The 72,089-nt window shown below is 39.9% G+C and overlaps 1 protein-coding gene and 1 long non-coding RNA gene across 3 annotated transcripts; one reads left to right on the top strand and one right to left on the bottom strand.

Moving 5' to 3' along the window:
• Window positions 1-20,180: 20,180 nt before the first annotated feature.
• Window positions 20,181-23,502, bottom strand: ID4 (inhibitor of DNA binding 4). Its single transcript, XM_059938010.1, has 3 exons — window positions 22,684-23,502; window positions 22,235-22,293; window positions 20,181-21,662 (listed from the first exon to the last, which is right to left on the bottom strand). The coding sequence occupies exons 1-2, from the start codon at window positions 23,122-23,124 to the stop codon at window positions 22,249-22,251; spliced, it is 486 nt and encodes a 161-aa protein (XP_059793993.1). The 5' UTR covers window positions 23,125-23,502; the 3' UTR covers window positions 20,181-21,662; window positions 22,235-22,248.
• Window positions 21,822-48,722, top strand: LOC132374391 (uncharacterized). 2 transcript variants are annotated; one of them, XR_009505667.1, is made up of 4 exons: window positions 21,822-22,322; window positions 39,609-39,663; window positions 42,341-42,398; window positions 47,265-48,722. It is a non-coding gene; the product is annotated as an uncharacterized LOC132374391 (long non-coding RNA). The 2 variants fall into 2 exon arrangements; XR_009505666.1 differs by lacking the exon at window positions 42,341-42,398.
• The last annotated feature ends 23,367 nt before the right edge of the window (window positions 48,723-72,089 follow it).

Genomic DNA, 72,089 nt, shown 5'->3' with positions numbered 1-72,089 from the left:
CTAAAATAGAGGCAATTAGTAAAGATCTTGAAATATTTAATCACGTTTGTCCAATTAGTATGCAATTAGGCAGTGGTGTGGCGTGGGACAGGCATTCTGCTTCTGTGCTTGGTGCAGAAGGATCCCTTTGAAATTTTGCTGTTTAGTTTATTGATATATAAAAAGGAAGTTATGGTTGTAATTTCCAATTTAAAAAAAATACTGTGCAGATGGTCTGACTATATATTTAACAATGTTAAACAAATCCAAACAAGGGAAGCATGTTACCTGAAATTACACAGCTGTGATCTGTGAATAAGCTCTGGATCACAGTAGATTACAGCTGTGCTTATCTCAATCCTTGAAACCGCCAGGCATTTTATACTGGAGAAATCTGGAACCTGATAAGCTCGCCCAACAGGTCTTAAAATGATTGGCATCTCCTTACTTGAGCAGATGCACCCTTCCTGGTGGCTAGATCAGCTCCTAGGTCTGCACCTCTGAGTTCCAGTGGGTTAAATTTTATGCAGAGGGAGAGATGGGAAGAGATCCTGCAAGAAGCCAATTTGGGAGGTGTCAATAAACTGGACAGCAATGTTACTTGATGTTCTCATTGCAAACCAAGAGCTCCTATCTACTTAGCTATATCCTTGGGATGGGGCAATGTCAGTGGGAGGTTTGGCATGCCCACTGCAAAAGGAAAGAAGAATGTCCCTTGTTTTAAACACTTCATTTGCATTGCCCTGCCACAAAATAGAGTACTAGTCTCTTTAGTTTTGCTGGAAAGCCAAGGGCATTTTCCTGACATTCTTGTTTGGATGATCTTTGGAAAGGCAATACCATTTCCATTTTAAGAGAAGGCTATGGAAAGGTCACAAGGCCATATGTGTCTCAGGCAGCAGTTAGACCCAGGGCTGACTGACCTCAAAAGACACCTGGGAAGTGCCATTCCATGGAGTTGTCAGATAAGACAGTGAGGTGACTGTAAGAGAATATGAGGAACATAAACAGTGGGAGGGGGTGATTGGGAGTAGGAAGGGGGGGTTGGGGGGAGTGGAAGGATGTACTAAGAAGAACTCACTATGTACCCAGGTATTCTGTGGAACTTACTCGAGACAAAGGAATGTCTCCCATTTTCTTCTGGGATGTTGACTTCATGCTTAGTCAGATTTAACAATCTAAATACCATCTTAACTGGGAAATGAAAAGATGTTTATGGATAAATAAACTTATCTTTCTAAACCCTGGTAACCTAATAGGGTAAAATATGTTGAATCTCAGGAATCTAAGGAGGGATTTCTGGGTGTAGATGCAGTTCTCCTAGGTGCACCGACATTTCATGTTACCAGATGTAATATAGTCTGTTGGATAACCTGGAAACCAGTGAGAGGAAAACCTCCTAGGTACTTACAAATGGAAAGGGAAGAGTTCAAAAGAAAAGTAAAATAAAAAATGTCCTTGAAAAAAAATGACAGGTGAATTTATGTGGAGGATGGGATTAGAGTACACAGGAATATAAGACTTCATAATAGGTTTACTGGGAATTTAGGAAGTCTTTATCATTATTTATTTACATATCTACCTTCTTTAATTCTGAAGGCATTTTTTTTTTCTGTCTAACTTTCTGGAAGCAGGTTACAATTATCATAAGTCAAAGCCAGACATTTTGAAAGCTTTGAGTATAATTAAATTTTATACTGAGATTAAATTACATTCTTAATTAATTCTATATTTAGAATTTTCATAAATTTATAATTCTAAATATAGAGAATTCTAAATTTAAAAATTTAGAACATTAGTGAGTAAGTTAGCCATGCATTGTACTTCCGTCTTGCTCTTGCCTGAGCAGGAAAAGGATTCTAGACTGTAGATGTCTGCTGCTGTGCATGGTCCCAGTGAAGTCTTGAGGGCTAATGCATTCTCAGGCCCTTCCGCCACCTAGACTGATAAGGTAGGGAAGATTATGTTGATTTTTACAAAGATGTGGCAGAACGGTACTTGAGTGAGTTTGACAAGGCAAGTAAATTTGTGCCGGCATAGCCCTTCTTTGCTTTGTGGTCTTTCTACAGTATTCCTCGTGCCCTCCCCTCAGAGTCTCTATGTTTCTCTCTGTGGTTTTTCTACACCCCACTCCTACAACCTGCTCTTGGAAAGCCTTCTGGATAGGACTGACCAAATTCAGCAAATAAAAATACAGGATGCCCCGTTAACTTTGAGTTTCAGATAAAGTCATGAATAAATCTTTTTTAGTATACGTATGCCCATATATTACATGGAATATACTTATACTAAAAATTATTTGTTTATCTGAAATTCAAATTTAGCCAGGAGTCCTCTATTCAACCTGGCAATCCTACTTCTGGAACACATTCACACTAAGATATAAGTAATTAAGAAAAGCATCACCTTTCTCCCAAGGACAAGTCTTTTTTTGTATGTCAATCAGAAACTTAAGTGATAGGTGGATGGCTTAATGTTGAAATTTTAGGCATCCATTAAGGTACTGGTTCTCAATTTTGGTTGCATATTATAATCACCTGGAAAGCTTTTAAAAACTCAGGCCAAAACAATTAAGTCAAAATCTCCAAGGGTGAGACCCAGCCATCAGTATTGTTTAAAGCTCCCTAGTGATTCCAAAGTACAGCCAAGTTTATAAACTATTGAACTAAGGAAGGGTTCTCAACTAAGACTGCACATTAGAACCACTGAGAGAATTTTTTTAAAAGTGCTTATGTCTGGACCCCAACCCCAGAGGGTCTGACTTAACTGGTCTGGGTGGGGGTCTGGCATCCACAGTTTTTAAACCTCCCTGTGAGATAGAGAATCACTGAGTTAGAAGACATGCAAAAGGGTCTTTTGAGGAGCAATGGGTCATTCTAGCACTTTATAAATCACACCAGAGTCCTAACGTGCCCGTATAGAAAGCTATATGTGATGCTTGTTTCCTGCAGGAAAAGATACCATCTTTCCCCACAGGATCAAATTTATCTGCTGCCCAATGTAAATCAGGGTCTTATATTTTGGAGACACTTAGGATGCCCCTGACAGTTGCCTTGGGAAAAAAAAAAAATCAGATGTGACTGTACAGTATTAAAGGCAATTAAAAAAATAATAATAAATAAAATAAACTGTATCCTGCTGAGCCAGATGGGTAGATGAGGGAGTTGCCATGGAAAAAATGATTATCAGGAGATCTAGACAACCAAAGCAAGAAAGAGGCTGGACATGAAAAAAATGGACAAAGGAAAAAAAAAAGATTCCACAGAAAGAGTGAGATGGGAATGAAAATATTAAGAAGGATTAATTGAACCCAAATGAAGCTTAGCTTGGTAGGAGATATTTTTGTTTTGTTGTATTTTATTTTTGCCACAAACCAAAACAAACCCTAAGGATGTGATGTGTGTGAGTGACAAGCAGCAACTAGGAGGGACTAGTGACAAAATTGGCTGAAATCATACTAACCTATGCTGTTGAGTAAACTCACTCTAGACAGTTGATAGACGTCAGATCCATATTACTTGTGACCCAATGTGCCCTTACAGCAAAACGTATTTGTCCATCTGTCATAGATTGTACAGTCCAGAAAATGAGAATTCCTCCAAGGTACTGGCCCTGACAAGAGAGTAGCTAAGCTAGAAGAAGATGCGGGGCAGGACCTAGAGCAGGTACCAAAGCCCCCTAAGAAGAGTGTGAGCAGATCCAGAGCTGGGCTGAGGTCAGGGACTGATGGAGAAGAGCAGAGGCTTACCCCAACGTGCGCACGTGAGTACACATGTGTATTTTGAGGATGATCCCAGGTGACACTCAGCAGGCGTTGAGGAGTAGGTAAAACAAGAAGAAATTGGAAATGTACGCTAAAATTCCAGAGGAAGTTGCTGGGCAGCTTTCTGCTGAATTGAAGCCTCCTTCCAGGCCCCTGTGACCCTCCTCTGAGAGTATGGTGCTACTGCTAGATATAGACGTGGGTCTAGAGGTGCACCAGGATGATTTGCAATGCCTGCCTTGGACGGAGTCTCTGTGAATGGAAGTTGACTTCTTCAGAGCCACTGCAGAAGGACCAGCCTCCAGGCCCATGTTTTGTACCATAACCCTAACCCTTACCCACACTGCCTGTCTCACAGCTAATTGGGACAGGTGTGGGTATCCTACTGCACAACAGAAAGCTCTCAAATTGGACAGCACCTGTAACTCTTCAGAAAAAATTCAAACTGAGTCAATCAGCTTTTCTCTCTTGGAAATACGAACTAAGACACTGTAAGACGTATGTTCAAATGGTGGGAAGAGGCACTGCTTGGGGTAGAGCTGGGACAGGAGACGCCCAGGTGGGTCATGTTTAGGGGCATTGGAAACCTTGACGAAGCAAGGGCAGCAAATAATAGAAAAGAAATAGCAAGAGAGATGGCACAGATGTGTTGAGACATGACGAGCCGTGGGCAGAAAGAGATGATACTGCCTTTGAACGGAAGAGTAGCTGATCCCTGGAGCCTCACTGATTTCTCAAGAGTTTTGCAGTTCACGGTCCAGTTCCAGTCTGCGGGTATCCCTACAACAACACTCTGTCCCCTTTTCTTGTATTCTGATTGGGTCTCTTTTGCCCTAACCACAAGCATCCAACTAAAACAGAAGGGCACAGAATAGTTTGTAGCCCCCAGGGGGAAGAGCTACTAGTAAACAGGCACATGAGAAGAATCCCCCCTCTTCTCAACACCCTTAATGGGTCCCCATCAGACAGGTCCCGAGTGCTATATAGTGGGGCTCTGGGCATCTTCTCAGGACTACTTGTTCTCTAGTTCTTCAGAGCCCCCCCTCCCACCATCCTGGCTTGACAGTGTTCTACCAGCTTTCCCCAGGCTTCCAACTATAGGTTGCTATAATTTATAATCTCACAGTAATATTTTAAGCCATTGCTCATTTCAGCCCCAGCCCCGAGTAGAACACCTATCCTGAAGGTCTTAGTAGCGGCAGAGCTGACTCTTGGGTTGACAGGAAAAAAGAAGCTGTCCGCTTGGACTTACCTCCCTGTACCTCACATTCCTTATTTGTAAAACGGGGATCGTAACCTCATTATGAGAAATTAAATGAATTAACACATGCAAAGCATTTAGGAGCGTATCCAGAAAATATTAAACTCAATAGACATAAGTGATTGTGTCCTACGTTCTGTTCTTCTCTCAGGGACTTCCATTCTTTTTATAAACCCACCTACCTCCACTTCCCTAACTTGAACGCCCATCAAAGGTGAAGCTGTCTCTTTACGGTTGGCCTAATTGTCACCAGCAAAGCCTGTTAACAATTCCCGGCAAGTAAAAATAGAATCTGGGTAATAAAGTCTAACCTGTTTTTTTCTTTTCCTTTGTCCTTCTGGTTTAACTTGCTTACAGGGTGCCGCGTGCAGAGGCCTCGCACCTGGCACTTCAGACCGGCAGTTCCCAGCGCAAAATGGCTGCACCAGACACAGCTCAGCGGGCCGTGTGCAGAAGTGCTGCACGTGACACCTCAATGCAAGACGGCGGCGGGGGGCAGTGTGCAGAGACGCTGCTCCGGCGCTGCGATCTGGAGCTATGAGCAGCACGCCTGCGCCTGGCCCAGGACAATCCCACGCCTGCCCCACCTCCCGCTGCCGGGAACCCTATAAAGCAGCCCCGCCCACGGCCTGTGGGGGGAGCATGCGCTCTAGAGCGTGAGCGCGCACTTCTCCATTCTTGGATTCAGGAATGAAGCTTTCCTTTGCTCCTGAACCAACTAGGTCTCGTTCTGTTGGCTCCAGCAACACCAGGCAGAAGGAGCCTTGTTGGGGACCGACTAGGAGGCTCTGGAACTTGTCTTTGACCAAACACCCTCATTATGCTGCCTACTTCCTCCTTCCCTTGCTGAACTTGCTTTGTCTCAGGTGTGGAAAGCACTTTAATGTGCTAATGGAGACGATATCCCACCTTGTTAAGCAACCCATTTGGAATTCCAATGAAGGGAAGTTCAGGCTACTCAGTGGGATTATTTTAGGCGTGAATATTCGAAATGATCATAGAGCTTCACCCCCCATTTAACCTGATGGGAGACTAGAAAGCATGGCCATTGTGTCAGCATCAGAGCTCAGATGGAAGCAATGTTGATCGGTGTCTCCTCTGGTTATTATCTGGGCTGCTAAAAAGAGCAAAAAGCTAAACGTAGCAAAATGACTAATCATGACTAAATAATATCAACAGAATCGTAATGACCATTTACTATCCACACCCACCAAAAATAAGGTATTATGCTGACCAGTGTATGCAAATGATCTCCCTTAGTCCTTCAACAAGTCTGTGAGGTATATAAATGTTTTCAACTGTATTTTTATCGATGGGAAAACTAAGGCCTCAAGAGGTTAAATGACTTTTCCAACAAAATAGCTAGCAAGGGATAAAGCCAAGGTCTGAATCCCAGTCTGTACACCTGTAAAGCCCAAGTTCTTGGCCTCCATACTGCACGGGACATGATAACCCAAGTGGTTATGACTTGGTGCTGGTGCAGAATCTCTACCCTGCATGTGTTCGAGTCCCATGCTGGGGGCCTTAGAATCCACAATAAGGAGAAAAACAGACTTCAGGAATAAACAGAAGTATGTTGAGCTCATCTGCACCTTTTTTTTTTTTTTTTAATGTTCTGTTTTTAAGGACAGCAATAAACAATTGAGCAGATTCTCCTTTTTGGACAGACTGATTCTAAGCTAAAAGCATTTTGTATATTCTGGGGAAATCCAAAAGGTTCAGAGCAGAGATTTAAAAACAAAGCAGGTCATTGATCAGAAATATACTTAGACACATTTCATGTGAATTTTATTTGGCTTTGAGAGTTCTGTTAATTTCCAGAGGCCTCTTCAAGTAAATGATGGCCCTCTGGAGAGTCATGAAAACAGTCAGGGAATCTTTGTCTCTCCTCCCCCAACCTCTCCACCCCCAGTTGGTACTCCTGCCTTTGCTACACACTCTTGGAAGGGAGAGAGTGATCACATGCAGCTTAAATTTTATTCATGGAAGAGTATAGTTAAGAAGTAGGTAGCTTCCCTCCTAAGTGTGATGCTTTGTGTAGCTCCGTGGTTTAGTCACCATGCTTCCTTAGTGAGATCTTCCCAGAGGACTGAATACGGTACCCACGAAGACTGTATTTTTTGCTGGTCCAGAACTTTTTGGTGGGGAGATATTTGTGCATCAAACGCAATCTCTCCTACAGCCTACAGTTGCCTGCCAATCTGTGCAGCTGGTGCAGGACTCAGCTACTTTGAAAGAGGAGGGAAGATGGCTTTCTCCTTTCAGCCTACCCCCCACCCCCCCGGCTCCCCACCACCAGCCCCCCTCCTCCTGGTGACACTGCTCCCCCTCCCCGCATATTGTACAAAACCACGTGGATTTGCTGAACAGGTCTGTAAAATTAATTATACTGTGAGTGCTTGGTAACCAATGAATTGTAAATTGTACATTATTAAAACAGCATCAGAGCTCTGACTGATCTATTCTTCTTTGGGGAATGAACAAAGATAAGAGCTCTATGTGCTTTAGAGGTCTTTCTTGCCACCTTCCAGCAGGCATGGAGAGGAAATATCAAGTATTTTTGTTTTGTTTTGTTTTGTTTTTCTGCCTGCTGAATTAAATAGAAAGTATCTTTTTTCTCTGCCTGTTATTAAATTGTTATATGTGTCCTCACAGTTCTGTTTGTAGCCTCTAATAAGGTAGTGGGAACTCAATAAATACTATTCCCCAGCAATTGTGATAATATGTATCCATATGTGCTCCTACACAAACGCAGTGCCGTGTCAACCTACTGTGAACAGAAGATATATGACATGGCATGGTAATGAAATAAATTGTGTTGATATAGTGCTTCTCTGCAACAGCTCAGGAAGAATTCAGAGTAAACAGTAGGAGACATAAAAAACATCGTTGAGTATTTGCCAGGGGCCTTGTGGCTTCAGTTGAAAAGGAAGAATCTGGAAGAAACGATTTTTCTTGTCTCTCCCTTCTAGACACAATAGGATGACCCCTGTGAGTTTTTTGTGAACCTCTCTTTTTACTGAACTATCTCCCTGATGCAGAATTTCTCAGCATCTTTCTTCCTGCCATGATGATTCCTTCCAGGCGCATCACACAGTTCTCCATGGAAACTTTCTCCTTCCACAGCTGACCAAGCCTGCTGGCCCTGGGAATGGAGGACCAGATATGCAATTGGTAGGGCCCAGTGCCAAAAGAAAACGTCGGCCCCATGCTCAAAAAGTCTGAAGAATTTCAAGACAGTGATAGCAAAGCATTAAACTAAGTGTAGACTCTTCCAAGGGCAGAACCCTGAACAGTCCCACAGGCTACACACCCAGGAAGCCAGCCCTGGTGCAGAGGGACATTTGCTCAATGGTTTGTGAGGGCTTCTGAATGTTTGGTGCACTTTAATGTTCTAGTGGCCTGATTGGGCCATCAGACAAATTGAGGATTTCTTCTGGCTGGGGGAAGATACTATCATCCATTCTTTTTCCCACCTGGAGCTACAGTGGGATCACTTCTCCCATCTCCATGGTCAGAGGGCAGCCATTCTCAATATGAGACTGCCATGGCAAAGAGGTCGAAGGGGAAAGTTGTTTTATGATCAAATCTGAAAAGGCTATGGGGGTTGGGGGGGAGCTCAAAAAAGCATGAGAGAGACAGACAGAGAAAGACAGAGACAGAGAGACAGAGAGATTGCCATAGAAGAATGGACAGAAATCAACTTTCTGATAGAACGTTTATCCTTAGACATAGTTTCTCATGATTTTTCTGAGCACTCATTGTTGCCATCTTCTTGCCCTCCAAAGAACTCCTGTGATTTTGAAGGAAAAGATGACAATCATTTCTTTTGTTTTATTTTCAGTGAGCATATTCTCACCTATTCCTTCATATTTCGTTTGGTACAAGGAAGCAGGAGAGATGACCAAGGGACATGAGGACAGAGTGGTGACATGCTAACAGGGAGGATTGGGGGAAGAAACCATTATACAAATGGCTTGGGGGAATGATGTAATCACAGCGGAGAGCAGCTGGTGGGCAGGTAGGAGGGGGACAGGATGAAGGTGGTATTAATGAGCTGTACCCAGCCCAGCAGGTCTAACTTCCTGCAAGACCTTCTGATTTCTCCGTGACCCTGTCACCTTTGTGAGGACGTCAACCTGGCTATTGTCCTAGAAGGACAGACGTGTTCAGCTGGACAGGCATATGGAATGTATTCAGGCATATGTCTTCCTTTCAGGATCCTTATAGCCAGAATTGTATGTGAGTACTTTAGGGGAGTAAACAGATCAGCCCCGAGGGACACTGGTCCAGGTGATAAATTCAGTTAAGATAAGAAAAGAAAACGAAACGGAGCAATAGCATGTCTTATCATTCATTTGCTGCTTTTGTTGTAGAAAATGGTTTTCGCTGTCGCCACAGAAGAAAACCAGCAGAAGTGCTTAAAGTACTATTCTAGCCTCACTGGAACAGCCCTTGCTGGTCATCAGAAAACTAAGCCAAAAGGTTGCACCTTCCCCTGGACAGGCAGAAGAGGTTCCTGCAGGCAATAGGCCCTATTTATGAGTGTAGTGTGCCTTAAAATTCAAAAGAGGGCAGCAGATAACTGACACTGCCTGTAGGACCAGGAAAGTGTGTAACCTGAGGAATGTCAGCAGGAAAATCTGCTGGTTTATCAAAACTCCCGTCCTGCAAGGGTTAGCTGAGCCAGAAATTTGTGTTTCTGGAACTGTGTGTTTAACGTCGAAGCAAATATTTGATTCATGGGATCTAATGAGCTTTGGTGATGTTGAGGGCAAGTATGGGCCTATTGCCCACCACGGCAGCCTCATACCACGTTATTTAGTGGTTTAAAACCTGTGATGCCGATGTCAGCAAAGTCAAGGCCGAAGTACAGGAGAAATGGCCATGAGGGTGAGGTGGAGAGACTGCCTGTATGCTTTTGCTGCCTTCTAAGTACTTTCGCTGATATTCTGAAATGAGCAGGACCTTCCCCACGGAGAGTACACAGTCTCTCCCTGCCTGGTAAATTCCACAGGGACTGAGGTTCCCAGAATATGGAAGAAAGTGATTCTCTTATTCTCTTTGAGATTTTCCAGTGCTTCCAGAAGAAAGTGTATGATGGGAAGGACAGGCCCCAGCTCCCTGGAGATTGGGGTTTCAGGGAGGCTGGGGGCAGGTGGGGTGGAGAAGGAGAAAACGTTGTGGAAGGGGAAGAGGCCTGAAGCACTTGGGTTAAAGGCAAAGCACCGTCCTCAACCCAATCCTGCAGAGTTAAAGTGTTAGGATTTCATCCCTAGGATCATTTTTTTGTGATCCTGTTTCCTAAAAAGAGTAGTAATCAGGTGTTGATTCCAAACACAGCCTCCCAGAGAAATTCTTCTGTGTCATTTGGCAGGGACAAACAGTGAACAGAAAGGAATCTTCTTTTTAAAATCAACCCTGAAATGATATTGCAAGGCTCATAATAGTCTTTTAAAAACATTTGACCTGGATTTAAGTAATTAATTTTCATTCTTGATCTTTTTTTACTAAAAGCATTTTAAAATCATGTCATCTACCAAGAAAGCATCAAATACGAAAAGAATCTAGAAGATGTTGCCTTTTAAAAGTTGAACCTTCTTTATTTTGAGCACATTTTTGATTTCTAGAAAGAATTAAAGGTTTTTTACTCCATCAGCAAGTTAGATTACACTGTGAAGAATGTCCATTGAGACTTGGGAAAATGCATGTTGTTTTTTTTTTCCATAACCTAAAATTAACAGCTGCTATACTGTCTAGGTACACAACTGATGCTAGACAAAGGGTTTCTGAGACACATGCCCTAAAATTGTGGACTGATTTAATATTAAACAATTACTATGGAGCTGAGGAAATCAGCCCCTTTACAGATGTTGGCAAACAGAGGATTCTCTTATGTATTATAATAAAAACCAGACTTGGCAAGTGCTAACTGGTCTACAGTTATTGTGTATTTCTTTGTATTCTTTAAAATATTGAGGCAGGAGATTATTTTTTACTAGTGTTTCACATGTCATGGAATTAGAGCTGCAAATTGATAAACAAATTGATAGGGTCTCTAGTGCCCCATAGGGTCATTAAGGACTTCTGGAGCTTTTGTAGGTATCCTTGGAGTCTACGTGTAGAATAATATAATCCAGAGTAATCATGAGATCTTTCACCTCAAAATAACTCTAGGCAAAATGATACATTTCTCTTTTCCAGAGCAGTCATCTCTAGAATTTCAAAAAAATAGTTTTGTTCTCCTGAACATAGCTGGCTCAGGAATGGCTCCAGTCAATCCTCAAATTATAAATGCAAAAAAAACCCAACAACAACAACTGATGGGAACATACTGTATAGCACAGGGAACTCTACTTAATGCACTGTGGTGTCCTAAATGGGAGGGAAATCCAAAAGGGAGGGGATATATGTATATGTATGGCTGATTCATTTTGCTGTTCAGTAGAAGCTAACACAACATTGTAAAGCAACTATACTCCAGTAAAAATTAATTAATAAAAAATGCAAAAAGAAAAAAAAAGAAAAAAAAATAGAAAATGGCTGTATTTACAAAATTTTCATGGGAAGAAAATGATCCACAAGAAGAAAGAAATACACATATCACAACAAATAAGAACCTGATAATATAAATAACCATAAATCTATTGAACTTAATAAAGTTAAGGAGACTGCAGGTTGGAAGTCCTGAATTTTGCTGGCAGCTCTGACCTTCCACTAAGTCATTTTACAAAAGGCACATTTTTACATTTCAGAGCCTCAGTTTCCTTTTTGGTAAAGTAAGGACATTTGATTTTACTTCAAAATTCTTATTTTATGATTCACTGAGGTATTGCACTTGACCCTGATTTCTTTCCCTTGTTGAATTAATCTCGGCTTTAGTTTATGACAAAGCATAGCTACCAGAAATTATGTTAAGCATACATTATAAAGATAGACTTTTCTAAGCTATGAAGAAATAGACAAAGTTTAATGCTGCTTTTAACTTTTGTTTCTCTCTTAAATACCACCTGGAATCCTGTGTACCACTCCAGTGTTATGTCTTTGGTTTTCAAAATTGTTTCTCTACCAGGAGAATATTATTAGGGTGCCAGATTATTGAGCCCTGAATGTGGGAGTTTATGTGTGGAGTTCCTCCCTCTGCCTCCATCCTCAGCATCTCTCTCAGTCCTGTGGCACTTAGCTATCTATCAGAAAATAGATCAAAAAGCAAACAAGCCTTCCGCCTGACCATGTTAACAGCAAAATCAACAGCTATAAGGCCACCATTTTAATTTCCTGTAAACCATCATCTATCTTTTTCACTATCTGCAGTGCCTTCTCACCACTGCAGTTCCTTCTTGCTCTTCAGACTCCCACCTTTTCTCAAATCCTTCTTCATCCATCCACATTTATGTCATTTATGTCTTCTATATGCAGAGTACCCCTGGGTTATTCTGGAGAAAACGAAATGACAAAGAAAGCAGTTTCTGCACTTAAAAGGTTTAAAATCTTGGTCTCCCCGAAAGGTTTGTGCATTGTTGAAATCTTTGTCCTCCCTACTGAGGACCCAAGTGTGCACACATCCCTTGCTCCTTCATGCTTGATAACCCCATTTTCATACTGGAAGAGGGCAAGTACACTTTTAGGTCTTAGAATATGAATAGAGGCAAGAATGATTAGAAGAAAGGAACTAACATATACTGACTAGTTCATATGGCTGGCACTATGTTAGGGGCTTTGCACACATGATCCTCATAAAAACTCTTACTGCTAACTATTGTAACCCCATTATAAAAGAAAGCTTTAATAAGGCTCAGAGAGGTTAAGTACCTTGCCTAAGGCCACACAGTAAGTGGCAGAGTTCAGAATCTAATTCCACAGACTTACTAATGTTTCCTTTTATAAAGTTCTTATTCACAATTTTGAAAAAAGGGAAGCTAGTGTCTCTACTGCTTTTAAAGTCATAAAAATCGTATATAATTTTAGCAAGAAGAAATCTATTACATGAAATGAAGGTACAATTGTATCGTATCCCAATTTTACACGCATATGGTATTTTAACATTTGCTAGCCATGAATTAGGACAGTTCTAAGGCAAACACAACAGATTGGGGCAAGCCCAATTAGACTGTTTTTCTGCATCATGTTAAAGGCAGTCCCTTAGGATGATATAATATACTAGGAGAAACGAAATATTTTTTCTAAATTTGTTTATCCAGAAGAATCTCTTTACCATTAAAGTAATACTGCTCATTGTTGCCTGTGCAGGCACACCTTCTCCAAACATTTTTTGGGTCATCATACAGATATAATCACAGAATGTAATGATTTGGAGTGATGTATAAGAGGGTAGAAACTGACCTCTTTCTTTTATGTCTTTCCTTAGAAATTTTAAGAGTTAATGGAATGGGTAAAGCAAAGTAGGTTATTATGAATGCCTTGAGTCATGGAGAGACTGGAATGAGAACCAAGTTGAAGGAGGACTCAGTGTCTTGCCTGTAGTCTTGTCCCAGCAGCCGCAATCCACGGTCTCACTTTTGAAGCCCTCTCTCCTATGCATCCCCTGCTAGTAAGAACTTCCCTTCTCCCACTAGAGAGTATTCCCATGACCTTTGGTTGATATTTTATTACCCCGTCCTCTTTACTTGATCAGAGCTCCTGGAAAATTGGAAAGTGGTGAAAAAGAAGGAGAAACACACCATGTGTGGCATGACAACAATAGCCGAAACCTACATAACATTTTACAGCTTACAAAATACTGTTTCTCAAAATGGGGTTCCTGGGAGACTTGTCTTAGATTCCCAGCGAAAAGCTAAAATGCAGATTCCTCATTCCCACCCTATACCTGATGAATCAGAATCTCAGTGGAGGGGAGAGAGTGATGGGTGGAACTCAGGAATCTAAAATTTAAAACTCTCTCCCGATGATTTTTTAATATATACCAAAATTATGACCATTGTCTTATAAAATATTTTCGTATATGTTACTTTCTTTGTATTGTTCAAGAACCCTCTATGCTAGGTAATTATTATTATATACCCATTTTACAGATGAGGCAATTGGAACTGTGCAAAAGTTACTTGCCTGAGGGGACACAGCTAATTAGCTGTAGAGCTCTGAGTAGCACCCAAATCTTTTGCCTTGGCCACATAATCCGTGACCCCTTCCCACACCATGAGGTCTCTGTTGAATGGATATAACAGAGGATATAACAGTGGAGGATAATACAGGGTTCAAATCCTTTCATGCTTTTGGTTTTGGACTTAAAAATTCATCACCAAACCCAAAGTCACATAGATTGCCTCCTATGTTTTCCTCCAGAAGTTTTACAGTTTTCCACGTTACATTTAAGTCTATGATCCATTTTGAGTTAATCTTTGTGAAAGGTGTAAGCTCTGAGTCCAAGTTCATTTTTTGGTACATGGATATCCAATTGTCCCAGTGTCATTTGTGGAAAAGACTATCCCTTCTTCACAGAATTGCCTTTGCTCCTTTGTCAAAGAGCTTTGATCCTTGTTGTAAAAGTACTTTACTTCTATTCTCCTTTTTAAAAGGCAGCCAGATCAGTCCTGCATTTAATGACTCTTTGTTTAGGATTAGGACCCCATCTTTTTAGGAACGAACATGAGGTAATTTGTAGATGAGAATATGACCTAAACCCCCTAAGAGTGAATTGGAACAGAATCCATCCATACTGAGGTTTGTGGCCCTGGATTAGAGATAGAAAAACCAGGTTCTAGACCTGACTCCACCATTCACATTTTGGGCTTGTCTCCTTCACTGGAAAACTTGGGGGATATTACAAGACATATGCTTACTTATCATATGATTAGTAAGGTAATTACTAATAAGGTTACTAATCATACGATTACGCTTCTAGGGCCCCAGATCATAATAAGGGTAGTGAAACTTCCATCTGGAAAAGGGTTTCCCATTCTGGCAGCAAGCTTGTTCTCTCAGAACTGACTCATGAAGATTCACTGCATTTCTTGCCGCTGATCTATGATACCCATGTCACTTCACCAGTACCAGAGAGCAGAGGCCTAAGACACATGCAGAGACCTGATCATGCAATCTTTCTGAATACCCCCTGCCTGCGGCTTACACCCCAGACCCATCACATCCTGCGCCTGTGTAGCCATCCCTCCTCACCCCATGTTTTCATTTCTGGCACTGAGGTGTCTTTGTTTACTTATCCCAGCTGGGATCAGGAATGTTTCTTTCTTTCTTGGAGGTATAGGATCTGTTCAGCCTCTCTTCTCTCCTTCTCAATCTCTCCTTCCAACTCTCTCTGCCCAAGGCTGACCACACTCCCTCACTCTCAAGAACACACAGCTTATCTATTTTCCATGTTTAAGGCAGCCAAAGGCTTTAAAAGATAATGAAAATCTCTCAACTGCACTGTTGAGTTGCAAAGAATTTGCTAGATTTGCTGGCACAGAGAGTTACAGGAATGTTCTTCTAGTACTTTGTGGTCTGGAATCCCTGGAGGGTCAGGAAGCTACAGGAAACACAGACATGTGAAAATAATTATACTATAGCAAGGGGTGTGTTGGCTCTTTGGGGGGTGAAGGGGAGAAGCATCATATACTTCTTGCAGAAGAGGGGACAGTTGGGTCTTACAGGATGGTGAGGAGGTCAACTATAGCCTAGACTGGGAATGGGGGTGAAAGGATCCAGGCAGGGGTAGCACCATGTACCGAGGAAGGGAAGCATAAAAAAGCGTGCCATTTTGGATGTGGATAGGTCAGCCCTACCCACAGGTGGGCAAGTTGACTTAGCTGGTTTGGCTGGATGGGCAGGTGCCCCCCCCCCCCGCAATGTTCCACGTGTGTCCTTCCTGAGCCTGCTCTTTTCTTAACACTCAGGATATCAATCATACTCTGTCAAGACTAGAGAGATAAGCATGCTTTGCCGTCTAGCACCAGCAGGACGAGAACTTCAGTGCAACTGAAGCATAGACTGTGCTTCAGGGCAACCGGAAGTAAAGGAGAGAAAGGACTGGGGGGAAATGAAAGTTGAAGGATCCTTCCATCCAGGTCATGGGGGCAGGAAGAAGACCTTGCCTAGCCCTGGGTTCTTCTTCTATCTTACGGTGCAGCTCCAAGGAGGAAGCCAAGCACCCCGTGTGACTGTGGGGATCTGAAGGAAGCACGTGGATTGCTACGTTCATCCAGCAATGGCAGTGACTTTTAGGAACCGAATTGGCTGGCACCCTGATCTTGGATTTCCCAGCCTCCAGAACTGGGAGAAATCAGTGTTTGTCGTTTAAGCCACCCAATCTATGGTACTTTGTTATGGCAGCCCAAATTCACTAAGACAATAAGGAATTCAGAAAGAGTGACATGTTTGCAGAAACCATAAAATGCTGTTTCAAATCTACTGCACTTGAGAGGCAGACAGGACAAGAAGGCAGTTAGATATATTGGGCTGAAGCTCAGTTGTGAGTCAGTGTAGATGAAGGGGCAAATGAGTCACTGAGCGCTCTGGGAAGATAGATACACTGTTAAGGGGATATTCTTAATGCAGAGCAACAGATACTTTACCATGCCCTGGTTAAGCACCGTAGGGCATGCAAAGATGAATTCTGCATAGCCTTCTACCTTAAGGAGCCTACTTTGTTGTAATTAGGGCCATGGACTCAGGTCCAATATGTACAAAAAGTATTTCTAAGAAGTATTGCTGAAGTAAGGTGTAAAATTTATGTCTACAAGTTTAGGTCTGTTTCCCTGGCTTTCTCTGAGGTTTGACATATAAGTACGTACCCCTTTTGTTTTCATTCTTTTTTTGTTCTTCAGATTACTTATGAGATTAAACCAAATTCTAGGATATGATAAACATGAGAATTGATTTACTTGCTCTTTATTTTCTATCTTACTTTATGCTTACATAACATGGCTAACTCATAGCTGTCCAAAAAATGAAGGGTGCATCTTTACGAAAATCTCCAGTCTTAGGAATTAAAGTGGAGAGAGAATGGAGGAAGGTTAACACAGTTTACTTACTTTTTAGAGCAAAACACCTTTTAAAAAGATATTTTCCTGTATGTTGGTTAACTATTTTTAGGTAAACACACACACAGAGACACACACGCAGCTACAGTCTCTCAATTGACTGCTAAAGCTTATGAAACGTGCAGTAAATATTTAAGAAAATGCTTAAAATATTTAAGAAAATATTTAAACATTTAAGTAAATATTTAAGAAATATTCTAAAATATATGAATTTGCACGAAGGACAACTGCAGGACTGCTGTACAGTCCTTTAGAAATTAAACTTTGGCGTGAAAGATAAAATTTTAGAATTTGAATTTAATAGGCATGCTAAAAGTGCTGATATTCACTTTATAGCATCACGAATTGAGAAACGGTAATTTAAAGCAAATAATGGTATCCTGTTTCACCAGAAATTTGTATATTTTGCCAATACTTTTGTAATATCTTAGAAAATCTCTTTCTAAAGTATGAGATTTCTTATTGAAAAAACATTCAGATACAGTGGATTCATATAGAAAATTTGTCTTCGGTCTCTTTATTTAAAGATTTTAAGTTTAATTCCTCTTTAATCACATTTTAGCCCGTGGCATACACGTAACACATTTTGTTCTTCCCCCAGAAACTGATGTGTTTACTCTTTTATGGACTCAAAGGGGCTTTTCAAATTAACTTCAATTTTCATGGCCCCTTTTTCATATCCCATGTGTGAATTTACTGTGCAGACTTATGAATGATGGAACCACCTTCAGCAGCTGACTGTCGAATTGCTTTGCTTGGGTGAGTATAGAAAACCTTTGGCAATGTGGTTCAGACCCGAGTTTAGCACTTAAGCGAAACTTTTTAGAACTGGCCAGGATATAAATCAATATGAAGGAGGCACCTGAACGCAAAAACACACTTTTAAAAATTCATTAAAAATTTGAAATTATTTTCAATTAAGTTTCTACGACTGCAGTTCGTCTCTCTTGAACAAATTAGTTCCCTTTTTAAGAGTTTTCTTTATCTTTTCAAGTATCTATTGTGTCAGTGCTCAAGGTAGAACTCTAAGTAAAATTACAATTTTAAAACCTTTTGGGCAATGATTCTAATTAATATAATTAATATTTTAGCAAAATGTCATGGGCTGTAATTGAAAGAAATCGTCTGGGTCTGAAGAGTACCTACTGAGGGCAGCCCTACTAAGATTAATTCTGAGGTGGCTAAATTAATTTCCTGGACTTGCAAAGCAGCAAAGGGAAGCTTTTCCCTCCGCAGAAACCTGGAGGAGTTGGTCTTTGGCCCTGTTGAGACCCAAGGGCTATCTGGGCTGATTAACATACATATAATTAAAGTGCATCAGCTAGAAAGGCAGAGCCAGTTTTATTTGGCTCTGAACTACTGTGAAATAATTTTTCTGTCTACATTATTTACCGTGTGTGTGTGTGTGTGTGTGTGTGTGGCAGAGGGGAGTCTAGTTTCCCTGAATATCATTCCGCTGCCTTCTTGGGATTTGTACTTCCTCTCCTAGCAGACACCTAAGAGTAGACAAGATTTCCCTAGCATTCAAACTAGATTTTCTTTCCGTTCATATCACCATTTTCAAGACACATTTTTCATCACCTGGTAAGAAACACTGTAAATAATTGAGGTGATCCATCAAGAGACCCATTCTTGATAATGAAAAATTGCATAACTCAGTAGAAGTCAATTAAAAACCACGAACTTCAGAACCCTTTGCTCAGTGAAGATTTATTATAGAGGCATTTAATACAATAGATTATGGGGTCAAAATTTTTTAAAGTTCTAAAAAGTCAGTTAAATCTTGACAATAAACTTAAGATTTATACAATATCAAAGTATATTAGTTCTTCAAAATGAAAAGTTTTTTCTTTTCCCTCCTTTAACATAAAATGTCTGAGATGTTCAGGATTTTAAAACCACACGAGAAACAACATCCCACAGCGAGATTTTTTTTTTTTTTTCTTTGTAGGTTTTAAATGATTCTTACTCTTTGGTTGTGCCTATACAATGAAAAGTAGACAAATTAAATGAGGTAAGTCAGGATATTTTTCTCTGTTAAACCAAATATCTGAATAATTAGAACTACCTACATACATGACTCAAAATGTTTTTGTTACCTGGTTACTTGGTTAGGACACAGCCAAAATTTAACAGAACGAACTATCTTATACAACTGCATATAATTAAAAAAAAATAAACAGTGACTTTGTTTCTTTAGAGACATCCAATGCTGTGTGAGTGGCCAAGGGGAAAATGCCAAGTCTCTCAAATGTAACATGCATAATACTTTTCTTGCCTTTTAGTGGTTTTCCATGGCCCACATATGAAATTAAGGAGCAACACCTATCTTCAAAAAACAAAAATATTTGAGGTACCTAGTCTCCCAGCATAAGTTTAAACTGTGCTTAGATTTAGGTGGGACATGGTACTCAGGCCTGACAGATGCCTAACTCCAGCCAACAGAGCACATGTGACTTGCTTCCTACTGAAATTAAACTGCCAAATAAAAAGAAGGGATTGTCCCCTTTCTTAATAACAACGAATGCAATCGTCAGAATTCTTCAGGTTTGGAATTCCAGCACTGCTCTTGTGTTTTCCTCTTGATGTGTGACAAGAATGAATAATATCAAAAATAAAAATAAACCTCATTTAAACAAGCAGTCCTCTGACTTTATAAGCCTCAACATCAAATACATCAAATTCTAAAACTACCTAAGACCAGTAAAATGTCAAAGCTGAGGGGATGACACACTGGAGATAGGGGACAGACTTTTTAAATCTTTCAATTTTTTTGAACCTACTAGCATTAACTTTGTTCATTTCTGTTGAGATATTGCCACTTCAACTGACAAGAAGCCATATTTCATATTCATATAAATATTTGACTTTGACCTCATAAAAAGTCCCTTGGGTCTGTAATACTTTTATTCTTGTATAATCTAAAACAAATCCTTTCCTTTTAAAAATCAAACAGACCACGTTACACACACAGTTGACTATTTACAAAGCACCCAATTAAATCCTACTTAATTCTCTCTCACTCTAAAAATTCCATCTAACTGGTGGGTACTGATCACATTAAATGCATAATGCTCACAAGCCCTGAAAGTCCTATCTAACCTAGAAAACACTGCCTTCCTTAAAGAGAAAATAAAGTCTTAAAAATAAGTGTAAGGTTTTGAAGAAATGAGACCAGAAATCACAGTACAAGACAGATAAATCTACTTTAATATTCACATGTAAAAGTTGCACATCACAAGAGATTGGACAGTAGTTTAGCGGTTAACTAACATAGCTATAGTGAAAATCATTTTTATAAAAAAATAATCTAGATGCGGTCATCAGAATTTTTGGTCTACTTAATGTTTGAAGATCGACTTTTACCCCTGCTTGAAGGATTTGCCATTATGCCTTTCAAATTTTTTTCTCCCACTGTTGCCTATTAATATTCTTTGGAGGAAGGAAAGCAGAAAAGTGTTCATTTCCAAGAGTTTGTCCTTTGGTAGCAAGCAGAGAACATTTTTCATTTCTATGATTTAAATAGTCTGTACAGACATGAAACTTAGTGACCTTAAGTTTTAGTGTAAAATGAAGAATGATAAGCATTTTTTCACTTTGATTAAAACAGATTTCCTAAACTCGTAAGGATCCAAGCATTTCTCCATCCTGTAAGCAAAATCATTCAGAATCCATTTTGACCTCAGTTAAAAAACAAAAAACACTTACTCTTTATATATTACACTATCAAACCCTGTACTTAAAAACTGATAAAGCATATTATCAACATGTATGCTTCAAATACAAAGATTTCAATCTACGTTAAAGAAAACACATTTGAATGGACTCAGAACAAGTTTATTTTGTGATTAAACATCTCATGCAGTCATGCAGGACCACTAGCTATAACTGTTACTTCCGAGTCTACAGGACACTGGGCAAAACAAAAACAAATTAAAAGCCAGGCCAAACAGAAAAGACATTCAAGATACCAAGAGCTCTTCAACTGAGCTGGAAAATAATTTTCCAAAAGAAATATTCCCATAGATTAAAAAAAAACACACACATAATATTTACAAAAAAATATTTAATTAAAAATATCTTATAATTACAGTAGTCTATTAAAGCATATACTTTCTCACACTTATAGAACATCTCTATATATACATGGTATGAAATGTCACTCAGTTAGCTATACAATATGTAACATTCCTGCAGGGAATAGAAAGTTCCCTGCCCCCTTATAATCATCTATTTTAAACAATAGATGTAAAAAAAAATATCTACAGTGCTCTGGTATATTAGTAAAGCTTCAAAACAAAAATTGAGCTCCTTGGTCACAAAGTAGGTTTCTAAAAGTCGGATTTGCTCTTTATCTTTTATCAGTCCTGTCACACTTAAGCTTAAAAAGTTTAACTGCACCTCCAAAAAACACAGAAATGTACAATTTACAGCGGTTATAAACGAAACAAAACAGAATACGTATGTAGAATGTTTATGAACGTGCAAAAAAAAAAAAGGATGAAAGTTTTATTTTTCTTCCCTCTCTCTCTTGGAATGACGAGTGAAACGTTTCTAGGATTTGCTGATGTTTTTTTCCTTTCCTCCGGTAGCTTTTTCTCTAACTTCTGCTCTTCCCCCTCCCTTTCTTGCGCTCCTGGCTCGGGCTCAGGCGGCCGCACACCTGTGGAAGAGGAATGAATAGAGGGGGTGTGTGAACCTTCCCGCTGCAGACTAACTGGCGCCACCGACCAAACTCAAGACATGCTTGATCAACAACCCAAAACAAACCACCGGGTCAGACTACACTCGCAGTTCGCCGCCCGGCCAGGCGCCGAGCAGGCAGCTGCGGGCCCCCGGGAAGCCCGTAGAGGGGATCCACTCCCGGGCCCTGCCTGCGTCCTCTTTCGTGGGTGTCAGAGTGCGCGGCGGGGCCATTGGGCACCACGCCCACGAGGGTACCCTCCCTCGGCGGGGAGAGGACAGTCAGAGCCCGCCGGTCGCTGGGGGCGGCACGGGGGGTGGCGGGAGCGTGAGCTGATCCGTCTCCATTTAGAGTGAATCCCCAGTTGCTGAAGCTAAGTACGGCTTCACTTACTAACCGGGTGGCAGGGAAAGAGAAGGGGTGTCCACCCCCTTGGGAATTTGCCCTCAGAAATGCTGGAGGCAAAGAACGCCGCTGTGGCTGGCACCGGAAGGCGCCGGGGACTGGCGTCTCTGGCCACCGGCCACACGAGAAGGGAAACGCGCGCTCACCTGGGCAGCTAAGCTCAGCGGCACAGAATGCTGTCGCCCTGCTTGTTCACCGCGCCGGCCTGGAACAGCAACGAACACCAAAGGAAAGGTGAGCAGGCGCGAACAACACACTCGCCACGGTCTTCCTCGATTCGTTCTCGGAACCCAGGCTGGCCCGCCGACGCCCCCACCCCGGCTTACAGCCCTGGGGACGCCCCTTTCCCCGGGCACAGGCTGGTCCTGACAGGCCACGGTGCGCACAATCCTAGTCCCGCCCCGCGCGTTCACCCGGCCTGCGCTCGCTGCACCCAGCCCGCCGCTGGCGGCCCCCGGCGCCGGAGGAGCGGGAGGGTGCAATTGTCACTCTCGCCCCTGCCCCGAGGAAAAGGGAGCGCCCGCGTCCCACCACCCCGCCACCGCCCTCCTGGACTCCGACGGGGTCCGCCCCGGGCCGGCAGCCGGCCTCTCACCGGGTCGGTGTTGAGCGCCGTGAGCGGGGTCCGCGGCGGCGCTGCCGGACAGGTCCCGGCCGGGTGGTGCGGCGGCGCCGGCGGCGGCGGCTGCCTCAGCAGAGCCGGGTGCGTCTCCAGCGCCAGCTGCAGGTCCAGGATGTAGTCGATAACGTGCTGCAGGATCTCCACTTTGCTCACTTTCTTGTTGGGCGGGATGGTGGGCACCAGTCTCCGCAGGCGGCTGTAGCAGTCGTTCATATCGCACTGCAGGCAGAGCGCCGGCTCGTCGGCCGCCGCCTCGGCCGCCTTGCAGCGCGCTGCCGCCGCCGCGGCCGCCGCGGCCGCCGACCCGCCCAGGCTGTGGCCGTGCTCGGCCAGGCAGCGCAGCGCCAGCTCCCCGCCGCCGCAGCCCGACGGCGCCTTACGGCCCGAGGGGCGCACCGGGCTCACCGCCTTCATCGCGCGCGCCCTGCGCGAGCGGACCCGGTGGGGCGAGCGAGGGAGGCAGGCAAGCTCCAGGCCCCCGCCCGCGACCGGCTCCGCTCCCCTTGCCTTCGCGCCCCGCGCGCTTGGTCCGCGCTCGGGGCACCGCGAAGCTCCCGGCGATTCCGCGCCCAACAATTGACGGGAGGGTCGCTCCGGGTTTTGCGAGGGGATTTCTGCTCAATGGGCGACACTTGGCCGAGACCAAAAGGCAAGAAAAATCAAAAGCACCGGAAGGAAAGCAGCCCACCGGGTTCCCTAGTCACTCCCTTCGGACCTCCAACCCGACCCCCGCCGCTGCGCTCCCCCGAGCCCGAGGTTTCCCCGCTCCGGGAACCGACTCACAACCGCGCCTCCGCTACGCTCTCGCACGGACCGCCGCGCAGCTGTATTTATAAGCCGCGCGCCCCGGGGGCGGGGCCAGCGCGTTGGCCGTGTCGCCGGGCGAGGGAGCAAAGCCGGGCTGGGCTCGCGAGCGGGTGCGCGGAGGGAGGCGACGGGGGCTGGGGCTCCGGGAGATGCTGGGGGGCGGGAGCTGGGCAACCCGAGTGGAGGGGTGGGCGGGGTTCGGGAGTGGCCAGCCAATCAGGCGGACGGTGCCACCTCAGGGAATGGCGCTCGGGCCAATGGGAAGGGCACTCCATTCCGTCAACGCCGTGGGTGGGGGCTCTGAGAAAAGAGAGCTGGGTGGGAGTCGGGCCAGGCTGGTGTGTGCCTTAGGGAGGGGAAAAGAGAGGGAGAAGTTCCTGCGAAGAACTGCGGGAATGTGCGGCTGGAATTCACTCTCCCCCCGGCTTAGGCGGCTGAGGGAGCGCTGGGCCCTGCTCGAGGCTCCCATGTCACTCCGAACAGCGCGGCACCCAGGGACCCTCCGCCACCCGTCACTCCATCCCTGGGATTCCAGCGCCTTAAGAAGGACGCTGTTCAAGAAGGCACGTTCGTTCTTCTCTATTTTCCCCCTCCATTTCTTTATTCGCCTTTTCACAATTGCCGAAACCATAATGATGGAATGGAATGCGGCGGCTTTCTGTTCCTGTTTTTAAAACGTTAAAGCTTAGGGGGGGAAAAAAAAAGAGAAAAAGAAGGCCAAATGCAGATTTTTGGTGAAGGGACGTATAAGTAAAACCAAAACGTCGTAGGGTTTTTCTTTTACCCATCTAGATGCAAAAGTGGGCTCAAGAAATGCAATTGCCTTCAGCATTAAATTAGAGCACGTAAATATTAAAAATGCATGGGCACGGAGTATTTAAAATTTCACCATGACATATAATATTAATCTGTTTTATGTAAAATTCATACCTGTAACTTAATGTAGGCCATTAATGCCCTGCTTCACGTACCCCGCTTTAAATAAGATACTGAGAGTGTCCAGAATCTCCTCCTTTTGCAACGAAGCATTAAAATTCACACTTCCAGTCCCTGGAGTCCTGCTTGGGCCCCACCCTGCCAGAAAAGTCTGCTAATTAAAGACGTTTCTGTGTTAGATTTCTAGTGGGAAAGCTGTCCTTCAATGGCTCAAAACAAAATTGCACAATGAACTTTGATAGGGCCTTGTGTGTACTGTGCAAGAAAAACTTGAGCCCTTCAGATAAGAAATGAGCATAAAAACTCTCTGTCAGTGGGGACATGAATTTTGTGTGCCTTTACCCTGCAAACCTCCCACCTTTAGACAAGCTAGGAGATGAATTAACTCAAGAATTTTCTTAATTTATGTACAGAATATGGATTGATGCCTTCATTTTTATAGATAATTGAAAGAAAGAGATATGGACCTCATTTTTTCTTGTCTACCCTCTGTAAGGAAACCCTCCCTTCCTTCCCAGAACTGAAATACCTGAATCAGGCAGGAATTTTGTTTAACCACGTGGGTACTTTATGACTATTGCATTGCTATTTCCCCAGAGCACATTCCTTTTTCCTGATGAAGTGAGGAGTGACCTTTTAATTCTGGTTTCACAGGTAGATGCAACAACCCTCCTCTCCCCTAATCCTTATGCGTTAAGGCCTCTGATAATTGTTTGAAAGCGAGTGACAGTCTCATTTACTCATGAGCATACCTAGACGGTCTACATACACACTTATCAAGAAACGCAGAATTAGAAAACCCAAAAGAAGGCTCCCTTCTAAATACAGGCATAGTTTTATACAGGCTTAAATTGATATAAATACACACAGAGTGAATATTGTCAATTTAGATAGAAAGCTGGGCAAGGGAGCCCTGCTGGGTGTAAGCTGTTCCCCTGGAGCCGATCACATCAGCATAGGTGATAATAATAAAAGGATATATGTACAGATGTTTTGTTCCATTGATTTTTTCCCCCTCCTTCCTAGAGTTTAAAAACTGCTCCAAAATTTAAAACCTAAGATTATTCTCTGTTTGGCAAAATGTAAGTATGCTAATATGCCCAGGGCACACTCACACTTCAGAACTTTACATGTCCTAGGTTGCTTAAAATTAAAATTTAAGTTTGAAATAGGTGACACAAAGGGACAGTCGTATCCATCTTTCTGGACTTGGTGACACCTCAGAGAGCCATGCCCTGGGTGTGGGCAGTGCCAGATACCAAAGTTTCAAGTTTTTTGGGGGTTGCTCTGTGTGTGACTCAGTCCTTCTGACTGTGGGACGCTGGGGGGTAAGTTAAAGGAATGTACTCTGGCCACATGATCAAGAACACCCAGGAAAAATGTGATCTCCAAATCCTGCCAGCAGAGGAGGTAGAATCAGTTATTGTATCCCTCTTTGTGAAGGTGGGAAGGCAGGAAGATATTAAAAAAAAAATCAAAGTTCTACATAAAACGCGATACAGTGGAAAGAAGGTATACATCCTGTGCTTTTTGGCCCAGGAAACGAGAGTCCTAGGAGCTACACAGCGTTATGTTTTTGATTTTTAGACACAGTCACTTATATGACGTCAAAGCTGAAGTCACGAAAGACTCCAGGCACTGATAGTTCAAAACAAGAGGTTACTCAGCACTTGCCAGCTTTTGGAAAAACCTTACAGGCGACATTATTTCTGCCGTGTAGAAAAAGAAATTCAGTTTCCCACGACTCTTCCTTTTACTTCAAACTGCTTCCCTCGCGCTTGTAAAAGTAAGGCAGGCTAGCCAAAAGCCCTTTGCCATGAAAGTGCTAGAGACTCCCAAAATATACCTCAATGGGAAACGGGGGTGAAATATTCATAGGAGAATCGCTAGGGAGTCCTGGTGACCAGAGTCATGTGTATACCCCTCCTCCGGACAAAGGGGTCTGCAGCCCTTTCTGGGGATGCTTTCTAGATGCTAATCAGACCCTCCCTGAACTGCAACACCCAGGCTCTTAGAATTCACAATCGCCCTGTGTTTACATGAAGCAAGGGTATCCAAGCATATTGTGCTATTCAGCCCAAATGCCTTTTTAGGACTTGATACTTCTTTCTCCATGGCCTGCAGTGAAACAGTGGGTGGGCTCAGGCACACAGATAAACATGAGCGTTCCCATGCCTTGGTCCCTCTCTGAATGTAAGTGGTCACTGAACAAGGCACATGTATTCTTTCCGGGCATGAGAAACCACTATGTACTCTGCTGCAGGAATGTCCCTTGCTCCAAAAGAGTAAATTGGGCAATGAGGCAATTCAAACTCAAGGCTGCTTTATCTGGTACTAAGCATTACAGACTTACTCGTGCTACCCTTGGACTGCTGATACCGGTCCCGGAAACGCTGATAACCTCTTGGTTTGCCCGGTCTTGGAAAAGGCTTATAGGAAGAGGACTTTATATACTGAACATAGCTGGGCAGTTGTGGCCATCAAAAATGCCAACTTCAGGAGTTTTGAAAGGTAGTCTGTTGAAATAAGATGTAGGTGATTTTTTTAAAAGCTTTCCTCAGTCAGATTAAGGACAGAAAATGAGAAGACAGAGGTGTCATTTGTTTTTACCTTAAGAGACATCAAGAACATGGGCTCAAAATCAGCCTTGGCTCCAGTTTTGGCTCCTTGATTTACTAGTTTTATATCATTAAGCTGGATTCTTAAATTCTTGTGCCTTTATATATGAAATGAAGGTAAAACTATCTACTTCATAAGGTATTTATAATAAATATGCAAACTTATATAAAGTTTTTAGAACAGCGTCTGGCATATAAGGTGTGCAAAAAATGTTAACATTTATTATTATTTTTGGTAAATAGTTCCTCCCCGTTTGTGGCTTGTCTTTTCATTCACTCAATCTTTTGAGAGCAGAAGTTTTTAATTTTGATGATGTTCAGTTAATCAATTTGTTCTTTTAGGGATCATGCTTTTGGTATTGTATCTATCTAAGAAATCTTTGCATAACCCAAGGTAACAAAGGTTTTCTCCTATGTTTTCTTCTGGAAGTTTTATAATTTTTAGGTAGGGTTGGTTTCACAGTCCTGCAACTTATTCAGTCACACAGCGTCCTGCGCATAGAAGGGCCCCATGCTTGGTTTAATGCTCTGCTATTAGCATTTTGAAATTCTCAGTAATTTCTGAACAAGGGGACCCGCATTTTCATTTTGCATTGGGCCCACGATATGTAGCCAGTGTTGGTTTTATGTTTATGTTTAGGTCTATGATCTATTTTGAGGTTACTTTGGTATGTGGTTCAAGATATGGATTGAAATTAAATTAATACTTTTGCATATGCATATCCAGTTGTTCCATTGGATTGCCTTTGCACCTTTGTCAAAAGCTGGTTGTATATATGTATGGGTCTATTTCTGGCCTCTGAATTCTGTTCTGTTGGTCTATTTGTCTATTTTTACACTGTGACCACACTGTCTTGATTACATAGCTTTATAATGTCTTGAAATCAGGTAGTGCTGATTGGCTGATCTTCCAGCTTTGTTCTTTCTCAAAGTTGTTTGGCTAATCTGGAGATGTTGCATTTCCATATGAATGTTAGAATCAGTTTGTGAATTTCTTCAAAAAAGGACTTGTACCCAAAATATATAAAGAACATATACCCAGGATATATAAAGAACTCTCAAAACTCAATAATAAGAAAACAACGCAATTAAAAAGTGGACACAAGACTCGCTCGGACAATCCAGTAAGTAAGATATATAAATGACGAACGCGCACATGAAAAGATGCTCAGCGTCACTGATCATTTGGGTTGTGCTTCAAAACTACAATGAGATACCACTACACACTTGTCAGAACTGCTAAAATTAAAAAGGCCGACCATACTAAATGCAGGTGAAGATGTGGAACAACTGGAACTCTCTACACTGCTGGTGGGAATGTAAAAGGAGAAAAATCACTTTGGAAAACAGTTTAGCGGTTTCTTAAAAAGTTAAATGTACACATATCATATGACCCATCCATTCCACTGCTAAGCATTTATCCAAGAGAGAGAAAATCGTATATCCAGGGGCCATGAAGGGACATGAGAATGATGGATGTGTTTATTATCTTGATTGTGGTAATGGTTTCACCGGTATATAATATGTTGAAACTTATCAAGTTGTACATCATATCTATATCTATATCTATTGTGTGCCAATTATATCTCCATAGAAGTATTTAAAAGTATTAATTTTAAAAATTAACATGAGGATCTCAGAAGAGTTCCTTCCATGAATCCACCAGGGTTTGTTTTCTATCTTCCATAACTGGGCATTTTATAGTCTCTCTCTCTCTCTTTCTTTTAAACTCTGTATCAAATTGCTGTCAAGCAGGCATCATAGGATTAACTGAATTCTGGTGAGACACCCTCCAAAGCAGGCATTAGACATATACTGCTTCACTGTATCAGCTGTCATGGTTATGCATTAACATATTCAATCACTTGCCAGAAGTAGATTCTAATAAAACCACCTCCACTCCTCCCTGTTTGGTATTGTTCTGATGTGACAGGGATTTGAGGCTCTGAGGAGGACTCAGCCTGATTATTTGAAATACTTTTCCCTTTTGCAAAAACTAAAGCTATGTTCTGGACTCTCATCTCCATGCTTCACCCCGGTTGTGACCTCTTCTGTCTCAATTACCCCAAATTAGCAGCTGCCTTGGGACAAATGCACACTGAGTGGAGAAGATAAGCAGCCTCGTCATTCTGTTTTCAGGATGGCCTAGGATTTTTTCCTCTTCATCATTTCCTTCCCAAGAAACTAAACAATCTAACAGGATTAAATGCATTCATTTCCAGAGCAGGGAGCAAAAATTCCCAATAGGCACCATATTTTTGCCTTTAAAATCCTATGGCTCAATCTGTAGCCTCAGCTTCTCCATCTGGCAAGAGAAGGGATTTACAGGGATGGAGTGAGGATTAGCTGCCTTGAAAGCCCCAGAGGAAAGGCAGTAAGTAAACAATAGGGGGCAGTATACTTGCGCATAATAGATACTCAATGTCCATTAATGTCTGTGCCATTATTGAAAGGGGCTTGTAATAGGTAAAATGGTTATGAAGATGCCGAAGAGACCAAGTTCCTGCTTTAGCTTATCATTATCCTTTAGCAGAGAAATTCAAAACAAAATTTATTTGTTTGTTTGCTTATTTACTTATTACTTAAAAATTCGTGCCAATAAATATTGATATATATTCCTCTGCTTCATTCTTTCTTGGAGCAGGTAATAATGTGAGGCTTTGCCAAGAAATGTTCTGCTCATAGCACAAATCATTGCTGGACTTCACTGATGGAGGGGTTTAGTTATATTTCCCTTTCTTTTAAAGTGAACACAAAATAATCTCAGAATATAGAAAGAGCACAATTAAATGTGTTTTAACTACTTAGAGGAAAGATACCAAATAAACAGTAATTTGCTTCACATCTTGAAACTGAATGTTGAATAGGAATCCATCACAGCAAATCTGCCTTCGCTGAGAAAAAACCTTCCCATTTTGTTGATAGCTAGGTCATGGTTCCTAAGAACAGATACAATGTTCAAGGAACAGTTGCATTGGGGCTTCCATGGTGGCCCAGTGGTTAAGAATCCGCCTGCCAATGCAAGGGACACGGGTTCGAGCCCTGGTCTGGGAAGATCCCACATGCCGCAGAGCATCTAGGCCCGTGAGCCACAATTACTGAGCCTGAGCTCTAGAGCCTGCAAGCCACCACTACTGAGCCCACGTGCCACAACTTCTGAAGCCTGTGCGCCTAGAGCCCGTGCTCTGCAACAGGAGAAGCCACTGCAATGAGAAGCCTGCGTGCTGCAACGAAGAGTAGCCCCTGCTTGCCGCAACTAGAGAAAGCCCGCGTGCAGCAATGAAGACCCAACGCAGCCAAAAATAAATATAAAAAAATAAATTTATAAAAAGAAACAGTTGCATTACTTTTACCCTGAAGAGGAATTTTGGAGACATTTTTGTAGAACTCACGCAGTTGTCATTGGTTATTGGATGGCTCACAGTGTCAGCGAACTGTGTACCTGTGGTGGAAAATGAGTGTGTGGAAAGTAGATGAACAGCATGAAAACTCACTTCTATGTAGAAGTGAGTATGTAGAAAACTATGTAGAAAAACGAGTACATTTTTCTCCTAGTGCAACAAAGCACCAAAGGAATTAAAGACGCAGAATTAAAGGAAAGAGACTGAGTTAACTTTGAACTTTATCAACGTTGGTAATTGTATATAAAAATAGTTCAGTTTGAACAAACCATCCCTTTGGGAGGGATTACAGGTAGAACTATTTTCTCTTGAATCAAATTAAATGATATTATAATCTTAAATGAAATATTTTTTCTTTTTTTTAAATTTTTTAATTTAATTTAATTTTTTTATACAGCAGGTTCTTATTAGTCATCAATTTTATACACATCAGTGTATATGTGTCAATTCCAATCTCCCAATTCATCACACCACCACCCCCACCCCCCCGCCGCTTTCCCTCCTTGGTGTCCATATGTTTGTTCTCTACATCTGTGTCTCAATTTCTGCCCTGCAAACCGGTTCATCTGTACCATTTTTCTAGGTTCCACATATATGCGTTAATATACGATATTTGTTTTTCTCTTTCTGACTTACTTCACTCTGTATGACAGTCTCTAGATCCATCCACGTCTCTACAAATGACCCAATTTCGTTCCTTTTTATGGCTGAGTAATATTCCACTGTATATATGTACCACATCTTCTTCATCCATTCGTCTGTCAATGGGCATTTAGGTTGCTTCCATGTCCTGGCTATTGTAAATAGTGCTGCAGTGAACATTGGGGTGCATGTGTCTTTTTGAATTATGGTTTTCTCTGGGTATATGCCCAGTAGTGGGATTGCTGGATCATATGGTAATTCTATTTTTAGTTTTTTAAGGAACCTCCATACTGTTCTCCATAGTGGCTGTATCAATTTACATTCCCACCAACAGTGCAAGAGGGTTCCCTTTTCTCCACACCCTCTCTAGCATTTGTTGCTTGTAGATTTTCTGATGATGCCCATTCTAACTGGTGTGAGGTGATACCTCATTGTAGTTTTGATTTGCATTTCTCTAATAATTAGTGATGTTGAGCAGCTTTTCATGTGCTTCTTGGCTATCTGTATGTCATCTTGGGAGAAATGTCTATTTAGGTCTTCTGCCCATTTTTGGACTGGGTTGTTTGTTTTTATAATATTGAGCTGCATGAGCTGTTTATATATTTTGGAGATTAATACTTTGTCCGTTGATACGTTTGCAAATATTTTCTTCCATTCTGAGGGTTGTCTTTTCGTCTTTGTGGTTTCCTTTGCTGTGCAAAAGCTTTGAAGTTTCATTAGGTCCTATTTGTTTATTTTTGTTTTTATTTCCATTACTCTAGGAGGTGGATCAAAAAAGATCTTGCTGTGATTTATGTCAAAGAGTGTTCTTCCTATGTTTTCGTCTAAGAGTTTTATAGTGTCCAGTCTTACACTTAGGTCTCGAATCCATTTTGAGTTTATTTCTGTGTATGGTGTTAGGGAGTGTTCTAATTTCATTCTTTTACGTGTAGCTGTCCAGTTTTCCCGGCACCACTTATTGAAGAGACTGTCTTCTCTCCATTGTATATCCTTGCCTCCTTTGTCATAGATTAGTTGACCATAGGTGCGTGGGTTTGTCCCTGGGCTTTCTATCTTGTTCCGTTGATCTATGTTTCTGTTTTTGTGCCAGTAAAATATTTTTTTTTCTTTTTTTTTTTTAAATTTTATTTATTTGTTTATTTATTTATGGCTGAGTTGGGTCTTCGTTTCTGTGCAAGGGCATTCTCTAGTTGTGGCAAGCAGGGCCCACTCTTCATCGTGGTGCGCAGGCCTCTCACTATCGCGGCCTCTCTTGTTGCGGAGCACAGGCTCCAGACGCACAGGCTCCAGACGCGCAGGCTCAGTAATTGTGGCTCACGGGCCTAGTTGCTCCGCGGCATGTGGGATCTTCCCAGACCAGGGCTCGAACCCGTGTCCCCTGCATTGGCAGGCAGATTCTCAACCACCGCGCCATCAGGGAAGCCCCATGTGCCAGTAAAATATTATCTTGATTACTGTAGCTTTGTAGTATAGTCTGAAGTCAGGGAGTCTGATTCCTCCAGCTCCGTTTCTTTCCCTCAAGACTGCTTTGGCTATTCGGGGTCTTTTGTGCCTCCATACAAATTTTAAGATTTTTTGTTCTAGTTCCGTAAAAAATGCCATTGGTAATTTGATAGGGATTGCATTGAATCTGTAGATTGCTTTGGGTGGTATAGTCATTTTCACAATATTGATTATTCTAATACAAGAACATGGTATATCTCTCCATCTGTTGGTATCATCTTTGATTTCTTTCATCAGTGTCTTACAGTTTTCTGCATACAGGTCTTTTGTCTCCCTAGGTAGGTTTATTCCTAGGTATTTTATTGTTTTTGTTGCAGTGGTAAATGGGAGTGTTCTCTTAATTTCTCTTTCAGATTTTTCATCATTAGTGTACAGGAATGCAGGAGATTTCTGTGCATTTATTTTGTATCCTGCAACTTTACCAAATTCATTGATGAGCTCTAGTAGTTTTCTGGTGGCATCTTTAGGATTCTCTATGTATAGTATCATGTCATCTGCAAACAGTGACAGTTTTACTTCTTCTTTTCCAATTTGTATTCCTTTTATTTCTTTTTCTTCTCTGATTGCCATGGCTAGGACTTCCAAAACTATGTTGAATAATAGAGGTGAGAGTGGACATCCTTGTCTTGTTCCCGATCTTAGAGGAAATGCTTTCAGTTTTTCACCATTGAGAGTGATGTTTGCTGTGGGTTTGTCATATATGGCCTTTATTATGTTGAGGTAGGTTCCCTCTATGCCCACTTTCTGGAGAGTTTTTATCATAAATGGGTGTTTAATTTTGTCAAAAGCTTTTTCTGCACCTATTGAGATGATCATATGGTTTTTCTCCTTCAATTTGTTAATATGGTGTATCACATTGATTGATTTGCGTATATTGAAGAATCCTTGCATCCCTGGTATAAATCCCACTTGATCATGGTGTATGATCCTTTTAATGTGTTGTTGGATTCTGTGTGCTAGTATTTTGTTGAGGATTTTTGCATCTATGTTCATCAGTGATATTGGCCTGTAGTTTTCTTTTTCTGTGAAATCTTTGTCTGGTTTTGGTATCAGGGTGATGGTGGCCTCATAGAATGAGTTTGGGAGTGTTCCTTCCTCTGCAGTTTTTTGGAAGAGTTTGAGAAGGATGGGTGTTAGCTCTTCTCTAAATGTTTGATAGAATTCACCTGTGAAGCCATCTGGTCCTGGACTTTTGTTTGCTGGAAGAGTTTTAATCACAGTTTCAATTTCATTACTTGTGATTGGTCTGTTCATATTTTCTGTTTCTTCCTGGTTCAGTCTTGGAAGGTTATACCTTTCTAAGAATTTGTCCATTTCTTCCAGGTTGTCCATTTTATTGGCATAGTTGCTTGTAGTAGTCTCTTAGGATGCTTTGTATTCCTGCGGTGTCTGTTGTAACTTCTCCTTTTTCATTTCTGATTTTATTAATATGAGTCCTCTCCCTCTTTTTCTTGATGAGTCTGGCTAATGGTTTAACAATTTTGTTTATCTTCTCAAAGAACCAGCTTTTAGTTTTATTGATCTTTGCTATTGTTTTCTTTGTTTCTATTTCATTTATTTCTGCTCTGATCTTTATGATTTCTTTCCTTCTGCTAACTTTGGGTTTTGTTTGTTCTTCTTTCTCTAGTTCCTTTACGTGTAATGTTAGATTGTTTATTTGAGATTTTTCTTGTTTCTTGAGGTAGGCTTGTATAGCTATAAACTTCCCTCTTAGAACCGCTTTTGCTGCATTCCATAGGTTTTGGATCATCGTGTTTTCATTGTCATTTGTCTCTAGGTATTTTTTGATTTCCTCTTTGATTTCTTCAGTGATCTCTTGGTTATTTAGTAACGTATTGTTTAGCCTCCATGTGTTTGTGTTTTTTACATTTTTTTCCCTGTAATTCATTTCTAACCTCATACCATTGTGGTCAGAAAAAGATGCTTGATATGATTTCAATTTTCTTAAATTTACTGTGGCTTGATTTGTGACCCAAGATGTGATCTATCCTGGAGAATGTTCCATGTGCACTTGAGAAGAAAGTGTAGTCTGCTGTTTTTGGATGGAATGTCCTATAAATATCAATTAAATCTATCTGGTCTGTTGTATCACTTAAAGCTTCCGTTTCCTTATTTATTTTCATTTTGAATGACCTGTCCATTGGTGTAAGTGAGGTGTTAAAGTCCCCCACTATTATTGTGTTACTGTCGATTTCCTCTTTTATAGCTGTTAGCAGTTGCCTTATGTATTGAGGTGCTCCTATGTTGGGTGCATATATATTTATAATTGTTATATCTTCTTGGATTGATCCCTTGATCATTATGTAGTGTCCTTCCTTGTCTCTTGTAACTTTCTTTATTTTAAAGTCTATTTTATCTGATATGAGTATTGCTACTCCAGCTTTCTTTTGATTTCCATTTGCATGGAATATCTTTTTCCATCCCCTCACTTTCAGTCTGTATGTGTCCCTAGGTCTGAAGTGGGTCTCTTGTAGACAGCATATAGATGGGTCTTGTTTTTGTATCCATTCAACAAGCCTGTGTCCTTTGGTTGGAGCATTTAATCCATTCACGTTTAAGGTAATTATTGATATGTATGTTCCTATGACCACTTTCTTAATTGTTTTGGGTTTATTTTTGTAGGTCCTTTTATTCTCTTGTGTTTCCCACTTAGAGAAGTTCCTTTAGCATTTGTTGTAGAGCTGGTTTGGTGGTGCTGAATTCTCTTAGCTTTTGCTTGTCTGTAAAGCTTTTGATTTCTCCATTGAATCTGAATGAGATTCTTGCCGGATAGAGTAATCTTGGTTGTAGGTTCTTCCCTTTCATCACTTTAAGTATATCATGCCACTCCCTTCTGGCTTGTAAAGTTTCTGCTGAGAAATCAGCTGTTAACCTTATGGGAGTTCCCTTGTATGTTATTTGTCGTTTTTCCCTTGCTGCTTTCAATAATTTTTCTTTGTCTTTAATTTTTGTCAGTTCGATTGCTATGTGTCTTGGCGTGCTTCTCCTTGGGTTTATCCTGTATGGGACTCTCTGCGCTTCCTGGACTTGGGTGGCTATTTCCTTTCCCATGTGAGGGAAGTTTTCGACTATAATGTCTTCAGATATTTTCTTGCGTCCTTTCTCTCTCTCTTCTCCTTCTGGGACCCCTATAATACGAATGTTGTTGCATTTAATGTTGTCCCAGAGGTCTCTTAGGCTGTCTTCATTTCTTTTCATTCTTTTTTCTTTGTTCTGTTCCTCAGCAGTGAATTCCACCATTCTATCTTCCAGGTCACTTATCTGTTCTTCTGCCTCAGTTATTCTGCTATTGATTCCTTCTAGTGTAGTTTTCATTTCAGTTATTGTATTGTTCATCTCTGTTTGTTTGTTCTTTAATTCTTCTAGGTCCTTGTTAAACATTTCTTGCATTTTCTCGATCTTTGCCTCCATTCTTTTTCTGAGGTCCTGGATCATCTTCACTATCATTATTCTGAATTCTTTTTCTGGAAGGTTGCCTATCTCCACTTCATTTAGTTGTTTTTCTGGGGTTTTATCTTGTTCCTTCATGTGGTACATAGCCCTCTGCCTTTTCATCTTGTCTGTCTTTCTGTGAATGTGGTTTTTGTTCCACAGCCTGCAGGATTGTAGTTCTTCTTGCTTCTGCTGTCTGCCCTCTGGTGGATGAGGCTATCTAAGAGGCTTATGCAAGGTTCCTGATGGGAGGGACTGGTGGTGGGTAGAGCTGGGTGTTGCTCTGGTGGGCAGAACTCAGTAAAACTTTAATCCACTTAACTGTTGATGGGTGGGGCTGGGTTCCCTCCCTGTTGGTTGTTTGGCCTGAGGCAAGCCAATACTGGAGCCTACCTGGGGTCTTTGGTGGGGCTAATGGCAGACTCTGGGAGGGCCAGAGGAGTACTTCCCAGAACTTCTGCTGCCAGTGTCCTTGTCCCTATGGTGAGCCACAGCCACCACCCGCCTCTGCAGGAGACCCTCCAACACTAGCAGGTAGGTCTGGTTCAGTCTCCCCTGGGGTCACTGCTCCTTCCCCTGGGTCCTGATGCGCACACTACTTTGTGTGTGCCCTCCAAGAATGGAGTCTCTGTTTCCCCCAGTCCTGTCGAAGTCCTGCAATCAAATCCCACTTGCCTTCAAAGTCTGATTCTCTAGGAATTCCTCCTCCTGTTGCTGGACCCCCACGTTGGGAACCTGACATGGGGCTCAGAACCTTCACTCCAGTGGGTGGACTTCTGTGGTATAAGTGTTCTCCAGTCTGTGAGTCACCCACCCAGCAGTTATGGGATTTGATTTTACTGTGATTGTGCCCCTCCTACCATCTCATTGTGGCTTCTCCTTTGTCTTTGGATGTGGGGTGTCTTTTTTGGTGAGTTCCAGTGTCTTCCTGTCGATGATTGTCCAGCAGCTAGTTGTGATTCTGGTGTTCTCGCAAGAGGGAGTGAGAGCACGTCCTTCTACTCTGCCATCTTGGTTCCAGGACCCAGACAGTTTCTATATCACAGCAAGGCACCAGACTCTTGCTGCTCTCTGGCTTCCTGGATTCTTGTTAAAGGCAGGCCAGGATGATCAGATATCAAGGGTGGCATAGTGGAGGATAAAGAATCTGAAATATTTTTTCTTAAGACAACTGTTTGACCAAGTAATCTAAAAATTAGATAAAGCACTAGATAATACTTGGTCTGATTGAACCATATCTACCATTTTAAAAACATCTTGTTCATTAGGTCAACATTAAGGTATAATTCTCTTTGCATTATGATCTAAAAAATGAGTAAAACACATATCAGGAAAAATAAGACAATTACTGTGACAACATTGTAAAAGTGCTACATATATTGTCATTGAGGCTTCTGGGCATAAGACTGGAGTTATATGAGATCAAAGAAACTTGTTGAAAATACTTTAACATTGGTCATCCACCCATTGTTCTGTCTTTATCAGGAATCTACAACCTGTACTACATAAAATGATTCTGCCCTTTGGTGGATTATTAAATGGCCATTGTCCATCAACAGACTTCCCAGAACTGCCAACTCTAACTTCTGGTGAACATGGTTGGAAGAACAGTAATGCTTTCTTTTTATCCATCTGCTAGAAGCATCCTTATGTACCAAAGAGATATAGGCTTAAAACCTCTATATTAGAATTACATCACACCCAACTCTTCAGCCTTACTTTTAAGGCTCTCTGTTAACTCATCCTTCTCCAAAACTGTTTCAATTCAATTCAGTTCAATTCAAGTCAATCCTGCACACATATGTCTTGTACAGCTATTGTATGACAAGGCTGTGTTCAAGAAAAATAAGCCCCTTACGTACCTCATGGAGCTTGCTATTTAATGGAAATGGTTTAAACAAATTAAAAATTAATCAGTGCAATACAGTGCATTCTGTGCAATAGTACAGGCATGGATGGGGCACAGTGGGAGCAAAAACCAAAGCCTGAGTCAAAAAGGAAACTTCAAAGAGGAAGAGTTACTCAAGCTGGATCAAGAGTTACTCAAGTTACTCAAGCTTGAAAAATGACTTCGTCAGCGGAAGAAGGCTTTTCAGGTAGTGGGAAAAGCAAGTGCAGAAGCTTGGAGGAGTGAAGCTCCAAGGATGTCCCTTGTTCTCTCTGCTTCAGTCCAAACACTCAACTTTCATTTCCTTACAATCAGCTAGTACTTTTCTTCCTCATCTCATGATGGTCTTCCCATCTAAACAATTTTCCACTCTTCTTTCTTCCAATCCACAGCCACCAACTCTTTCAAAAACCACTGTAGGTCTTAGTGCAACATGATTTCTTCATCTGGGAAGCCATCTGTCATTCATTCCCTCACTATAACTTTTTTAGAGTAACTTTATTCATTTTCCATTTTATAATATATATACAAATTGCAAAGAAATTCCAAACATAAAGAAAAACATAAAGATGAAAAATAAAGGTCATGCACAAACCCACACCTAGAAATAACCACTGTTTATATTTTATTGTGCTTATTTCCCATGAATATAAATATTATTTCTTGAACAGAGATTTTAGTGTGCAATGCATACTTCTTGGAAATCTAATTTTTCACTTCATATGGCATGGATATATTTCCATGTCAATAGTTACTTGTCTTTGTCATAATTTTTATGGTTGCATAGTGTTCTATTATATGGACATGCCATGACTTATTTAACAAACTATTATAGATATTTTATTATTTCCAATTTTTTGCTATGTCCTCTTATCACATCAATAGTACACGACAGTTTGCCTTTGTTGGCATGCTACTATGCAATTCTCCTTAAGCTATGTCAGGATTGTGTGTTTTATTTTATTTTTTTATTTATTTTATTTTTTGCCTCGCCGCATGGCTTGTGGGATCTTAGTTCCCCAACCAGGGACCGAACCCGGGGCCCTGGCAGTGAAAGCCCCAAGTCCTAACCACTGGACTGCCAGAGAATTCCCAGGATTGTGTGTTTTAGATTTTCAACTGTCGAAAGCATCTTAGAGGAAAGGCCAGTTCTTCCTTCTCTTTTGCTACTTTTTGTAGGTAGTAAAGAGTTATTCATATAGTAAGTGCTCACAGGGCTGCTCGGGGTGTTGGCAAAATCTTCCAGGATGACATCCTAGTGAAGGGCTGGTCAGAGGTGACCTTCAGATATTGCACGTATTCAGAGTGTGGCTAGCCTGTTGAAATGAGAGAGAGGAAGGGTTGGAGCAGAGTAGTGGTAGATCCACCAGGTCGGCTGACATCCCAGGAAGGTTCTTGTCTACTTAGCAAAAAGCTTTAGGCAGGCTGCTAAAACTTACGAATTTGCTGGAGATGTCTCAAGTGAGGGAAGTGGTGGGAAAGAGAGGTCATAGGGGTAGAAAAACCTCTCATTCCTTTCTTTCAACTCTTTATTTTCTTGCTCAATTATATCCTAGAGCCAGAATTTAAATACAATTACAAACAACTTTGACAATGAAGTTTATGTCCCCTCTGCACAGCAACTAATCACTATATTCACCCACATTGACCCAAACCTTTTTATTCCCCTAGGTCTACACTACCAGCCTTCCGTAGTGACCACCATAATGTACTCCAATGGCAAAAGGTAAACCACCCATTCTATTGATAAAAATGTAAATCTGGAATAAGTAAATAGAAATGGCATTTATAAAAGGAAGGGTTTTTTTTGGACATTCAGGTGCTCATTCATTTTATTGAACAACCAAACACAGAACTATGTAACTTAAGTAGGTATAAGGTCCCATTCAACAGTAAGAGTTTAGAAAGGGTTGTTATAATAATGTATAACATTATACATAATAACTTTTTTATTTTGGCAAAATCCATCTTGGAATACAAACGTCCTTAGTATAAAAATGATTCTTCATTTTCTCAATTGGAATATGATAAGTGTTTTAACTTGTTGTTGATGAGACAACGCTTTTGTAACCCAGGAGGTCAGAAATCCATTATTTAATTTCTGAAGGGACAGGAAAGAACAACAGTGGAGCGCTCTTCCATCATCCTGCCGTAACATGTTCGCTGAGCCATCAGGCTCCTGCGGCGCCTTTATATCTGCCCCACTGAAATGAAAAAGAGTGGTTAGCATCTTATAGAAATGGTGGTTCTAAGATATTTATGGCAGGTGTTATAAGGGGCTTCTTCCTTCCTTCGGTCTTGGATAACCTAAAAAAAGCGTCATCGGTCTTATGCCTTGATAAAGTTTAGAATTGTTTCCAAAAATGGGAAGAAGTAGTAGTCACAGTTCTATCTCTGTTCTCGTTACTAAATATCTAGACAGTTCCAGATTTTCAGGGTGAGTAGACAGGTGCAGCCTGCAGTGTGGTAGCCAGCTCCAAAGACCATTTCTCAATAGTCCATCACCTTGCTAGTGGGATGGTACATGGCAGAGGAGGGAAATTGGCTGAAGATCTCCCTGTTAGTTATTATTCCCTTGTCATGAGTAAAAATCACATGTCTAGAAGAGTATGGCTTCTTCTCTAGGCCATTTCATTCTTATAATTCTATCATGGTTGGAATACACGCTGAATAAAGGCTATTTTGTAGCCAGCAGAAGAATTTGGATTAGTGATTGGGAAGTCTGTGGGTACTAACAGAACAAATAAATATCTCTGAACCAATGTTTCAGTGACAACACAGAAAAGAAAATACAAAGGTTGGGGGCAGGAATCCAGGTCTGACATCTAGGAAAGTAAATACAAGGAGGCAAAAAATATGAGAGAAGGTATTTTGAACCAATTATCTATTTTAACGAGAGTCTCTGGAACGTGATATAAATATTTACTAGATAAACACATAGAATTTCCCCTGTATTCATGTACTTAAAGCAGAATATAATGATCTGGGTGGGAGGTTGGACTGGAAATTATCTAGGTCCCTTCCAAATGTAAATTTTTATGATTCCATGGCATTCTTACATCACTGTGCACGCTATTCCCACTTAATTTGCAATCTCTAATTAGCTTTACAATTATAGTTTTAGTAAAATGCCTCACTGGTCTTCACTTCTAAATGCCTAATACCGCTTTACTACAGGCAACAAAGAGATAAACAGGCACCTTGGTGATAAAGGTACTTGGCCTATATCAATAATACTAATATTTCGGGGCTTCCCTGGTGGCACAGTGGTTGAGAATCTGCCTGCTAATGCAGGGGACACGGGTTCGAGCCCTGGTCTGGGAAGATCCCACATGCCGCGGAGCAACTAGGCCCGTGAGCCACAACTACTGAGCCTGCGCGTCTGGAGCCTGTGCTCCGCAACAAGAGAGGCCACGATAGTGAGAGGCCCGCGCACCGCGATGAAGAGTGGCCCCCGCTTGCCACAACTAGAGAAAGCCCTCGCACAGAAACGAAGACCCAACACAGCCAAAAATAAATAAATAACAAAAATAAGTAAATTTAAAAATAAAAAAAATAATAATAATATTTCATCTTGCAAGAGATTCAGCACTTGTTTTAAAGCATGCCATTTGCTTTGTGCATATGCCTTGTACATTACCATCTAGCACAATAGTCTCATCTACAACTTGGAAGATACTTATATTCATGTAGTGGCTATGTTTTTGAAATACACAGTATGGCTTTGTATTATCAATTCTGATTTCCGGAAGTCATCCAAGAAAACTCGTCTGTCCTATCACAAAGATGAATTCTGATTATCTTCCACATTTTTATTGACTTTTTTCTAGGAAGTAGAGTCTATGTAATTCTCAAAAGGATTTGCAACATATACAACAGTGCATTGTCAAACTCAGTCTTCTAATTAAAGCTGGGAAATAAATAGCCAGTTCCCCTATAACTATATTACTTGGAGTTCACAATTTAGGGAAGTACATGCATTCACTCTCTTATCTCTTCAAATACCTAAGGTACCTAAACGTGAGGAGGCTTGAATCTATTGTATTATCATTCATTCATTATCTATCACTTTGTACTTGGTCCTTCTGTATTTCCCCTGGAGGTTTAAACTTTTATAATAATAATAATAATAGTAGTTGTATAATAGTTATTGTATGTATATTTATTCTGATCAATAGGTTCTAGAGAATTATACTCTGCAAATATGGGTTACTTTAAGGATGTCGTAAGATAAATCTCTTTTACCATCTTAAAAATCACCGGCAGAGTGAGGGCACTGATAAAATGGTAGGGATTGAAAGTAGACTAACACAGGTTCCCAAATGTTGGTGTGCAAAACAATCTTCTGTGTACTTGCCTAAAATACAGATATCTGGGAACCACCCCTAGTTTTTCTGCTTCAGGTGATTCGAATGCAGTGACTTAAGGACCACATTTTGAAAAATACTGGTGTCCTCAATAGTAAGTATAATAATAAATTTAAAAAAGCAAACACTGTATATATGAAATTTAATCAAGTCTATAGGTAAAAGGTAGATAATTCAAGACATAATTGTTTGAGTGCTATTTGTGCAGACATCACAGGAGTTGACACACTATGAATGGAAATGAACTGCGGAGGGAATAAAGTGGCATGTTGGTGATGATGATGTGTTAGCATATAATACCTACCATTTATTGAATTGTGACTATATTCTAGGCACTATGAAATGGCTTCACTTATAGGTATGTCATTTAATTCTCACGATCCTGAGAGGTAGCACCTCAAAATGCAGGACTGAGTGAAATTATTTAGCAGTTGCAATCAACAGAGTAAATGTAAATTAAGAAAGTTAAAAAAGCAAAAAGTCAATCAGAGGCAAAGAGATTAATAATCTCTAACTATATAAATATCTATAAATATACATATATACTCACTTTCAGAAGTCTAATCACTAATCATTCATGTGCATGCTATATTTTTAAGCTTAGAATTAAGCCAGGGATGGTTAAGGGAAGAAATTGTCAAAAAATAAACGCAGAAAGAACCAGAGCAGGGTAAACTGGTTTTCCAAATATAGACTCTTAGGAGTGAAAGGAGGAGTGGAGTTTCCCCAGCCAAGTTTCACTTTGGAGGAGAACTCCCAATACAGTGTAACCACCCGAGCAGCTTTGGCAGGGCTGTTTATCATAGCCAGCAAAGGGGAGGGTGGAGCCCTTTTTCTGACAATGAAAACTCTTCTCAGAGTTCAGTGAGAACAACGTGAGCTCACTCCCTAAAAGATCTCAAAATTCAACAGAATTGAAAGTCATGAAAAACATAGTATTAACTGTAGTATTTTATTTTTATTTTTTTTTAAATTTATTTTTGGCTGTGTTGGGTCTTCGTTTCTGTGCGAGGGCTTTCTCCAGTTGCGGCAAGTGGGGGCCACTCTTCATCGCGGTGCGCGGGCCTCTCACTATCGCGGCCTCTCTTGTTGCGGAGCACAGGCTCCAGACACGCAGGCTCAGTAATTGTGGCTCACGGGCCTAGCTGCTCCACGGCATGTGGGATCTTCCCAGACCAGGGCTCGAGCCCATGTCCCCTGCATTGGCAGGCAGATTCTCAACCACTGCGCCACCAGGGAAGCCCCTGTAGTACTTTAAGACTGAAGTTACATATAATGTATCTTTTTATGAAGCTGAACTATATAACTTCTGTAATTAATGTTATCTGAAGATAAATCGAAAGGTACAGTTTCAGTTATGCAAGGTGAATAAATTCTAGAGATTTACAGATAGAGGACAGCGTGTTGCCTGTAGTTAACAATACTGTATTACATACTTAAAAATTTGCTAAGAGAGGGCTTCCCCAGTGGCGCAGTGGTTGGGAATCCGCCTGCCAATGCAGGGGACATGGGTTCGAGCCCTGGTCCGGGAAGATCCCACATGCCTCGGAACAGCTGGGCCTGTTCACCACAACTACTGAGCCCACGAGCCACAACTGCTGAGCCGCGTGCCTAGAGCCCATGCTCCGCAACGAGAGGCCACTGCAGTGAGAAGCCCACGCACCGCAACAAAGAGTAGCCCCCGCTCACTGAAACTGGAGAAAGCCCGCGCGCAGCAAGGAAGACCCAACACAGCCAAAAATAAGTACATAAATACATAAATAAATAAAACTTTAAAAAAATTTGCTAAGAGGGTAGATCTTAAGTGTTCTTATCACACACAAGAATAACAACAACAACAATAATAATAGTAAAGAAAGAAAGCAGGAGGAAACTTTTGAAGGTGATGAATATGTTTATGGCATAGATTGTAGTGACAGTTTCATGGACATATACTTATCACCAAACTCATCAAGTTGTAGACATTAAATATTTACAACAAAAAATAAAAATTAGCCTTGGAGAAGTGATCAGACTTGCAGCCTAATCTGGCTGCAGTCCTAACTCTACCACTGACTGGGTGAGGCTCATGTAATCTTCTCCCCTTTAGCTTCCCCATCTGTCAATGCAATAAGAGGCTAGAACTGCTTGATCTACAGGGTTCTGCCCAACTCCAATAGTCTATGCTTATATTTAATTAATTAGTTCATTTGGGGTCTTGTTTTCAAAAAGAGTTATGTTGTAAGCCGCCATGATTTACCTTCTCCAAGAATAATAGCAATGCCCTCAAGCTATTTTAAGCAAGGGTCAATGGAATATTGAGAGACATAGGGGGAGAGCCACTGGCTGCTGTGTTGACACCATTCTATACACAAGGACAGGGGTAGGCAGGAGGTTACTGTAATAATCCAGGCTTTAACTGGGCTGACTCAGCAGACGTGGTGAGAAGTAATTGGATATATTTTGGAACTATGGCCTGTGGGTTGTTAGGGGAAAGAGGAGTCAAAATTTTCTGTAGTTTTTGGCCTTAAACAACTGAAAGGACAGAGTTGGCATTTACTGATGGTCGGGCTGGGGGAATGACAGTTTAGTTCTGCCCATATTAAATTGAAATGCCTACTAAGGATCCAAATTGGACCCAAATTGGATATCTGAATCTAGAGTTCGGGGGAGATGTTTGCGCTCGAACTATAAATTTGGGAGTGATCGTCTCCATATGGATGGTATGTAAAACCACAAGACTGGATAATGCATTCTAGGGAGAAGGGATAGCTAGAGAAGGGGGTCCAAGGATCAAGTTCTGTATCACTTCAATGTTCAGAGGTTGGGGAGATGAGGAAGAAGCAGAAAAGAATGTGAGAAGAGAGACCAGTGAAAAGGGGAAGTGAAGGGAAGAAATAGCTTCAAAGAGCAGGGAGTGCCTTAGACAGGTCCAATGCTCTTAATATGGTACAGGCTGGAAGAAACCTTGCCTGCAAGGGAAAAATCCAATAGCAATGGAAACTACTTTATCGGCCTCATCTTCCAGCTAATTCTTTGTACCTTGGCACAGCAAGCATAGGAAAGAAGGAAGACTTTTTAATTAGATGTATTTAAAATACAGATAGGAACATATCAATCTGGGTTAAATATATATATATATATATATATATATATATATATATATATATATATATATATAATCACCTGTTTCCAAATTCAGTCTGCTAGGGCACCATGCAGTAATTTCTTCCAAGAAGAAATTTTATTTTTCTGTGTTTTCAATGATGCAAACTATCCAAAGAGCCTACTTTCCAGTGGGAAGAATGCACTGTAAAAGGATTTTTTCAAAAATCTCTAAGTGAAAAAAATTTTTTTCCTTCTTTTTTTGTACTCATCATATGAATGTATTCCTGGATTTCCTTGTAAATAAGATACATGAAATGAATGAATGAGCTCTAACGTAATGTCTGTTGATGAAGGGACACATTCTAGGCTCAGTTTCTCACAGTGCTTTGCCCGTAGCTTTCTGAACAGTCCCTTCAGCCAGCACCTTTGACACTAAGATCTGCCATTTAGAACACCTCTTACTTGCTACCCTCCTTTCAGCTCTGACTACCCCAGATCAGGTGTTTTCCAGGTGGTCTGTGAGGGCACCTGTATTTTTTCACTTCCTCAACTGTGGGCAGGAAACAGCTCTGACAGCTACCCAGAAACTCTGGTTATGAGTCTAATCTCCTCACTTGTCCAGTTGCTTTGTAGGAATCAAATACAATTTTTCGTGATTTACATCATTCCCACTAGCCCCTCCTCTATTTGATCCTTTTTGCCTGTGGCTTTCCTGATCACATTTATGAGGATAATATTTCCTCACATGCTCAGAGAGAATGCTCTTCTTAGTGGCTTTGGGGAGAAGAGGCCCCTTTCCTGGCCTGTGGTCTTGGAGAAGAGTGACTCAATAACATCACCATTAAACTTATATTCTCTACAGCGTAGATTCGCTAGTTTTCCTAATTATCTGGTATTTCAAGTCAATGGATGTTTAAAGGTTTTGGTTTTCAATTATTCAGATTGTATTTGTATAGGTACGCACCATGGGAGTAACCCAGTGAAACATGCTGCCTGCTATGTTAAGTTATGCACTGTTTACTTGACATTACCTAGAAGCATCTGCTTATCATCACATAATTTAGCATTTTATTCTGTTTCCACAGTCACCTTAAATGCCATGTAATGGCAGTACATTGAATGTTTCCTTTTCCCCTTATTTATCACAATAAAGTATTACTTTATACCAATAAAAACAAAATAATTTTCTGTCTTTACTTCCTAAATGTTCTACAACAGACATGAATTATTGGAACAACGAATAAAAAGAAAAAGAAATACACCACCAAAGAATTTCTACTGTAAAAATTTTTTTTTGCTGTTCTTTGTTTAGTGTTATTATTAAAGGATTATGGATTACTTCCCAGTGACTTTTCTAGCTTAATGAGGGATCCTGGGAATATCAGTTCTGGGTGAAGACAATAAGCATAAAAAACAAGATACATATGCCTTTCCCCTAGAATACAAATATAAAATCCAATCGGTCTGGAAGGCAAAAAGCAGCACAGACATATATTTATAAAGGAAGCCATAAATATCCTGCATTTTGGGGTGCCTGAGTCATATCAGGTTGTAGTATTACATCATGAGGCAATCTTTAAGTGAATCTGATTTCTCTGTAGGTGATATATATGAACATAATTCTTACCACTCCAACTTTTTTAAAAAATAAACTTTCATTTGGAAGAATTTTAGATGTACAGAAAAGTTGCAAAAATAGAACAGAGAGTTCCCATGTACCTTTTACTCAGTTTCCCCAGATGTTAACGTCTTTCATAACTATGGTACATTTGTGATGATTAAGAACTTAACCTTGTTATATTACTATTAACTAAATTACAGACTTGACTTGAATTTAACCCATGTTTCCACTAACATTCTTTTTCTTTTCCAGGATCCAATCCAGGATACCAAACTGCATCTAGAACCCCAACCTTTGAGGAAAATTAGGACCAGAGTTAGAGCTATAAAGACCTCAGATCTAATGGATAGAGACTTAGGTTTGGAATCAGGAAGAATAAATAGAAATAGCACAGATGTAAGTCTTGGAAAAACCTTAACTTCAAAGATGCAGCCATCATTATGTTTTACTTCAGGCAATTTATATATCTGATGGAAATCTCAGGTCATCTGGTATTCCCCTTTATTGTCAGAATTTAGCAAGGGCTCTTTTAAGTCAAAACATTGAAAACCCTATTAACTGTGATACACTCCTGGACTTAAGCAAAGGGCAGTATCTCAGATTTAGCAGTATCATCTAGATGAAAATGTGTATATAATATTCTGAGATATAGTTATCTTCATACGTAGTTACTATCTTATGTATCTCATCTCCTTCCAGTTTATGCCTTATCCCTTGACCTGTAGCTACAGTAAGCATCACAGTGTTTCTTTAGTTTGTTCATTCACCCAAAACAGGTATTGAGAACTACTTTGTGCTAAGCACTGGGCTGAGCTCTGTGGACCCATTAGTCTTTTGGATGAACCCAGACAGGATAGCCAGGCTTTATTGTACAGTGGATAAATGCTAATAGAGGTATTCCTAGAGTGCTGGGGAAAGAAGCATAGAAGACATGCATGGAGAAGAGGAAATTCATGCAAAAGACATGGAAGCATGAGGTAGCATGGCCTTTTGAGTGTTCATGCCTTGCCTGGGAGACACGGCAGGGACCGGAACTGGATGTGTGGGTGGGGGCTTGGGATGACAAAGACCTTGGATGCCAACTGAGGGGTCTGAATTAATCATGTGGAGGATGGGGAACCAACGATCAAATTGTGCTTTGGAAAGATCAGTGTAGAGAATGGATTGCCGGAAGAAAGAATTTGAAGCAGGGAAAGCAGAGGGAACTTTTGGGGTAGTGTGGTTTATGCAAGAAACTACAAAGCCCTCCTCTCTCTTCTTTGCTTGACCAACATCTAAATCATCCATATAGGAATAGGTTGAAATGCTACTTCCTTTGAGAAGCCTTTCTTCCCTACTCCTCAGGACATACATAGTCACTCACTCCTATAGCTCTTTGCTCATAATTTAATTATAGTATTTATCACTGAGTGTTGTACGGATTGTTTGTCATGTCTATCTCCCTACTACAGTGAGTTTTCTAGGTCAGGGCCTCTATCTTATTCATCTTGGCATCTTTAGCATTTAGGACAGTGCCTTGCACAGGGTGTCTGCTCAAATATTTGATGAGTGAGAGACAGAATGAATATTTGCCAGTCGTGGATAGAATGCATGAGAAAGTTGATCTTTCCCCCCAAACTGAATATTCATTATTACCCAAATTAATTTTTGCAAAATTCCATGCACGATCATTTAATTAGTCCAATTGAGGAAACAAGGAAATGAGACTCAAAGAAGAAACTGTAAGTCTTTAAGCAATTGATATAGATTAGAATTGCTTGGTCATGATTAGATAATCAAAATTTGTGAGTTAGCAAGTAAAAAAGAGAAATGTTTATGGATGCAAACTCATTGTGGAATATATTATAAAAATGAAGTTGTGTGATTTACCTCAACTGTATTATGTGGACAGAAATATCTTTAGTTCTGAGGGTTATCAGTGGGGGTAAGCAAAATCTCTGTTGCTGCTGAGTGCTAATTTTCTGGGAAAAGAACTCGATTTAGCCTATTTGGGTCTCTGTTGCCTAACTTATAAATAGTCACTTGAACCGGGGGTCACAAAAGGAAATGCCTAGAGGGGCCAGGTAAGTAGCAGAAATGAACAAAGGCAGCTGTTGCAATAAACTAGGATGTTGGAAACACTTGTAAACTAGAATCATGCCTGACCCATCTCAAGGTGACAGCCCTTACTCCGATTCAACAGATAGCTGACATGCAGGAACTTAGGGTCAGTTTGCTGTAATTTTTTTTTTTTTTGAGAAACCAAATATCTCAATTTTTTAATAGAAACTGTATTTTTACACTGACAATAAATTTTAAAATGATTGATACTGTATGGGTGAATTCTCTTCCAGCAACCACATCATAGGTTGTTTTGGACCAACCTTTCCACTGAGAGCAGCTAGAGAAGCTGGACTAAATATTAAAAAAAAAAGTATAAAATCAGTGCAAAGCCAGCAAGACTGTGAAGAATTGTGAAGTCAAGATCTGGGAGAGGATTGGAAGTCCATAGAGGTGAACCTGGTATTTGGGTCCACTTTTCTCTCAAATGTGATTGCTGATTCTGAAAGCTCTGGCTGAGAGGGTGAGGACTGAGAGCTTTGGACACAGACACATGGAGGTAGGGGCCCCAGAATTGGACGTAGTGTTTGCCAAGGACTAGAGATCTTGGTAAATGTCTCAGGCAGTCAGTTTGGACCCAGAAGGGCTATACCCAGGAATAACAGTGAACTAGAAATAGACTGATTCTCACTGAAACCCAACTTCAGATGGCCTCCATATGCTGATTATATTAAGGAGTTTAGGGGTTATTAGTGCCGCTAACCTAGCTGTCTGCCTATAGCATATGCACCTTCTCTCTGGAGGCATATAGTGTTATACAAAATCTCTTGATGATTATCATACACAGCGTCTGGTGATCAATAATAACCAGGTAAACAAGGAGACAGGATGTGACCAAAATCCAAAAGAAAAATGGACAAGACAAACAACCACATGGGATCCAGATAACGGAGTTTTCAGACACAGACCACCATTCCTATTTTAAGAAATTAAAAGACAAGATGAAAAGTGTCTACAGAGAACTAGAAACAATAACAATGAACCAAAAGAAATGTACAGAATTAAAACACTATCTGAGCCATAAAAAACAACCAGAATATTAGATTTTGAGCACTGCTCTAAACATTGTAAGTGCAGATGTAGCATAAATGGTACCAGTGCAATAAACTGAAGATTGTCCTGATTTATAGTATAGCATAAAGCATTTGGCAGAAGTAATGAAATCTTTCTTTGTAGACCACAAAGGATAGCAAAGATTATAGATACCAAAAAAAGTTGAGAGAATTGATGAAGTTCCATTAGCTTCAACAATGACTTGGACCTCCAGTAGCTCTGATACATGGGAATTAACCTATCAAAACCTCCAACCCAAAATCATACCTGAAAAGTTTTGACAGGAAAATGCTGAGAGATAGTATGGTAGGTTCCATAGTCTATAGAATCAAGTAGATCTAGGTTTGATACCTGGGTCTGCTTCTCACTGGGTGAATGACCTTGGACCAGTTACTAAACTCTCGGAATGTCTCATGTCTAAACTATGGATAAGAATTCATCTGTTGAAATTGTTAAGAAAATTAGAAAATGCATGTGAAATTCCCAAGCACAGTAGAACCATAGAGTTATTGGCACAGAGATATCTCCACCCAATCTTCTTTCCTCTCTAAACCCCCTAGAGCCCTTTCCACCCTGTTGCCTCCCATCACATGTATTTCTTCATTCTCTCCTCTTCTTCATTCCTCTTATTTTATTTTGGGAGAGAGAGAGAATCTACTTCATGTAATTAATCATCATCTGGAATTAATATATTATCTTGAATATATTTTAATATATATCTGGAAGTGAGTGTATCTTAAAACATCACTGATTTAAATATATTCTGAAAGTACAAAAAAAATGACCTTTTTACCTTTCTCACAGTATGTCCAGAATAAAATATGAGTAGGAGTTGCCTGTTCAAACTAAAAATCTATTAGGCTTTTCTACTCCTTGCCAAGGAGAGAGGGTTACAGCTTCATATTTGTGTGGTTGATAGCCTCCCTTGTGATAAGCAAGACAGCTTAGCAGGGTCCTGAGTCATCAGCAAGACCCCTAGTTGCTTCAGTCAATGCACAGAATGCTGGCAGAGGAAAAGCTTTTGAATTCATTATCTGAAACCTTTATTTTTTGGCCATCTTATCTTCCACACCTTCTTCTTTTAAGTGTACATTTCTACTATACCTTACCATATTGATATTGACAAACATCATGAGCTATGCAAAAAAAATTTTAAGTCTATATTCCAAATTATTTTGAAATACCCCTCATGGATAAAATGCTATTTGATAAGTATCATTTGCCAAGAGACCTGCACTAAACTAAAAAACATATTAGACAACAATTTTTATATAAAAAATATATGAGCACATTCTATTTTCAGTCTATGTACTTCAAATATTAGTACTTAGGAGAATTGTAACATGTTTGCTTCCTTTCATATGAAAAACAAATTTAACCTTTGTTCTTTACTTAAAACTACTTGGATGTTTTGTACCTGATCTCTGTTTATGTATTTTCTGCCTCAATTTTAACATCTCACTATGAAAAGTATGGTTTTCTTCCAGGTTAACATAAGAAAAATGGCAATATTCTTAAAGAATGGAATTTGTTTTATTTTCTGAGCTAAGATCCTAGTTAGTCTTACAATACTCTTTCTGTCAGGACAAACACTGTTGAACTGGATAGTCCTACAAAATTTTTTTTTTCAACTTAAGCAAAGAAGACATTTTGCAGTTTTATTTATCATCACAAGAAAAACATTCTCTCTTGCTACTCTCTTATTGGAAAGAAATATTAATTTAATAATTATGTTATGCATTGATCACTTATTAAAACCAGGCACTGGGGATATCAATTAGCATGACCTGACCAGTCCCTGCACTCAAGGCATTCATGGGCCCAGGTGCCCTGGGCATGTCTAGCTTTCCAAAGGTTTTGGAGGAGACATTCTCACAGGTTAGTTTGTGTTTTTCTTCTCTTCCTTGTCCTCCTATTCCTTCTTTTTAAAATAAACTTTAGTCTTTAGAACAGTTTTAGATTTACAAAGTCATTGGAAAGATAGAACAGAGAGATTCCATATACCCCACACTAGCTTCCTCTATTAGTAACATTTTACCTTGATATTATATATATAAATGTAATTCCCAAACCAATCCTGATACATTGTGATTAACTAAAGTCTACACTTTATCACATTTCTTTAGTTTTCATTTAATGTCCTTCTTCTGTTCCAGGATCCCATCCAGAACACCACTTTTTATTTAGTTGCTATGTCTCCTTAAGATTCCTCTTGGCTGTGATGATTTCTCAGACACTCCTTGTTTTTAATGGTTGTTAAAAGTTTTTTGTGTTTTTTAATTGAAGTATAATTGACTTACAATATTATTAGTTTCAGGTGTACAACATAGTGACTTGATATTCTTATACATTACAAAATGATCACCATGACAAGTGATCTTTGAAAGTTTTTAGGAGTAGTTTGTTTTTGTCTGAAAAATAAAAAGACAAAAATACTTGATCATAGGCTGAGAATCACATCTTGTGATTATTTTTCTAGTTGAAGCAGGACTCCCACTCAACTAGACAGTCCATTGGTGAGGGCTGTGCAGGGTTTATTCAGCACCACTCCTGAGTACTTCATCATTGCCCGTCATGGGGCTCTTCTCTAAGCTCACTCACTGGGCACCTCCAGGCAGCAGCTGTATTTCAGATCATTTTCCTAACTCTGGGCAATGATGTTTGGCCTCTTTGAACCTTTTCCGGTCTACCTCAGCCTCTCCAGATTCCAAATATTTCTTTATGCTTAAAGTCCTAATTGCTTCTTTTAACTAGCAACGGAGTCCAAATTTTTATCAGCAGAAATCTTGTACCTCCTTACTCAAGGGCAGAGAGAACTCAGTCTTCAAAAACCACAATTGCCTGGTGTCTGCTTCCTGGAGAGGAGGGGAGTTGTTTGCATTCCATCTTTCTTCTAGAACTCCTAACAACTTCTAATGCAGCGAAGAAAAGACAAAACAGCTGAGTTTACATTTCAAAGTAGATTGAACATTCATATTCTGCTAGACATAATCACAGTAGCAGAATTAGCATTGTTAACAGAGGTGTGTACAAGATGCCTCTGTACACACACGGAGGAGCTAACGGGAGGGAGAAACGAAATCCACTGCTTAGAGAAAGGAGGAGGGGTGAGCAGGGGATCAGCAGAGACTATAAAGCTTCTCATAGGTAATATCTGAGCTGAGCCTTCAATAATGTGTGGTGGGCAGTGCCAGCATCTCAGATAGAAGCCCAAGCAAAGACACAAGGGCATGTTTAAGGAACTGTGACCAATTCTGAACTGGTGCAGTGCGAGTGGTAGGATATGAGATGGGAAAGGTAAGCAGAAATCAATCAGATTGGAGAGTGCCTTTTTTGCCACTCTAAGGTCTAAGATTGCTGTTGAGTGCTGTGAGGTTAGGTTACCTTATTGGCAGAGCAGTGTGGTTTAAGATCTAGATGAGAAAGGGTTAGGATAAGAAGCTTGGAAGTCAGTGCACTCAGGGAAGAGATCTATCATCCCAAAGGGGACCATTTGGTAAAATGGTAAAAGAGCACATGTAAATCTTGACTTTTAAACTTCTTAGCTTGCTGAGCCTGTGGGTTGACTAAGAGTTGGCAATGTAAGATTTAAGACTCTAGGTTATATGAGAAACTGAAAACATTGGCTGCCTGGACTGAGAAACTCTTTGGTCAAAGAGGAGTCCAGGAGGCAATTTGCCCTCTAGTGGCAAAACCACAAAGTATTTTCTACTTTGCTAGAAAGAGGACTAGAATACACAGTACAGATCATTTGGAAGTGCTTACTGTGCTTCATGAAGCTATCTAAATTACTACCTAGACTTGAATATCTACCTTAATACACAAACCTAACATGAATTCGTTGAAACAGAAAAAAAAGATGTTTAATATTAAAAATCTATCATACATACCACTAGGTTATATCACTGTCATTGAAATTATTTATTGCCATGTTCTAATATTATGCTTAATAGATAGGAATGAAGATTTTTAAGTGTAGAGATTTTATTCTTTTACATGTACAACGTAAGAAAATATTTGGAGGTACAGAGATGTGTCCTTGCATATCCAAGAATCTATTTTAGGTTCTCTGACTGCTCACTTATACTCCCTTTTTTTTTTTCTTTTGGCCCCGCCAGTGGCTTGTGGGATCTTAGTTCCCCAACCAGGGGCCTGGCAGTGAGAGCACCGAGTCCTAACCACTGGACCGCCAGGGAGTTCCTGATTGTTCACTTAGATTCTACACTTGCCATCTAGAGAACTTTGGCTACTCAGTTGAGCATTATAGAGTTTCCAGTTCATGTCTTTCTTTTTCTTTCTTTTCATATAAATGGTTTATATTCTCTTGAGGAACTTTGGGTGTTTTAAAGTTTTTAATCTTTAAAATGTTTAGTCTTTTGAGAAGTAATGCTTTCTCCTGCCTTTGCTAAAGGCATTTCACAGAAACATTTCATTATTTATTTATAAGGGTAAGCCTCCAGAATAAGGTAACGTTACCATTGGCCTACTATAGCCTCTGCACACATGAATACATTCATAATTGATGGAAGGATCTATGCTACTGCTGCAGTTAGAACAAACCTAAGGTCAGATCTCTGGGAGAGCAAATCCTGTCATTACTTTTGTTAAGAAATGAATAAGGGGCATAAGTTTAAAATTATCTAAAAGGAGACATGCATGTCAAGTGGGTAGGGGAAAGAGAAGGAAGTGTGGGAAAGAGGAGAGAAAGCAAACTGAAGAAAACAAGTCTAGAGGACTATTTTGAGCCATGCCTTGCTAAGAAAGCGATTTTTGTTTTCTTTCTGAGCTGTCTCTCCTGTTGGGGTAGGTTAATGATTGACCACTATGTTAGCCATTTTTGCTGGCAGTTAGGCCCTCAGTGAAACTGAAAGTCTTTGAGAAACAATAGAATTAAATTGCCTTAGGAAATTCTGATCAGATGAACATCAAACAGGCAGGTGAGGTTTCTCCTGGAATGCTTCTGCCCAGGTTTCCTTCCAAATTATCTCATTAGAGAGTTCTCCTCCATACAATGGATGACTAATGATGAGGATGTAGAGCTATTGACATAGGAAGATATTCACCTGTGTGTAGCTAAGGGGAGTAGGGGAAGTGAGTTACAAAATATATGCATAGTGTAATGCCATTTTTGTAAAATATATATGTGTATATATATGTATTTATATACACATATTTATACACAGATATTTGTGTATAGAAAACCATCTGGATTTACTCTGAATGTTAATAAGGATTGTCTCAGGTTGGTGAGATTGTGGATAATCTGAGTTCCCCCCCCCTTTTTTAGTTATCTGTATTTTTTTAAATAATTTTTTTAAAAAGGATATAAATGTTTTCTTAAAACAGAAAAGATAGTTACATTGTAGGTAGATAACTGTTTGAAAATACTCATTTATGTGTGTATATATGATTGATCTGGGTTTAAAAAAATTATTCAAAATCCTTCAGGAATTTGAAAAAATAAAGATGAATGCTAATCTGATTTTAGAATGGCATAGACTTTTTATGTGTTAAAGGAAAGTGACAAAAAAACAAAATATTAATTTATTTTATCACATAATTTTTAAAGCCTCTATAAGTTTTTAGGTGGAAATACTGTTTGAATAAGGATTAAAGACACATACCAAACTCAGATAAAATATTTATAATATACAGGACCAATTAAAAGTGCACAGCACAACACCTGGAACAAGGTAGAGGTTTAATAAATATGAGCCATTATTATTATTACTTAATAAATATGTGCCATTATTATTATTAGTTATATTAATAAATATAAGCCATTTATCGAAAAGCAGTAAGAAAAATAAAAATTCTTCAAAACTGGACAAATGAAATGAACAAACAAGTCCCTGATCATGCAGCGGCGAATGGAATCAAATTTTAACTATCTAAGAGTTATAGAAATGCATGTTAAAATTATATATATATATAACCATTCTTTACCTACTAAATGAACAAAGATTTATAAAAAAAGAAAAAATTCACTTCCAGTGCTGGCAAGGTTTCAGAGAAATGGGTACTTACTATGCAAGTGAGAATATCAATCAACACAAACTTTTCAGATGGCAATTTGTCAGTAAATATCAAAACCTTAAAAATATTTATGCCTTTCAATTCAGCAATCCCATGCCCAGGAATTTAGCTTAAAGAAAGAGTCAGGAATGTTAACATACACTCTTTAGAGACCGAGTAATTTCACTTGCAGGAGTTTATCCTACAAATAAACTCACACGTGTAAAATGTCACAGATACGGGGTTATTTATGCAGCTTTGTAATAAAAGATTGTAAACAACGTAGGTCACCATCAATAGGAGTAAGATAAATAACTTATGGTACTTCTAGACAATAGAATATTATGGAGGTATAACTAAGTGAAAAAGAATGTGGCCGATATAGAAAAAAAACCTTGCAATATTTTAAAATTAAAATTACAAAACAATGTAAAAATGTGGAAAATAAGAATCTATTTCTATTTGCTTGTATATTCATAGAAATACTCTGGAAGGGTATACAAGAAATTAACAATAGCAACTTATGTGGTGTGTGAGTGGGAAATTAGGCAGATGTAGGACAAGGATGAAGGGAAAATTCTCTTTCATTTGGTTTTTGAACACATAGATGCATTAGTTTTTTTTTTTAACTGAATGAATTGAATTTTAAAAAATATAGAATGCAGCTGTAAGACGGTGTGGAAAAGTCAAGTACCTTTTAAATGTCCAGACTGAATAAATAAAATACCTTAAATTAATTGTGCTTATCCTTTCCTCTTTTAAGACAGAAGAATTGCTTTTCTTTTCTTGGCATCCTCATACCTGAAAATGTATCTGCACATAGTAGGTACTCAATTATTTTTAGGGAAATGAATGAATCCATGCAGGTTTAAAAGTTAGTCACCAAAGAAAAAGCCACAAGGACTTTTCACTTTCTGGATTATTTTTTCAGCAAAAACTAAAACTTTTTTGAGAGAAGACTGAAAATAAAAGTTCCAAGGGTCCAAGTAGGTATTTTACATACTTACCTCTTTCATCAGCTGTAATCCTAAAGAGGCTATTAATGTAGATAGTTAAAGCTAAGATAAAATAACTGTAAGGCAACACACTGTCACACTATGGTACCATATAGTTTCATAGACCGGGTTTATCATTTCCATCCAATAATGTGCCAAATCACTTTTCCTTTTCTTGCCAATGAGAGATATCAGGTTATGTTCACAACTAAGCCATGACAGTAATGAGGGATAGAAGACATTGAGCATAGAGAATGTGCTATAAACCATCAAAATCCACCAAGTATTAAAAATGATATTGTAACTACCGTATAATAGTTAGCACTAGGGGAAATGTTCAGGAGCAGAAATGAAGTCTCTGAAATGAGCTGGTGATTGTATATTAGGATTAGTGATTCTCAACACTGGCTGCGCATTATAATCACCTGGGGAGCTTTTAAAACTTCTGATGCCAGGACTCTACTCCCAGAGAGTCTGATTAAATTCATGCGGGGTGGAGCCCAGGCATTACTTTTTTTTTTTTTTTTTAAGTTCCTGTGGTGATGCTTATGTGAAGTCAGGTTTGAAAAACATTGGATTGGAATATGAGAAGGATGGAGGGAATTCTCTTACAGGAAAAAAGATGACTTAATCAGCTGGTTTCAGGCATTGTAACTTATATAAAACCAAAATTTTTCAGATTAAATCTTGCCCTTTATTTCCTCATCTCCCAGACCTTATCTGAAACTCCATGCTTGGACTATTAAATTATTTCCTACAGGTCTGTCTCTCTTGCTTTCATTCTTACTTCATATTTCCACTTTGCACAACAATAACAAATGGTTTTCCTTATATCAAGAACTCTGCTATGTACAGAATGTATGCAATCTACAATTTTCAGGTTGGCTTCCACTCTGAGCTCTGCCATTACCTAATGTAATCATTTTGCTGCTCAGTTTCCTCATCTGTAGCAAATTAGTTGGGGCTAATAATGTCTAAGGTTCTTTTCAGCTCTAAAATTGTAAATTCCCTATTTCATTATCATACTACCCATCCCGCACCAGCAAATATCCAATCTCATCTTCTGTAGCTCTCCAAAATATTTCTTAATTGAAGTCAAACAAAATCCCCTCCACTGCCCTACTTATTTCTTGCTCCTTTCCCTCTAGTGTCTGTTGTTATTTATGCTGTTTCTTCTCCTGAAAGTGTTTTCATTCCCCTCAGCCTGTCACATGCTCAGACACTTGGCTCAAACTCACCTCCAGAGGCTTTCAGGAAATAACACCACCTTACACCCATCATATACTTACTTTAAGATATGATTAGTACTTTGTAGTGTAGACCCTCTTTACTCAAATTGTGGTGCATGGGCCAGCAACACTTGGACGCCTGTAATACATCCGGAATTGCAACCTGCACCTGAGTCTGCATTTCAACCAGATACCAGGTGACTTGAATGCACATCAAACTTTGAGATGCACTGGTCTGTAACAGCTTATTAGCATCTTCTTTTGGTTTCTAGTTTATTTCTTACTTGCATATCTTTAAAGATTTTCAGGTCAGAGATCCCATCTTCTAACTTAAAAAAAATTCAACTAAAACTTCTAGTACTCACATAGAAGGCACCCTGAACTGTTCGTTGAATGAATGATCATCGTGTTTACCACGATGGAATAGGAATAGTAAACTCAAAATTTAGTTTTAATGGTTGATAAATACAATGATGGGCTTATAGAACTTTAGGGGTCTTAAGAGAACATCTCACCACGTCTGCTCCTTTTACAGATGAAGAAACCCAGAGAGGGGAATGACTGCAGCAGATGGAACATCTTCTGTAACGTTCAGGCCATACTCTTTAGTTTTCCAGTTTCAGTAACAGTGAATGCATCACCACTCTTGACACCACCAAAAGCCAACAAGTAAGCACCCAAAATAGATGTTTAGGAATTCAGGGGTATTTATTTGACTCAAGCCTTTACTCAGAGATTATTTGCTCTTGCATTGTAGATTATTCATCACAATTTAGATTGCTTACCCTGTCTGAGAGAGTGCTAAGCGCTGGGGCTACTGAAATAACCATGACCCAGTACTTGGCTCTCTGGAAGTCACTGTCTAATGGACAGCAAGACAGGGCAGAGGAAAAACAAAACATAAAAGCACTGAAAAACTGGAGCCTTCACCTTCTAGACCCTTGAAGACACTGTATAGTACAGCACAATGGAATGATGGAAGAAAACGCAGTCGGCTCCAAGCCTGAATCATGAGTTACACTTCGTTCTTCCCTGTACAATCTTAAACTCTTCTGAGCCCTCTGATTCCTTTTTGTGTGTGTGTGTGTGTGTGTGATTCCAGCACAATGCAGAGCACACAGTAAGGCCGCAGTGAAGCAATTCAGCACTTTCAAAGTCCACTTTATCAACCAGGACAAGTTTTATTTTGTTTTCCTTTTTTTAATGAGTAAATGGCATAGTCACAATAGGTGGAAAACAAGTCCTCTCTAACCGTACCAGGCCCAGCTCCCGGGCCTCCCTGCAGAGCGCGCGCTGGTGGAGGAACTGGCACTAAGTTAGGGGCCCGAGCGGCAGCCCCGGCGCGAGGAGCAGGGAGCGCCAGCCGCCCCGGGACCGGCGGGGCGGGGCGGGGCGGAGCGGAGCGCCTCCCTCCGCCCTGGCCGCGCGGCTCCCGGCGCATTCCAGCACCCTCCTCCCGCGCGCCGCGCTCTCTCCCCCGACAGCTGATTCATTGGCTCGGCCGCCCAGACTCCCTGGCGCCGGCCGCGTGACGTCACCCATTCACCGAGCCCGCCTCCCCCCTCCGCTGGCGCCGGCCAGGCGGTCGCCGTGACAACGCCGACGCCACCCGGCGCAATGACTTCCAGCTGGAGCAGCCCCGGCAGCCCGCGCGCTCTCTCGCTCGCGCTGAGGCCAAGAGCGCGGGGGTGGGTTTCTTTCATTTTCTCTCTCTGTCTCTCTCTTTCTTTTTTTCCAGGCTCCTGCGGGTTCCCCCTGCCGGGAAATGCACTCTGTCTAGTTTTCTAGGGCTCTAGTCCCAATCTCTTCGGAAGCGTGCTCGCAGCCTCCCTTCTCGGTCGCGGTCTCCCTGGGCTCTGTGTTTTGCTGGGCAGCATCCCATGCTAGGCTCGGCAGCCCTATTGGCGGTTGGGTTGAGCCCTTGCAGCGCTAACACCTGCAGAGTCAAGGCTCCTGCCAAAAGGCGTAGAGCAAAAGGAGGAAGAATTTATTGCCGGAATAGCGAAAATGGTAAACCTCAGCTGTCTTAGAGAAGAATGCCGGAGTAGGTGTTATCTCCCACAATCACAAAACAACTTTCTTATAAGAATTTGCACTATCCCCTCTTAAAACGTAGTGGTTCTTATTTTGCTTTTAAATCGGACTTCACGACAGTTAGGAACTGAACGCTTCCAAAAGGATAGATCCTTCCAGAAGAGAAAACAGATCTGGGAAGTTGTAGTGCTGTAAATTAGAATGGAGGGTGCGTGAGGGTCGTATTTGGAGGGAGCGAGGTTAGGAGAAAAGGAGAGAGGGAGGGAGAGAGAGAGAAAGGAGGAGAGAGATGGAAGAGGCCGGTGGTTTTCGAAGTAAGGCAAATAGTTCAGTATGCAACCCACTTCCACCCTCACCCACCCCCCCCAATACAAAAATCTTTAAGCCCTGAAGGTGGCGGAGGTGGGTGTGGGAGGGCGGAAGGGAGGGAAGTAGACTTAGCTATTGACCAGGGTTGGATGGGAGGTAATAATACCTTATGCTTTATTTCACTTTCTTTTTGACAAACCTCTTGCTTCAGAACAGCTGCATTTTTGGAAGTAAGTCCACAACTGAGAACTAAGCGAAACCCTCGCACGGATAGCATAAATTTGCATTGCCGAAGCTGCTCATCTGCGGGATTCTTGAGCCCAGAGGATGCAAATTCCCTTTCTAGCTCTTGCAAAAATACCTCCAGTAAAAACAAGCACTTTTGGCCCCTTTATGAGTCCAGATTTCAGCATATCCTTCTTTGCTTTATTTATTGTTTATATATTTGGTTCTCTCTTCAAACGGATTTTAAACCCTTCGAAGGCAGAGAAGGACTCTTTCCTAAACTTTCAATCTCCTGACCCAATTGAATAGATACACAGTGAGTATCTTTTCATGATGGTGCTAAGGAATGATTACTAACCACATTAGGCACAGTTCTGAGACTAGTAGGTAGTAGTTGATGATCGTTAGTAAAAATAACTAATATATGAGAATTCACGTTCAAGATTGGAATATTTACTTTACACATGTTTCCCAGGAAACTGCTGGTAGCAGTCAGCAGTTTGTTAAATTATTTTTTTTTAAACCCTCGAACTCATTTTGTTACCCATCAAAAATGAGGACTTAGTGAAACATTAATTTTCTAAAATTGCTGCATATTTAAATGTGATTGTAATTGCTCCTTAGCGTTTGAAAATTGTAACATCGATACCAAATGCTTTAGAATCCAAAGAACAGTCTATTGGGGTTGGCATTTTTGTATAAAATGGTCTATAACATAATAGATGACTGATTATCCCATCCACATTATTTGGATTCTCTTAAATGCCAGGTTTCAACATTGTGGGGGGAGACCCTCAAGAGACCTAAAATAGATTTGCGTATTTATTTTCTTCCTTCCTATCTTCAACTAGACTTAATCACAGGTGTTTCAGTCCCTGTAGTTTCAGTAATAGCATTAGCTGCCAGTGGTTCCAAACCTTAGCCATACTTTAGAATTACCCTATGAACTTTTAAAAAATACAGTTGGCTAAGTTCCTTACCTAGAGATTTTTGTTTACTTGGTCTGTGGTATGGCCTGGACATCTATTTTTTTTTTAAACTTAATTTCGAATTATAGATTCACAGGAATTTGCAAAGATAGTACAAAGAGGTTCCATATATCCTTTACTTTGTTTCCACCATTGTTTACATTTTACATAACTATAGAACAGTTATAAAATCAGGAAATTGACATTGGTATAAAGTGTTCCTGTAATCCTGTGTCTTCTCATCACTTGCAGATTCTTATAACCACTAGCACAATCAAGACATGGAACTATTCCAACACACCAAAGATCTTCCTGGTGTAATCCCTTTTTAGTCTCCTGCCATACACACACACCATCCCTAACCTTTGGCAACCATTTGTCTGTTCTCCATCTCTATTATTTTGTCCTTTTGAGAATGTTATATAAATTGATTCATACAAACTTGTGACCTTCTGAGATTGGCTTTTTTCATTCAGCGTAATGCCCTTGAGATCCCTACAAGTTGTTGCATGTAACAATAGTTTATTCCTTTCTGTTACTGAGATGTTTTTCATCATATGGATGTACCACAGTTTAATTATTCACCTATTGTAGGACATTGTGGTTGTTTCCTTTCTTGGGAGCTGTTCTAAATAAAGCTGCTATGAACATTCATGTATAGGTTTTTCTGTGGATATGAGTTTTCATTTCTCTGGGATAAATGCCCAGGAGTGTGATTGCTGGCTCATATGGTAAGTATATGTTTAGTTTTTTAAGAAACTACCAAACTATTTTCCAGAAATGCGGTACTATTTTACTGTCCCAACGGTAATGCATGAGAGAGGCAGTTTCTCCCATCCTTGCCAGCATTTTTTATTTTAACTGTTCTGATATGTGTCCAGTGATATCTCACCATGATGTTATTAATTTGCATTTTCCTAATGACTAGTGATGTTGAACATCTTTTTATGTCTTTATTTGCCATCCACATATTCTCTTCAGTGAAATTTCTCTTCATGTTTTTTGCCCATTTTCTTATTAGATTGTTTTGTTTCTGTTGAGCTTTGAGAGTTGTTCATAAATTCTAGATATGAGTCCTTTATCAGACATACAATTTGCAAGTAGTTTGTCCCAGTCGTTTTATACTCTTAAAAGACTCTTTTGGAGAGCAAAGTTTTTAATTTTGAGGAAGTCCAATATTTTGATTTTTTAAAACGTGTCGTGCTTTTGCTGTCGTGTCTAAGAAATTTCCACCAAGTCCTAGATCTTGAAGATTTGCTCCTATGTTTTCCTTTAAAAGTTTTACAGTTTCACATTTTACATTCAAGTCTATAATCCATTTTAAGTTAATTATTATATAAGGTGTGACATTTAAATCAAGGTGCATTTTTTGCCTGTGAATATCCAATTTGTTGAAAAAGACTATCCTTTCTCCATTAACTTGCTTTTGCACCTTTGGAAAAATCAGTTGGTAGTGTTCGTGGGGGTTTATTTCTGGCTTCTCTGTTTGGTTCTATTGATCTATTTATCCATCTTTCCATATACACCACACTGTCTTGACAACTGTGGCTATGTAATAAGCCTTGAAACTGGGTAGACTGATTCCTCCAGTATCATTTGCTTTGTACGTTTTTAAAAAGCTATTCTAGTTCCATTCCCTTTCCATACACATTTTGGAATAAACCTTGCTGGGGTTTTGATAGGAATTGTGTTAAACTGTATATCAATTTGGGAAGAATTGACATCTTTACTATGTGGAGTCTCCCAATCTAGGAACACAGTATGTCTCTCCACTTATTTAGACTTTGTTTGATTCCTTTCCTTAGCATTTTGTAGTTTCCCTACTGGTTTGCCTACTTCTTTTCACCTTGTCTTCAGTCTTTTTATGCTTATTTTTCACATAATGTGTTTTTAGTTGTACTTAGGAGAAAGAATAGGGGAAAGTACTGCTGGTGCATCTTTCTGGAAAGACCCAATGTTTTCTAAAACCACCATTGGTGATTCTAAAAAACTGCAGCCAGAGTTGAGAACCATTGAGCTATACCTCTTTGTTTTACATTGTAGATTATGAAGGGGTCTCAGTTTCTATTTCTGTTAGGTTTGTACCATTTTCAAATTATTTTAGTGTAAGTGGATTTTCATCTTTCCCAACAGAGAAAATACTTTGAAGGAGGGAATAATACCTTCTTATACTTTGGAAGGCAGCTGAGCCTGGTGGCATGGACAAGACTTCTGGAAGCAGAATATCTGTATTTTAATGAGATTTGGGGTAAGGTTCTTAGCTTTTTAAAGGCCAGTAAAATTAATTCATGGTTTTTAAGAGTAAATATATGTAAAAGTTGTACCAGAGAGCAAGACTAACAAATGATATATGTTTAAATATTAGTATTTCTTCCCATTGTCATACTCAATATAGCACTTATATAGTGATTATGCAAGCTAAATACTTGGGCTGGGTGTTTGAGCCAGAGGGCTTACCCTGGAAGTCTTTTAATCTTAGGCTCAGTAACAGCCAGAAAGGTAGTTATAGGAAAGATATCATTGTAAATATATTATAAAAATGTGGATTTTAAAAAATTGATCCAAGGCAGAAAGTATAGTAGGGTAGTGGTTTAAGTCAATAAGAAAGACTATTGACAGTGCAAAGGAGAGGTGAAAGTGATTGTAATGTGATTGAATAGGGAAGGCAGTAGAGCACAAACGGTAAGTGAAAGGCTGGAAGAAAGTTAGAGGTTAAGGGCCTGGAAATTTCATTAAGTAAAATTCTTCCTACTTCTCTTTACTTTCTCATTTTCTTTTGAGAGTTTCCTCCTTTCTTTCTTCCTTCCTCCCTCCCTCCCTCCCTCTCTCTCTCTCTCTCTCTCTTTCTCTCTTTCTTTCTTTCTTTCTTTCTTTCCCCCCCCCCCTCTCTCTTTCTTTCTTTCTTTCTTTTCCTTAAATTTTCGTGTGATGTGAGGTTCTGCCCTCTTCTTCCATTATGTACTGACCCTGGATAATGTTGTCCAATTCGAAGTAGTATGAAAAAGCTAAAAGATTCCAAATGTATGTCTTTAGCTCAAATCTCTCTCTTAAATCCAGATTCATGGATTGGGTCTCTAATTATCACTGGATATCTCCAATTAGATGTGTCGCTGGCTGTTCAATTTCAACATGCCTAAATTCTCCCTCTCATCTGTGTTCTCTATCTCATTAAACAGCATCTCCATTAATTCAGATACTCAAGCCAGAAACTCAGGCATCATCTTTTCAAGCAACAACCAGCTATTGATTTTTCCTTTAGGAATCTCTGAAAAATTGTATTGAGTACTGAGGAGAGTAATGTTGGAAGAATGCCAAAATATGTCAAATATGCCAAAATATGAGAAGAAACTGAGAACCTAACCAGTTTTAAAACTAATATTCTCTAGGACTATCTTTATACCTTATGAGGTACCTGATGGAGTTCTCTTAGCACCATCCTTAGTGTCTAGAGCAGTTATTGCCAGTATTTGGATTTTCAGTTTCATATTCTTTCTAGAACTTCATATTCTCTTATTATTATCCTTATACAGCAAGGATTTATTGTATAACACAGGGAATTATACCCAATATCTTGTAATAACCTATAATGGAATATAATCTGTCAAAAAACAAAACAAAACAAAAATGAATCACTATCACTATGCTGCACACCTGAAACTAACACAATATTGTAAATCCACTGTAACTTCAATTAAAAGAAAAAAAAAGAGAGAGACTCGGACAAGTTAGAATTTTAGTAAACACCAAAAATGCACCTCTAGCACTTATCCCATGGCTCTAGGGTGCTGATGTACACCGTTATCAGTTGCATGAATCGTCTTGGCAATTGAATGTAAAAATTCAGTATGTGTATTTCCCTTGTAGTGTTTTAAAATGTTTGGTTCTGAAGAACACCTGTTCCTCTCTCTCTGCCTCATTCGGTCTCTCTCTCTGACTCTCTGTTTTTCTCTTAAATCTAGGCAACAAGAAAGCATTCCCTCTTTTTTGTAATTTAAAAGGTTTTTAGCAGATCTAATTTATTTGAAAAGTTCTGAATACTGACTCCTGGGAAAACGGAACTCCGTAGTCTACTTATTATAGAGGCAATTATATCAAACCTATTGCCTTTATGTCCTCCTTATTAATATGCTCTCATTCACTCACCCTAGGACTGCATCTCCTATAGTCATATAGAGTATATCACAGCTGAAGGTTAGTTTTATACTGTAATGAGGAAGCCCTGTCTGTTAGATATGAACTGGGGCTACCAATCTCATAACTGACCACTTGCTAACATTAAACCAATGCTAAGAGTAAAGCAGAGTGATAGAAAGGAAATCTAATTTATTGTACATGTTAATGAAAAAAAGATATATCTGTGTGTTCATATATGTGTATATGTGTGTATTTTCTTTTTTTCCTCCACCTTGCTCCTTATCCACACACCTCCATGGAGTGTTCCATTCATTTGTCACCAGAACTAGGTCACATTTCTGTCCCTTAGATTTAGTGGGGGACTTCCAACCCATTGTGCTTGGACTAAGTAGAATGTTACCCTATAACCATGTATGAAAAAAAAAAAAAGAAAGAACTTTACAATCATTTGAAACAAAGCCAATTATTACTTTTAAAAAGCTACCTGCTTTCAATTAAGCAGGAAATTATCTAAGAAGCCACTTAATTTGCTTTGGTCTGTAGTCCCACAACTGCTTTATGCTGAGTGGAGCATGAAATTAAATATGTAACAACTATCCTAATGGTTATGTCTCAGAATCCAACATTTTAGAATCTTAGGTACTCTGAGTGGTGATAGATACAAAAACACACAAATCAAAGAACAGAACTGCATTGAATTTGAGAAAAAACACAAAATAGTATTAATGTCCCCTCTGTGTTTTATATATTTATATATGTTATATATATATATATATATTTTAAACTAAGTTAAAAAAATCTTCTATTAATTTATACATACAGGAAGGGTAGCAGTGCCTGTATGGAAAAATCTCTCTGACTTACAATAAAATGCCACCTTTCTCCCCATGGAAATTCTTATACTAGTTTCTTGGGTCTAAATATAATATAGATTATACAACGATATATTAGAGGAAGAGGTCATAATGAATTTTCACCATTTGGTGAAGAAATGCTAATACTAATCCCTTGTTCGAGGTATCCATCTTTGTTAAGAGCCAAGACTACATACTGTTTGCAATGGAGAAACTGTTTATGTAGACATATAAGGGCACTGGTTTATGCAAGAAATGTTAGAAGCTTTACTAAAATGACACTTGAATCAGTACTTAACAATGTTGTAAATGCTAGATGGTTCTCAGAGCCTCTTATTTATTTAAAACATTTTTTACAACTTTAAAACTATTTTTATACTAGATAAATCTTTTCAAACACTAATCATATTACAAGTAAACATTTTAAAAATCTCTGTATAAATGCGGATAAAAGCATCCTTGTTCTTTTGTGGGTTGTATCCCAAACCAACCCTTTTCTTTCTTTCTCTTTTTTAAACTAAGTTAGGCTTTCTGGCAGTTTTACCAGGAAATTTTTAAAATTTACTTATTTATTATTTTTTATTTTTGGCTGTATTGAGTCTTCATTTCTGTGCGAGGGCTTTCTCTAGTTGTGGCAAGTGGGGGCCACTCTTCATAGTGGTGCGCGGGCCTCTCACTATCGCGGCCTCTCCCGTTGCAGAGCACAGGCTCCAGACGGGCAGGCTCAGTAGTTGTGGCTCACGGGCCTAGTTGCTCCGCGGCATGTGAGATCTTCCCAGACCAGGGCTCGAACCCGTGTCCCCTGCATTGGCAGGCAGATTCTCAACCACTGCGCCACCAGGGAAGCCCAGGAAATTTTGACAAATAGAAAATTTGACTGGTTATCTTTATCCCCCATGTGTGAAGCAGGACAAGTTTGAGCTGAGTTGGCTTGCAAGGTAACAAAGTTACTCCGAAACTCATTTATTCGATGCTAAAGATGCCTAATATTCTAGTTTCTATCATTGAATCTCTCCATACTTGATGATATTGTTAAAAACATTTTCCTGTTTTATTAAACTAAATATTATCTATAAAAATTCTCTGAGAAAAAACCATTTATGGGGCTTTGGTATTTTTCTAGAACAAAAAGTTCTCCTGCATTTGTTCTTCAGCTTTTTTTTGATCAGAGAAAGGGCATAGACCTTAATCCCAGAATCCTTGCATCAGAATCTGTGCAACCTGGAGAGAACTGCTGAACCTCTCTGAACCAGGTTCCTATAAACTGCAACATTGTTTTATGTGTACAATGGGAATAGTAACTGTCTAACAGAATTGTGAGGATTGCTTGGGATGAGGTAAGAAAAGCACCCCTTAAAGTGACTGACACACAGTAGGGCCTCATTATCAAGATTTAAGTGGTTCCAATTAATTGGTGGATCATCTCAGCTTTTTTTTTCTAGCTTCTGTTCTGCTCTGGCAGGTCTTGTGACAAATGCTTCATGTCTGTTATTTCATTTACTCCCCACAACAGCCTAATGAGCTCAGTCTTATTATTATCCCATTTTACAGCTGAGGAAGTCAGAACACAGAGACTGATGATAGCTTATGCACCATTTCAGACAGACAGAAACAGGTAAGGGTGACATTTGGAGTTCAAGAGGCCGTTTTGCCTGAAACTCAGCCAAAAGTTTTCCCTGCTAGTAGGACCTATGTGCCTTACTATCAGCCTGCAAAACATTCCTCCACTTTGATCATGCCTCTTTTGACGTGGAATATTAGTGACCGAGTAAAGGATAATGATGGTTCTAACACTACTCTGTTGGGCTTGAAGTGGACAGAGTTCAGCATATGGAATTTGTTCTCAGCAAAGCCACATCTTTGCTACAATGAAAGATATTACAGAACAGTCCAATTGCATTTATTAGACAGCACTGAAATGCAAATGTAAAGATAAAAATAAGTGCCTTTCTATAGCTGGGGGTGTGATTTATTTATACACAAGGGGGTTTAATTTTCCAGTTAATGAGTGGGGTCTCATGCACATGATGCCCATTAGTGCTAATGAATGATGTGTGTGTGGTGTAATCGATTGTTGTGCTAAACGCAAGGTGCTCCCTGCCAGGAAGTAGATCTGTATATTATAATTTGTACGTGTGATATCACACCTATGAAGTCAAGAAAATGAATTCATTAAACTCACAAATGTTTGGTAGAGGGACAATTTCAAGAGTTAACCAATTCTTTAAGAAATACTTAGGGGATAATGCTTTACTAGGAAGTACTTGGGCAATATTTTAAAATTCTCAACGTGGAGGAAAGATAATTGAAAGGAGTGACTCTAAAGAGAGGACATAAAATAATATTCAGAACCCTGCAATTCACAAGTCAAAATTGGTCGGATTTAGATTAGAGATGTCATTTGGTCTTAAGGATGTGGGACTAGCCTTTACCTATCTAAATAATCACTCCTGAGAGCCTGATATTTCTTTTCATGGGAAGTTGCATGGAAAATAGAGCTAGAAAATGAAAATGTATTTGGTTTCAGGGAGCAGTAACCAATGCTCAGCTGGTAAAATGTACCAGATTTTCAAAATAAATGACCCAAATCTTAGGGTTTTGTCCATCTACATGACATGCCTTCTGACTGAGGGTCACAGGGAACCAAAAACGTTTTTCTCTCTAGCCATTCCTAGTGTCCTGTGGCTGCCATGCCACAAAGAAAAGAGAAAAAAAGAGAAACAAATGAGAACAGCAGCAGCAAGCTATGTTCTTGTGTGATTTCAGTATAAGTTTTCTTTCTCTCTTTACTTCCTATTGGACACACACACACACACACACACTCACATACTCCCTTTCTCCAACTTAGCAGGTGTGAAGGGTAATCAGCATGTGTGTATGCTTGTTGAACACATATCAAAAAGCAAACTCAACTTGCAGGGAAGGAAAGGAGAAAATACAACGACTTAAGCTCTGCATTTCTGGAAGAAAATTAAAATTACAATTCTGGTGCCAGCTTCTCAATTTTATTTGAATTTATTCCCTGCCTGTGTTTGAATGCTGGCCTTTTCGTACTTAGCAAAGTCTAAGCATGCAGTGAATGAGCAAAAAAAGATCATGAAAGGGACTTCTCTTGGGAAGTCACAAAAACAAAACATTATTATAGAAATACTAGAATGATCATCAGCACATTTTTCTTATCTAACATTCTATGGTTAGAGAAACCCAGATTCAGCTCTCTGGTTTGCTACATTATGCTCTATTATGACTCACTTTCTTATTTGTCAAATGGGTATAAGAATATGTCTTTGCAATTAACAGGAATGTTATATAAGGTGAATGAGATATCATAATGTTTAAAACACAATACACTTTTTTAAACAAAGAGAAGTGTTATGAAGTATCATTAATCGACACTGTTAAAATGATGGTACAAACCATAAAAAGAATATCTTGTTCATAAGACCCTATGAGGTAATGTTCTAGAGCACTTAGCTAATTCTCTAATTATACTGGCTGCTAGGAGCCTAGCATAGTCAGTGCTCAAAAGTATATCTTGAATGAGTGGAAGAACTAATGAATAAAAGGGTGACTGTTTCAATTTTCACTTAGGGATTAAATAATTAAAGGCCATGGAAAAGGGGTGGCACATATGTAGTATGTGTACCACTTGTCCAATCTCCTTTACTAATTTTATTGCTGCTACCGAAGGTAACTTTAGAATCTTTTTCAATGCAGGACCCCAAGATATCCCTATCAATCAACTGGAGTTCATTTGAAAGAAAGTGTATTTGCAATCCTGAAATATTTAGAGAGATTAATAAGCAAAAGGGAAGGGTTAGTAATGGGCATGACGCTTACCTGGGGCCTGTTAACCCTGGATGATCAAGAGTATTTATGTTCAAACATACCAGGGCACAGAAGAGTCAATAGAAACAAATTTTTTTCAAAAGAGATGTCACTTTTGTGATGGAATATGACCATGTGTAATCTAGTGTGTGACAAGTAGAGAAAGTATGTTGATATGGAGATGATTCAACATAGAAATTGTCTGTAATTTACTAAGCAATATTATTGTTGTTGTTATTGTTGTTAGTAGAAAGGGAGGGAATGAGGAAAGAAGGAAAAGAAATTTCTCACTTTTTCTGGCTGTGTGTGAGTTCAAAGCAAGGATAGGCTTAAAATGAAGCTTTTTTGATTTCAAAGTATTCAGTTAGGTTTATTTATTTATCTACCAAAAATCTGGGTTTATATATAATTTGTGAGTTCTGTGTGTACCCCCAAAATAAAGATGTGCAATTGGTATGGGACCTACAAAGATGGATAAGATTGGGTCCCTGTCCTCGAGGGACCCCAAGTCTAGTGGGGAAAGTGGAAGGTAAACAAATAATCACAGTTTACTAGATGTGCTACGGGCATCTATTCCAGGTACCTAGTGAATGTATCAACTGCTGGACTATAATGCCTCTCTCTCCTGCACGCCAGTAGGGACTGCTTCATGTTAAAATATGCATTTTAATGAAAGAAATCTATTTGTTATTCAATTGTTTAAAAAGATTGTACCAGTCATATTGCTTTATATGTACAATGTATGAAAAATATTTTTTGTAGAATTTATGCCTGAAATTAATTCACACCGTGCATTATCAGCAGTTCATTTAACCATAAATATTTCAATGCTATAATGATGGCTTAAAAAAAAAAACAAACAGGTTTTAGGCTTGTTTCAAAACTAAACCAAAGTTTCATTCACTCCCTCAACATGTAATTACTGAGTCCTTGCTGTGGCCCAAACACTGTTAGATTCTTTGATGGATGTATTTATAGTCTAGTAGATGAAATAAAATCTGTACCTGGCAACATTACTGCAGGGAAGAAAGTAGGATGTACCATAAAGGACTCACAAATTGCTAGAGATTGTTTTTTCCTCCCCAAATTCATATGTTGAAAACCTAATACCTAAGCGATAGTACAGGAGGTGGGGCCTTTGGGAGATGATTAGGTCAAGAGAGTGGAGCCTCCTGAATGGGATTAATGCCCTTATAAAGGAAGCCCCAGAGAGCTCCCTCACCCCTCCCACCAAGTGAGGACACAGCAAGAAGTCAGCAACCTGCAACTCAGAAGAGGGTCTTGACCTGAACCCAACCATGTGAGCACCCTGATCTTGGACTTCCAGCTTCCA

The sequence above is a fragment of the Balaenoptera ricei genome, chromosome 11 (genome assembly GCF_028023285.1).
Source record: "Balaenoptera ricei isolate mBalRic1 chromosome 11, mBalRic1.hap2, whole genome shotgun sequence".
Taxonomy (NCBI): Eukaryota; Metazoa; Chordata; class Mammalia; order Artiodactyla; family Balaenopteridae; genus Balaenoptera; species Balaenoptera ricei.
This window is presented reverse-complemented; position numbering and strand designations above follow the sequence as displayed.

Bases quoted from the DNA above. Each gene is read 5' to 3' on its own strand.
- ID4 (XM_059938010.1), bottom strand. From the start codon at position 23,124: ATGAAGGCGGTGAGCCCGGTGCGCCCCTCGGGCCGTAAGGCGCCGTCG. The intron at 22,294-22,683 runs GTGAGAGGCCGG...TTGCTGTTCCAG, and splicing joins CGGCGCTCAACACCGACCCG to GCCGGCGCGGTGAACAAGCA.